The sequence below is a fragment of the Ascaphus truei genome, chromosome 3 (assembly GCF_040206685.1).
Source record: "Ascaphus truei isolate aAscTru1 chromosome 3, aAscTru1.hap1, whole genome shotgun sequence".
In the NCBI taxonomy this organism is placed as follows: Eukaryota; Metazoa; Chordata; class Amphibia; order Anura; family Ascaphidae; genus Ascaphus; species Ascaphus truei.
Window position 1 is genome coordinate 107,093,551 of NC_134485.1, and position 72,089 is coordinate 107,165,639.

Consider the following 72,089-nt stretch of genomic DNA (forward strand, 5'->3'; position numbering starts at 1 on the left):
ATCTGCAGAGATACAGTGAGACGATACAAACACACTTACATATCTGCAGAGATACAGTGAGACGATACCGACACACAAACATATCTGCAGAGATACAGTGAGACGATACAGACACACAAACATCTGCAGAGATACAGTGAGACGATACAGACACACATACATATCTGCACAGATACAGTGAGACGATACAGTCACACAAACATATCTGCAGAGATACAGTGAGACGATACAGACACACAAACATATCTGCAGAGATACAGTGAGACGATACAGACACACAAACATATCTGCAGAGATACAGTGAGACGATACAGACACATACATATCTGCAGAGATACAGAGAGACGATACAGACACACAAACATATCTGCAGTAATACAGTGAGACGATACAGACACATACATATCTGCAGAGATACAGTGAGACGATATAGTCACACACATGAATATCTACAGAGATACAGTGAGACGATACAGACACATACATATCTGCAGAGATACAGTGAGACGATAAAGTGACACACATGCATATCTGCAGATATACAGTGAGACGATACAGACACACATACATATCTGCAGAAAAACAGTGAGACGATACAGACACACATACATATCTGCAGAGATACAGTGAGACGATACAGACACACATATCTGCAGAGATACAGTGAGATGATACAGTCACACAAACATATCTGCAGAGATACAGTGAGACGATACAGACACACATATCTGCAGAGATACAGTGAGACGATACAGACACACATATCTGCAGAGATACAGTGAGATGATACAGTCACACAAACATATCTGCAGAGATACAGTGAGATGATACAGTCACACAAACATATCTGCAGAGATACAGTGATACGATACAGACACACTTACATATCTGCAGAGATACAGAGAGTTGATACAGACACACAAACATATCTGCAGAGATACAGTGAGACGATACAGTCACACAAATATATCTGCAGAGATACAGTGAGACCATACAGTCACACAAACATATCTGCAGAGATACAGTGAGACGATAAAGTCACACAAACATATCTGCAGAGATACAGTGAGACCATACAGTCACACAAACATATCTGCAGAGATACAGTGAGACGATATAGTCACACAAACATATCTGCAGAGATACAGTGAGACGATACAGACACACTTACATATCTCCAGAGATACAGTGAGACGATACAGACACACTTACATATCTGCATAGATACAGTGAGACGATACAGACACACAAACATATCTGCAGAGATACAGTGAGACGATACAAACACACTTACATATCTGCAGAGATACAGTGAGACGATACAGACACACAAACATATCTGCAGAGATACAGTGAGACGATACAGACACACAAACATATCTGCAGAGATACAGTGAGACGATACAGACACACATACATATCTGCACAGATACAGTGAGACGATACAGTCACACAAACATATCTGCAGAGATACAGTGAGACGATACAGACACATACATATCTGCAGAGATACAGAGAGACGATACAGACACACAAACATATCTGCAGTAATACAGTGAGACGATACAGACACATACATATCTGCAGAGATACAGTGAGACGATATAGTCACACACATGAATATCTACAGAGATACAGTGATACGATACAGACACATACATATCTGCAGAGATACAGTGAGACGATAAAGTGACACACATGCATATCTGCAGATATACAGTGAGACGATACAGACACACATACATATCTGCAGAAAAACAGTGAGACGATACAGACACACATACATATCTGCAGAGATACAGTGAGACGATACAGACACACATATCTGCAGAGATACAGTGAGATGATACAGTCACACAAACATATCTGCAGAGATACAGTGAGACGATACAGACACACATATCTGCAGAGATACAGTGAGACGATACAGACACACATATCTGCAGAGATACAGTGAGATGATACAGTCACACAAACATATCTGCAGAGATACAGTGAGACGATACAGACACACAAACATATCTGCAGAGATACAGTGAGACGATACAGACACATACATATCTGCAGAGATACAGTGAGACGATATAGTCACACACATGAATATCTACAGAGATACAGTGAGACGATACAGACACACTTACATAACTACAGAGATACAGTGAGACGATACAGACACACTTACATAACTGCAGAGATACAGTGAGACGATACAGACACTTGCATATCAGCAGAGATACAGTGAGACGATATAGTCACACACATGGGGACAGACTAAAATGCTTAACGTTTTTCACATTAAGCATTTTAGTCTGTCCCACACACATGCATATCTGCAGAGATACAGTGAGACGATACAGACACACATATCTGCAGAAAAACAGTGAGACAATACAGACACACATACATATCTGCAGAGATACAGTGAGACGATACAGACACACTTCCATATCTGCAGAGATATAGTGAGACGATACAGACACATACATATCTGCAGAGATACAGTGAGACGATATATTCACACACATGCATATCTGCAGAGATACAGTGAGACGATACAGTCACACACACATATCTGCAGAAAAACAGTGAGACGATACAGACACACATACATATCTGCAGAGATACAGTGAGACGATACAGACACACTTCCATATCTGCAGAGATACAGTGAGACGATACAGACACATACATATCTGCAGAGATACAGTGAGACGATAAAGTGACACACATGCATATCTGCAGATATACAGTGAGACGATACAGACACACATACATATCTGCAGAAAAACAGTGAGACGATACAGACACACATACATATCTGCAGAGATACAGTGAGACGATACAGACACACATATCTGCAGAGATACAGTGAGATGATACAGTCACACAAACATATCTGCAGAGATACAGTGAGACGATACAGACACACATATCTGCAGAGATACAGTGAGACGATACAGACACACATATCTGCAGAGATACAGTGAGATGATACAGTCACACAAACATATCTGCAGAGATACAGTGAGATGATACAGTCACACAAACATATCTGCAGAGATACAGTGAGACGATATAGTCACACAAACATATCTGCAGAGATACAGTGAGACGATACAGACACACTTACATATCTCCAGAGATACAGTGAGACGATACAGACACACTTACATATCTGCATAGATACAGTGAGACGATACAGACACACACACATATCTGCAGAGATACAGTGAGACGATACAGACACACATATCTGCAGAGATACAGTGAGATGATACAGTCACACAAACATATCTGCAGAGATACAGTGAGATGATACAGTCACACAAACATATCTGCAGAGATACAGTGATACGATACAGACACACTTACATATCTGCAGAGATACAGAGAGTTGATACAGACACACAAACATATCTGCAGAGATACAGTGAGACGATACAGTCACACAAATATATCTGCAGAGATACAGTGAGACCATACAGTCACACAAACATATCTGCAGAGATACAGTGAGACGATAAAGTCACACAAACATATCTGCAGAGATACAGTGAGACCATACAGTCACACAAACATATCTGCAGAGATACAGTGAGACGATATAGTCACACAAACATATCTGCAGAGATACAGTGAGACGATACAGACACACTTACATATCTGCATAGATACAGTGAGACGATACAGACACACAAACATATCTGCAGAGATACAGTGAGACGATACAAACACACTTACATATCTGCAGAGATACAGTGAGACGATACAGACACACAAACATATCTGCAGAGATACAGTGAGACGATACAGACACACAAACATATCTGCAGAGATACAGTGAGACGATACAGACACACATACATATCTGCACAGATACAGTGAGACGATACAGTCACACAAACATATCTGCAGAGATACAGTGAGACGATACAGACACACAAACATATCTGCAGAGATACAGTGAGATGATACAGACACACAAACATATCTGCAGAGATACAGTGAGACGATACAGACACACAAACATATCTGCAGAGATACAGTGAGACGATACAGACACATACATATCTGCAGAGATACAGAGAGACGATACAGACACACAAACATATCTGCAGTAATACAGTGAGACGATACAGACACATACATATCTGCAGAGATACAGTGAGACGATATAGTCACACACATGAATATCTACAGAGATACAGTGAGACGATACAGACACACTTACATAACTACAGAGATACAGTGAGACGATACAGACACACTTACATAACTGCAGAGATACAGTGAGACGATACAGACACACTTACATAACTACAGAGATACAGTGAGACGATACAGACACACTTACATAACTGCAGAGATACAGTGAGACGACACAGACACTTACATAACTGCAGAGATACAGTGAGACGATAAAGACACATGCATATCTGCAGAGATACAGTGAGACGATATAGTCACCCACATGGGGACAGACTAAAATGCTTAACGTTTTTCACATTAAGCATTTTAGTCTGTCCCACACACATGCATATCTGCAGAGATACAGTGAGACGATACAGACACACATATCTGCAGAAAAACAGTGAGACGATACAGACACACATACATATCTGCAGAGATACAGTGAGACGATACAGACACACTTCCATATCTGCAGAGATACAGTGAGACGATACAGACACATACATATCTGCAGAGATACAGTGAGACGATAAAGTGACACACATGCATATCTGCAGATATACAGTGAGACGATACAGACACACATACATATCTGCAGAAAAACAGTGAGACGATACAGACACACAAACATATCTGCAGAGATACAGTGAGAAGATATAGACACACTTGCATATCTGCAGAGATACAGTGAGACAATACAGACACTTGCATATCTGCAGAGATACAGTGAGACGATATAGTCACACACATGCATATCTACAGAGATACAGTGAGACGATACAGACACACTTGCATATCTGCAGAGATACAGTGAGACGATACAGACACACAAACATATCTGCAGAGATTCAGAGACTTGATACAGACATATTTGCATATCTGCAGAGATACAGTGAGACGATATAGTCACACCCTTAGATATCTGCAGAGATACAGAGAGTTGATACAGACACACTTGCATATCTGCAGAGATACAGTGAGATGATATAGTCACACACATACATATCTGCAGAGATACAGTGAGACGATATAGTCACACACATACATATCTGCAGAGATAAAGAGGGTTGATACAGACACACACATACAAAGAGATACTTAGGCTGCATCCATAGAGATGGGAGCAGTGCTGAACCGCGCTGACGCTGAGGCTCGCCTGCTAAAGCCTGTGCGATTTCATGCACATGCAGGTGACCCAGCAGGCGCGATCGGGAGGCGGGGGGAGGCTGAGGGAGGCGGGGCAGTGACGTCGCTGGGCCAATCGCCCGCAACGCATCGATGTCAACGTCACGGCGCCGTGACGTTGACGCTGCTTCGCGCTGATTGGATGTTTTCAGCCGACAGCGCGCTGAAAAACAGCTTGGCTGTCGGCTGAAAAATCCAACTCCTCAGCACGCCTGCGGACGCTCGCGTGAGCCGCCTCTAAAGACATCCTCATTGAGGATGCCGGGTCTCAGCGCGGAGCATCCGCATGGCTCAGCGCGGCTTCCCCTGCTATGGACGTGGCTAAAGAGATTACACATACTCTACTGTAAGGTTTGGGGAGCCACGCCGCCCTCGGTGTACTCCCCACTCACCTGCTCTGGTGGCAAACACTCCTCCGAGACCTGCTCCTGCCTCCGCGGGCTCTGCCGGTCTCTCCGGCAGCCATCTTCCTTTAAGCACACGCACACCCGCTCCCTTAAGCCATCCCTTCACAAGGACAGTTGGCACGCGCAACTCAAGTGCACAGGCGCGCACGGGCGCCCACACGAATGCGCGCGCATCTCTCCCAGGCTCCATCCCAGGAAGCTCACCTGAATCTGGTTACCCTGCCTCCTATCGCAGCCTCACCTTTGCACACACCTCCACGATGCAGTTTTTGAATTGGACGGTCTCACCTACATATGCTCCGCTGTGCCACTGGCACTTTCGCTGAGCATAGTTCTAGTTGCGTTGAACTCGCCTCTTCTCTGCCTCCACAGTCTTGTCCTGTCTTGCCTTGCTGCTTCTTCCTGGGTACCGACCCGGCTTCCCACGACCATCCGCTCTTCTCCAAAACCGACCTCGGCATCCGGACCAACGACCATTCTACTCTCTCCCACCCTGACCTCGGCAAATGGACCACGACGACGCTACTCTCTCCCACCCTGACCTCGGCAAACGGACCACGATGACGCTACTCTCTCCCACCCTGACCTCGGCAATCGGACCACGACGACGCTACTCTCTCCCACCCTGACCTCGGCAAACGGACCACCACGACGCTACTCTCTCCAACCCCGGACCCGGCTAATAGTACCTTCAAAGTTCCGCATCTCTCCTCCTCTGACCTCGGCAGGTATAACGACGATCCATACCTCTCCAACCCCGACCCGACTATTCCGACTTACTCTACACTCTTGACGTGTCCCCGTGGCTGTGGGTGGCATAATATCCATTCCCACCTCAGCACCGTGGTCCCACCTTGTTTGTGGTGAGCACAGCGTTACATGTACATAAACTTTCATGAAGATACAGAAAGAAGTGAGAAACACATATGCAGAGATACAGAGAGAAGATACAAACACACGTATACACAGAGATATTGAGAGAAGATATAAAGAAATACATATGTACTAATACTCAGATTAAAATAAATGGAAGAAATGCCTCCCAAAATAAGCACTACCAGTGGACTTAGGCAAAAGGGTTACAATTTATTTCTAAACATTCAACGTTTCGGCTGCCACATGGGCCTTTGTCAAAAACGATCAAGCAGTACTGACCACAAGTGTCTGTGGAGCGGTCACTACTTCTTAATGATGACATCATTACTTAAAACAATATAACCACAACAAAGACTAAGTGGAAGTGTGTGTTGCTCACCATTTTGTTTTCAGGTTACCTGACCTCCGGGCATCCCTGAGCAGGACTGTCCACTGTTGGTTGACACAAAATGGCGGCAGGATCAGGACTCGATCTGGCTGCCAATAGAAAGCTGCTTTTGGTGTAAAAATCAGCACACAAAAAACAACAACAAATATCTCGGGAATGAGGAGGTTCCCGGGAGTTCAGGAAACAACAAATCAACAAAAAACCCAAACAGTCTATTTTTTTTCCATGGAGATGTTTTTTCAATATATTTACAGAAATAAGGTAGGGTACAGAAAATAAAATGGGAGAGGGGGGGGGAGAAGGGCAAAGCGAGGAAGGAATTGCTTAGCAATAAGAAAAAGCGTAAACGCACGAGTCTCTAGAATTAACAATAGTTTAAAAAAGTTAAGGGCAGTAAATCAAAAATACAATGAAAATCTCGCATGACAGATACTATGATCAATGGTCTGAAATAACCTCTGCAACCCCATCCTAAAGGATCCAACCTGATCCTACTCTTTTCTATATCCTTATGTGGGAAAATACAAATTCAATAGTTACACATTCAACATCTCCCTGGATGTGAAATTGTCCGGAAAAGCAGTTATCCATGGGAGCCAGGCAGAAGTTACTTTGCCGTGATCACAAACAGCCTTACAATGAAAGAGATGAAATGAAAATCAGGAAGACTCTCCAACGTATGTGATGACCATGGAAAAAAGTCAAAGTTAAAGACAAATAAGTGTATGAGTTTTTTTTTTAATAGGTGCCAGACACTCAAATATAACCTGTTATCAGTACCACATAATTCACTTTGCATTGTAGGAGAGAAACTGCGCTTACAAGTCTGAAGCCTTCAACACTGGGGGATTAGTAGTCATAATGGAATCTTGCTCCAAATCAGCCGTATACAAGAGAGATGACATACATGTACATCAACAAAAGAGGCAAAGAAGGGTGGGTAGTCCTACTGTTCATTTTCACACTGGGCGACCTTATCTTATTTCCCATTTTTGCTCAACATCCATTGTAACCAGATATCCCTCTAACAAACACTGTATATCATTTGTTTCTGTATTTCTGCCATGCCCGATAAAGTACCCTGAGAGGTTGCAAAGCTTGTAACATATCAACTACTTGTTGGTCCAACAGCAGGTATCATGCCACCTACTACCCCCTTTGTTACTACCAACAAAACGGAAAAATATGGGGCACAATATTTTTCAACTATCAAGTCCTTGTGCATAGCAACGTACGTTGTTTTCCTCATTTTGGTCTTTATTCATGATGCTGAGAAGCTGCTTCTCTCCGCCAGGGATGAGTTTATCAGACCTTCCAACATTGTGTACATTTAAATAGGTACCATTGTAGTTACTCTACTTGTGCTGGGTGGGGGCACTTGCAAACAATTCCTAAGGAAGTCCCCTGTCCTATGCAGCTTACCACACACAAAAACGTTCTGTGTAATAGGTGCAGCTGGTCTTACAGGACCCAAAACATGCGGGGAACCTTATGGAACTGATCTCTGAAGCATATTCATAGCATATTGAGCAAGAAGCCTCTGTCCTTTATTTGAGGCGTTTACTGCAGGAAAATGTAAAGTACAATAGACACAATTAGAATGAATGAACAAAGGGCCATATTTACTAAGTGGGGCTATGCCTTAAGACAGGAGTGGCCAACTCCAATCCTCAAGGGCCACCACCAGTCATTGAGTGAGCCACTGACTGAGCCACCTGTGCTGAAGCAGGGATATCCATAAAGCCTGTTGATGGCCCTTGAGGACTGGCGTTGGTCACCCCTCCCTTAAGACATCATCCAGTGCCAGAAGATACCTTACTAACCCTTCACTTGAATTAGCCATAAGGAGTAATCTGGAGTTAGAAATTGTCTTATGGCAAAGCACTGCTTAGTAATATATGGGGGTATATTCTATCAGCTCTGAGATCGCCGATCCGTGCAGTATGACACGGAAGCCCCATTTAAGTCAATAGGCATGCAAAGTCCCACCGCACGAATCAGCGATCTCGCAGCTTTGAGAATCAGCTCCATGGACCTAAAAACACAAAGGACAGATACCAGTCAGAGAAACAAACACAGCAATGGTCTGATTGTTTCCAATGGGCATTGTTCTGCGCGGAGGAATATGTTGGCCCTTTACAAATAAATGATAATGATATTCACAAAGATGTAAACCCGGGTGCACAAAACACATACGTTTGTATCTACAACGCCAAACTTAAAAGCTGTGTGAACAGCAGAGCATTTGCTTATATGGGTTCCATGTAAATGGATTTCAGGCAAAAGGTGACACATTGTGTGCTCATTTGCATGTTATTTCCGAGAATCCCTTGCTGCAGTGGGAGCACTATATGCTAGGTGAGGCCTGCACAACACGTGGCACGCCCCTCACACATTGTGCGGCCCGCGGCGGCTTTCCCCGTCCTCCTCCCTCCTGAGCCTGCTTTCCCCCCCGCGATCCCGCTTTCACTTGAGGTGCAAGGGGGTGATTTGAGGTGCAAGGGGGGTGATTTGAGGTGCAAGGGGGGAGAGTGATGTGAGATGCAGGGGGGAGAGTGATGTGAGGTGCAGGGAGGGAGAGTGATGTGAGATGCAGGGGGGAGAGTGATGTGAGATGCAGGGGGGGAGAGTGATGTGAGGTGCAGGGGGGAGAGTGATGTGAGGTGCAGGGGGGAGAGTGATGTGAGATGCAGGGGGGAGAGTGATGTGAGGTGCAGGGGGGAGAATGATGTGAGGTGTAGGATGAGAGGGATGTGAGGTGCAGGGGGGAGAGTGATGTGAGGTGCAGGGGGGGAGAGTGATGTGAGATGCAGGGGGGAGAGTGATGTGAGGTGCAGTGGGGAGAATGATGTGAGGTGCAGGGGGAGAGGGATGTGAGGTGCAGGGGGGGTGGGATGTGTGTGGTGTGCAGGGGGGTATTGTGTGTTTGATGTGGAGGGGGAGTATTATGTGTGTGGGTGAGGGGGAGAGATGAGGTATGAGAGATATATGGGGAGTATCTCTGTTTTTATTTGTTTTTGAGATGATTAGAGTATGCGTCGTTGAGTATGCGTCGTTATTTTGTATATCAATAAATCTTTATTATTTTGGCCTGTATTAGGCTTTTACTGGTAACTGTCCTCCCACAGTGCTGGGAGCGGTTACTTATTTGTACCCCGCACAGCCTACCTATACTATCTGTTAGGGAGTATTTGAACACCTATTTATTTCAGCAGCCTTGCTGTGCAGTTAATAGTAATCTTATGGAGACTATTCTTGTCTCCATTTCTGTTTGTGTCTGTTAATACCATTCCTTTGCTCTGGTTGCTTTGACTATTTTCTTTATTTATCAATTACTGGTGAGCGGTATTTCACAAGTTATATGAATAAGTGCTTTAGACATAAAAGTAACATTAAGGAAGAGGAGTCCCTGCCCCGAGGAGCTTACAGTCTAGGGAGAACGTACAGAGACAGTAGGAAGGAATTCTGATAAGTGCGTCTGCAGGGGGCCAAGCTTTATGTATCATGTGTTCAGAATGTTCACAGTGCTATTCGTATGCTTCTTTAAGCAAGTGTGTCTTAAGGTGGGTCTTAAAGGTGGATAGAGTGGGTGCTAGTATGTATCAGGATAAAGCATATAAATAAATCAGTGTTTATATAAATACTTAGCAATCTCACTGTTAAATAGAGGCATGGGATTGGCGCTCGTAGATGGTATTGTGGCCACGTAAATGCTGTCTGGAGCTGAAATCTACTTCTGTACAGTGCTGATCATAGGTTTTCTTGAATGAGCAATATGTTGGAAATGAAGAAAGGGTCTGTTCTAAAAGCTTAAACTGTGGCACTCTATTTAACCCCTTTGCTAGAAGGGAAGGTGTTACTGACCCTTTTAGCCGTGAAGGGTTTGAATACTAAAGCATCTTTCATGATGTCTGCGATTTTTACTGACTGTTTTTTTCTACAGACTGGTGCAATTTAGACCTAAACCAAAAAGTGCTCGTGGCGCAAAGTGACAAAAAGTGTACAGTTAAATGTGCAAATAAACCCAGTGATAAATAGCACTGAAATACACAAAATACTGTTGCTCCATATAGTGAAATCCTCAAGTCTGCGGACTCCTAGTGAACCTCATATGAAGACAAGAACACAAATGCAGAGGGTATAGTGTATTAACATTTACTCATGAAGACAAACAACACAGAGGGGAATGGAAACAAACTCACACAGCTTGACTTTATCACTATATTTGTTGCGCTTCATTAAGTTTTTGTTTCACTGGTGCAATTTAGGACTGTCCAGGCTGAGCCATGATTTCGGTAGCTTTATTACATCCCACAGTGCAGGAAGAGACCTGGGAGGTTTGAAAAACTCTGCACTCTATGGGGGGAGAGTGATGTGAGGTGCAGGGGGGGGCGAGTGATATGAGATGCAGGGGGGGAGAGTGATGTGAGGTGCAGGGGGAGAGGGATGTGAGGTGCAGGGGGGGTGGGATGTGTGTGGTGTGCAGAAGGGTATTGTGTGTTTGATGTGGAGGGGGAGTATTATGTGTGTGGGTGAAGGGGAGAGATGAGGTATGAGAGATATATGGGGAGTATCGCAAAGGTTGATAGTGAGGGGTTCTGGGGGAGATTATGAGGATGAAGGGTGCTGGGGAGATATGACGATGATGATGAGGGGTGCTGGGGGAGATATATGAAGATGATGATGAGGTGCTGGAGGAGAGATGATGATGATGATTTTACCCGTGTGTGGCCCAATTTTTTTTTCCTTGGAGCAGTTCGGCCCTTCTTACTTTACGAGTTGTGCAGGACTGTGCTAGGTGATAATGGTTGAAAGGCAGGATTGCAGACCTGTCTAAGACATGTGAATGTGCTCACAAGTGATATTCTTTATTGGCTACAAAGCCAAAGATATACAAGTGTAGGAAATTACCAGGATCCATCAGGCACTGAAGCACACACAAGTAGTTCAACTTGTCACCTTCTTTTAAACATGTTACTTCTCTTGTAAATGAACTAACATCGAAACTTGAATGTGTTTGTTGAAGGATATGTTGTCATTTTCTATTTTCTTCAGTGTCGGATAATTGATTCGCGAGGTGAAACCTTCCGGCAGCAGGGATTTCAGAACTGTAATTCCCCCTTCCTCCCACCCCCCCCCCCCAAAAAAAACTAAATATAAAGTGAATTCCAAAAGACACTCAGGAGTATGGTGACCGCCTGGAAACAGTAACCTGCAGGATACATGTCGATGTGTAGTAAGAGAATTGAATCTCCAATGTGGTGTTATAAATATCTAGTAGGAATGATTTCCAGGGCAGAATAGAGACAAATAAATGTTTTTTAGGCAAATAGACTGATCAGACTCTGAGTACAGACGGGCCCCGGTAATGCGGCGGGATCCTTTCTATGGTCCCGCCGGAAAGCGGAACCGCTGATTTTCAGCATCAGCACATGCGCAAACCGGCAATTTCCCCCTCTGCGCATGCACAACCTCCGTTCTGTGCAAGCGTGACCTCCATTGTACGCATGGGCGACCTCTGCACCCCCCGTTCTGCGCATGTGCAGAACGGGGGGCCCCCTTCCCGGTACTGCTGTATGAGCAGAACGCCGTAAAGCGGGCTGCCGAAAAGCGGGGCCCTACTGTATACTCCTGTGCCGTCATAACCACTGAGAGCCTGAACCAGAAGTGTGAGTCTGCAGGAAACAGACCAAATGCTGAAGCCCCGCAATGAGGCAGCCCAACAGGTACTGTGAGGTCAATGTAACCTAACAGCTCGAGGTTCAGGCATAGATACATCCAAGCTAGATAGCTAATCGTGGTATACTTAAGACCGGCCACACAAGTAGCAATACATGTACTCACGAACCACTGCTGCTGCAGGTAACGAGTCTGATCCTCTCCGGGTGCATCCAGCTGTAGAAGATCGATGAGAACCAGCAAAAAGGGCAGAGGAGCACAGAATGAAAAAAGGAGAACTGGAGGCCAAATACTAAAAATCAAAATTGAATGCAGCTTAATGCCAAACGAAGACAAAAATTGGATAGCTCTGACGTGCTTCCCGCCGTAGCTGGCGCTTTTAAAGAGTCAGAGCTACCCAATTGTTGTCTTCGTTTGGCATCAGGGTTGCCACCTTCAACTGATGACCAACCCGGAGGGGAGAAAAAATTCCCTTACTTGGCGGCGTGCTGCGGAGACGTCTTCCGACATCCTGCTGCAACTCCCCCTCCAACTGCACTGAACCTGGCTGCGTGGCGTCATATGATGCCGCGTAGCCATGGCAATGGAATGCTATGTGACATCATGACACTACGTGGCGTCACATTGCCATGGCAACGTGATGCCGTGTAGCGTCATGACATCAAGTAGTGTCCAATTGCCATGGCTACGCTGCATCATATGACACCACGCAGCCATGTTCAGTGCAGCTGGAGGGGGAATTGCAGAAGAATACCGGAGAATGCGGGAGACGCGGCCGCCACCCGCGCCCGCAACAGCACACCACTGCCACCCAGAGATTGACAGGCTAACCCCGTAGCCCAGGGGAAAGTACCTGAAACCCAGAGTCTCCGGGTCAAACCCGGAGAGGTGGCAACCCTGCTTAGCATTAAGCTGCATTAAGTTTAGATTTGTAGTATTTGGCCTCCAGTTCTCCTTTTTTTCATGCTGTGCACCTCTGCCCCTTTTTGCTGGTTCTTAAGGATACACGGCGAGCAATAACTTCTCAGCATGCCGGCCCACGTGTGAAAACTTTAATCAGGGAGACCTGGGAGGACTACTAAAGATATAGCTTCATTTTCCAGTGACTCAGATGAAGGGAAAATGTATCAGGATAAAGCATAGAAATAAATCAGTGTTTATATAAATACTTAGCAATCTCACTGTTAAATAGAGGCATGGGATTGGCGCTCGTACATGATATCGTGGCTACATAAATGCTGTCTGCAGCTGAAATCTACTACTGTACAGTGCTGATCGTAGGTTTTCTTGAATGAGCAATATGTTGGAGATGAAGAAAGGGTCTGTTCTAAAAGCTTAAACGGTGGCACTTTATTTAACCCCTTTGCTGGAAGGGAAGGCGTTGCTGATCCTTTTGGCCGTGAAGGGTTTGGAATAGTAAAGCATCTTTCATGATGTCTGCCATTTTTACTGACTGTTTTTTTTCTACAGACTGGTGCAATTTAGACCTAAACCAAAAAGTGCTCGTGGCGCAAAGTGACAAAAAGTGTACAGTTAAATGTGCAAATAAACCCAGTGATAAATAGCACTGAAATACACAAAATACTGTTGCTCCATATAGTGAAATCCTCAGGTCTGCGGACTCCTAGTGAACCTCATATGAAGACAAGAACACAAATGCAGAGGGTATAGTGTATTAACATTTACTCATGAAGACAAACAACACAGAGGGGAATGGAAACAAACTCACACAGCTTGACTTTATCACTATATTTGTTGCGCTTTATTACGTTTTTGTTTCACTGGTGCAATTTAGGACTGTCCCAGCTGAGCCATGATTTCGGTAACTTTATTACATCCCACAGTGCAGGAAGAGACCTGGGAGGTTTGAAAAACTCTGCACTCTATGGAGGGGGGGGGGGGTATTTAGGGTGTGATAGAACCTATAGGGCACTGCCGCATGGAAACTCCCATTCAAGCCATGGAGAGAACCTGATCAGCACTATCGCAGTTTAATGAATAACCCCCTATAATGTCCCCTATGAAGAACTCCCAATCTGATCTAAAAGAAAAGGTAGCAAATGAACCTCCATGTCTTCAGCACTAATGCAGCTACAAAAACATTGAACCACAGCTCTCTGCAATGCTGTCCCCATGCCTAGGATTATCCCAACCCTCACTTCTAGTGCTGCAGATTAAGGACCCCTGATACATTCACGCTGCTGTCTGAATGTGGAGTGTAATATACAGAAGGAGTCAGTAGGAAATAAAGTGTTCTGGGAAGTAGGAGGTGGGGGGGGGGCGGGTGGAAGGACAGATGACTTGCCCCTGTTGCTACACAATAGCTGAATGTCCACTTGCTGCTTTGTCTGTCTCAAATACACAAGTCGCTTGTGCCTGAGGCCACAGCAAAACCCTTTAATGACTGCCAGAGTGATGGCAGACACTGTGCCCCTCTGCCTAGAGAAAGGGCAGATACACAAAGAGTATACTTATACACACAAACACATGCCCTAACCTACACATTAACCCTCAACATTGTTTGTATTAAACTGGATCGCCCTATTATTTCAGGTATTATGCACAACCTTATTATTGTCTAAGGAGCCTTTTGCCCTCAAAGCATATAGTAAATAGAACATGTTAAATATAATATTTCTAAATAAGCAATAGCTTTTTTTTCTTTTTATTCCTCTGTAAAACACTACTTTTCTATACATCCCTAAAATATTCCTTTCCTGATAAATTCACCATTTTCATCATTGTTGATCATTTTTCTTTGTTAAGGCTGAGTCCACGCTGCCGCTGACCCTGCTCTCAGCACGAAAATATCTCTCCCTTGTCTCCCCAAGCACAACGCCTGGGAGAGCGTGTGTGCACGCGCACGAGCGCGCGCGCACAGCGGGAGAGGGGATGTGCCGATCCACATTTGTTAAGGTAAGCGCACCAAGCGCAAACCGTGGACCGCGCCAGCGGGGACTCAGCCTTATTAGGCTGCGTCCCCGCTGGTGCTGACCGCGCTCATGCTTGAGAGCAGTGACTTCGCCAACTCTCTAAGCATGAGCGCCGGGTGTACTGTCTATTTTGCAAGCGCGGACGGGGGGGGGGGCATTGCGGGAAAGTTGAGCGCGCTTCAAAGTCTGTTTTTTTTGTCTGCTCAAGCGTTAATCTTGGGTGAGCGCGGGTGCCCGCACCGTGTGAGCAGGGACTTCCACATAAAGAGTGCAATAAGTAAAAGTGGCAAGCGCCGAGCGCACAGCACGCTCAGCGCCAGCGGGGACGCAGCCTAATGCCGCGCTTATAGCGCTGGCGACGTGATGTCGCCCGAAAACAAATGCATTGTCGCCGCCGCCGCGTGCGCTTATAGTAAGCGCGACGGCGACAATGCGACGGAGCAGCATCGCGTCGCGAACTTTGGAAGCTGGAAATATTTGATTTTTCAAGGGCTGTCGCCTCATGTGACCCGGGTGCAAAAATCATTCTATTTGAAGGAAGAAATGGCAGGCATGTATGTCTTTATTTATATAGCGCCATCCAGGTGCGTAGCGCGTTCACGTTTACAATACACGTGACATAATATTATACAGCAGGGCCCCGGGTATACGGCGGGTTCCGTTCCAGAGGCCCACCGTATAGTGAAAATCGCCGGAAAGTGGATCCGGCGATTTTCACTTCTGCGCATGCGCAAACTGGCATTTTTGCCGTTCTGCACATGTGCAACCTATGGTATGCGCGCGCAACCTGCGTTCTGCGCATGCGCGATTTACAAACCAGCATGGCAGCCCCCTTCTCTGTGCCGCCGTATCAGCGGATCGCAGAGAAGCGAAGCGCCGAGAAGCGGGGCCCTGCTGTACCACATAATGGGAATAAGCGCGTCAGGCGTAAAACAATAGGAAAAGAAGTCCCTGTCCCGAAGAGCTTGCAATCTAACAGGCAGATCTCTGACGTAAAACAAAGATAAGGGTTTATGTACAGAGCATAGAAAAGATTTGTTGAAAAGTGACATTAACAAAAATGGGTTTGTCAGAACAGAAGGTGGCTGCATTTATCACGAATTCCCGGTGTCGGCTCCTTGTGACATTGGGCAAGTCACTTTATCTCCCTGTGCCTCAGGCACCAACAACATAGATTGTAAGCTCATCTGGGCTGGAAGTGTGTGTGCAAAAATTCCTATATGCTGCGTAACGCGCGCTATACTGTAATTGTGAGGCGCTTTGAGCCCCGTTGGGAGAAAGGCGCTGCATGAAATAAAGTTATTATTATATTATTAAAGAAGAATATCAACTTATAAGAAGATCGGCGTTTCAATCCGCTCTGGGACCTTTGTCAAGACCAAGAGTGCACTGAAACGTTTATCTTTTTATTTAATACATTAATATTCTTCTTCTTTACTTAAAGACCTCGTTAGTGGCAACAGTTTTGTGATTCGTTACATACACGGATTCCCCCCCCCCCCCCCCCCCCGGACTTCGCCGGCAGTGTGTAACTCAGTATCATGAGTGTTCTTATCCAAAGATGCTATATGTTGCATTTATAAGGTTACAAAGGCATTGTGATCAGAATTCAGGACCGTGTTGTCGGGAATGCTGGCATGCAGCATTTAGAAATATTATGTATAGCTGTCTTTTGTAGGGAAGGTGTCAGACCCTACAATAAGCACACACACACCAGACTTCGCCCTCTCTTCTCACCCAGCATTTTATCTGATTTAATTAACTGTTTAAATATTGTAAGGTACCATGAGGGCATTACATTAAAAAAAATACAGTATTTCTTTATTTGACGTGTATTAATGCACATCCTTGCGTATGTTGTTAGTGTTGCGAATGATGGGTTAGAGATGGTTGTGGGTCACTGCGGTTATGTATCAAACTCTCCTGGCTGCAAATATGGGGCGAAAATATATCACCTGATTTATTAAAGATAAAAAAAAAAACCTCAATTGCTTTCAATGGGATTGTTCTTAGGATAAATCTGGAGTAATATTTTGCACCACTTTTTGCCCCCATTTTGCAGCCAGAAGAGACTTTGATGCATTGCTCCCATTGACTTCCTAACTAAAGGGATATTTATTTGTATGATTATTATTACTATTATTATGACTAATAGTATTATGATTATAATTACTATTACCCGTGCCATAGCAATGCATTGCTGGCCCTGACGTAGTTATTACAAATTCTTGCACAAGTATAAGTAAGTACCCAGAGCACCATTGCTAAAATGAACAATTAAACCCGAATCTGAGCAACAGGACAAATAAAATCAGAATTTTAGGCTCTCCTGTCTATATATGAAACATTTTGTTTTAGTTTAAGCCATTGTGTCTTGCAAGAACCTCCAGTATTGAAGGAGTTAACAAGGCACCCAAGCCCGACACCTCACCTTGTGATCTCACCTCTCCCCCTTCCCTGAAACACATATGCACACTGGAGCACATACTGATACTTATACAGAACACACTGCATTATAAAACACTCACATGGCCTATTGAGCAGTATCACAGCTGCAAATCTGGGACAATGCAGCACATTATTTATCAAAGAAAGAATCCCCTTGTTTTGAAGGTATTTTTTCTGTAGCAATCTTGATTTCTTTTTTTTGTGACTATTTTCCCAGCACTGCAGGCTCTGAAGAATAATTTCCATAAACATACAAACACCACCACATACACTTCTATATTTAAACAATCGCTGATATGCCGACAGATGGAATCGTTCATCGATGCACAGCGAGGTGAGGCGGATATGGGGCACACAGCAGTCAGAGTGCTGGAATGGGTGCTGCAATCCAAGTACCACACAAGTACTGTATATAAAAAGATAAAGAGAGGCACACCAAAAAGGTATACAAAAATGTGTCTTTTATTGAGCTACAGCTTTGGCTAATCTCTTGATGAAGCCTCCAGAGGGAGGCCCAAACATTGAGTCAATAACATACATTTTTTTTGTATACCTTTTTGGTGTCTGCGAGGACCGAAACGTTGGTGTTTGATGTACCACTTTCACTAATATACTTTTGTCTATACTACTCCGCTGTGTGCAGTCTCTTGATTTCTGGATTACACTGTATCGTATTACTATATTATCCTTATGGGACATGCACCAGCAAACTACATTTTCATGAGAGAGAGGAGAGAAAGACTGGGAGACAGAGAGATAGAGAGAGAGACTGGGAGACAGAGAGAGACAGAGACAGAGACAGAGGCAGAGAGAGAGAGAGAGATCCCTATTGTGCAGACTCTCCCTCACTCCAGGAAACAGGTAATGGGTCTTGTAGGCAAAAACACCTTCTTGCAGCGTGTGTCGAATGGGCGCTCCGCTCGTCCAAAGGTGAGACCTGGCAGGATCTCCAAAGACAAGAAAAAAGACACACAGCGCACCAGAAGTGAGTATCCAAATAAGCAGTGTTCGACAAACCTATACATTTGCTCGCCCCGGGCGAGTGGATTTAACATCGTGGCGAGCTCCTATTGGCCCAAGCAGCACACGTTTGGTACAAGGTGGCGAGTAGATTTTTTTGTTCGGCAAGTAGATTTTTTGGTGAATTGTCGACAACTGCAAATAAGTATATTAAAACACACACAACGTGTATCAGAAACTTACATTTAAAATAATAAAAATACATTTTTATTTTTATTTATATATATAGATATATAAATACACTAAAATTATAAACACAGACATCACTTTTTCTCCAAGTGTGTAACACATTGTGTGCAGTCAGGTATAGATATACACAATTTGCTACAAACATTGTATATGTTAAGGATACATTTTCCCACACTCAGGCACTGATCTCCATCATTTCCAACATTGACAGTGATCTTGTACAATTCCATGTCCTCTCACTCAGTGAAGTCAGCATTATGATCAATGAAATTACAGTTCCATGACCAAGTCAGATGAATAGACCAGAGACCAGGGCTATTTCGGTGTGTAGGAGGGGGTTGGGGGAGGACTCTCAAGGGAACTGAATTCTGACACCTTTCTTTTTTTCCAGCACCTTTCTTTTTTTTTTTAGAGTTCTAGACGAACGAGACTGGAATATTTATTAGGAGTTTATAAATGCCTTTTCTCCCACATTTCTTTATTTTAAGCTTGTTTATTTACTGAAGTTTAGATCTGAATCATTTTGCCTTTGTTTTTGATTCCAGCATTATTTTGCTTCCAAAAACACCACTCTGATACACAGACCAGTGTTAGGCTGCGGCCCCGCTAGCGCTGAGTGGGCGGTTACTTACATATATAGATATATGTATGTTCACACTCACGCGGTGTGCGCGCGCTCGTGCGTGGGCACACACGCTCACCGGCGCTAATGTAAACAAAAATATCTAACTTTCCAGTGCGCTCAATGCCCCCCCCCCCCCCGCGCGCGTAAATGACAGAACACCCGGCTCTCATGCTTGGAGCGCGCTCAGCGCCAGCGGGGACTCAGCCTTATGGTTCCAGCAGTAGTATGTATCCACATACATAGCGCTTCACAGCACTAACACACAACATAATAATATAACACATAATGAGAATAAGCCCTTGAGACATAAAAGTAACATTAGGAAAAGGGAGTCCCTGCCCCGAATAGCTTACAATCTAATTACCACTACATATAGTACTACTATATTTTATCTACAAGCCAATATTACAAGTTAGTTTATATTGTATTGTATATATTTATTTATATAGCGCCAAAAGTGTACACAGCACTTCACAAAGAATACAGTAACGGGAATTATAATAATACAATAAGCGCAGCAAAATCAGACAATAGGAAAGGAAATCCCTGCCCCGAAGAGCTTACAATCTAATTACCACTACATATAGTACTACTATATTTTATCTACAAGCCAATATTACAGGTTATTTTGTTTTTTCCCACTATTCTGTCATTCAGTTTCCCTTTTTAAGAAAAAAAACCATACTTATTAAAAAATACCTTTCTGTTTAGAGTATAAATGTTGTATAAATTAACCTGACATTGAAAGAGCTTTGTCCTAATATTTAACAACACCCTCCTAGATTCTCTATGTGCAGTGGCTGCTGTCTTTCCTGCCTGGTCTTTTTCTTCCTTGTATGACATGATCCCCATTTCCCATCTCTGTCACTCGCTGGTGTCTGGTGGAGAGTACAGATGCTCTTCCTGTCTGAGGAAGTGCTCAGACAGGCTGATGTGAGGGGCTGGGTCTCCCAAAGTGGATTGGAGAGGGATGCAGCAGAGAAGAAAGGTTTCAGGTGCCAGACACTTTTGTCAACTGGAATATTGTCAGCCAGCTCCGATCAAAGGGGAAGCAGAGCACAGGACACAGGTCTGCCCATCACTTCAAAAGCAGAGGTGGGGGATACCGAGGACCCCCCGGGGTGTGTGAGAGGAGGGGATATGAGTAGAGGTATAAGAGGCTAAAACCCCACAGCTGGACAGGTAGGGCAGCACACAAGCAGCATCGGATCCACGATCCACACCCCCATCAGTCATGGAGAACATCTTCAGACCTGGGCTTCTCTCCAACCAGGCGCAGGCAGCCTCAGTCCCAGTCTGGGGGACCCAGGAGAAGGAGCCAGCTACAGGTAACAATCAAACCCCACCACATGGGAGACGTGGTTGGAGAAGTGTCATGGGGCGGTGGGTCGTTCCCAGTCAACCGAATGTGAGTTTTGCGCTGTGAAAACCAATGCACTTTGCCATTAAAGAGGTAAAATAACGTGACCCCATTTTATTAGGTGTGTGATCTAATACTTTTAGGGGTTTATTCTGTATCAGCCGATCGGCCGTTGAACAATAAGCCCCTTAGCGGGGTTTTTGTGTAAATGATACATTTGATGCTATCTGATTATTAAACTGGGCATTTCATGACTGGTAGACGTTTTAAATGCATACTCTCAGGCTCCCTTATGTCCATTTGGCTAGCAACGCATTGCAAAGCCCCCCCGGCAGCCAAAGGGTTGAAGGAGATACCAAATGTTTCTGACATATTATATTTTACCCCTACACCCCCCTAAGAGCACAATCCAACACAATTGTTATTGTTAATGACCTGGCACATGAATTTCTTATCTTATCCAAATCTAAATATGTGCATTTAGACCTCCCTATTTCACAAGCAGATTTTGATACATATATTGGACAAAAATTTTGCGTGTGTGTGTGTGTGTGTGTGTGTATGTAAGTGTGTGTGTGTGTGTGTGTATATATATATATATATATATATATATATATATATATATATATATATATATGTATATATATATATATTGGGGTATTTATCAGTATCCTTAAAACAACTGCAGCATATTAATCAAAGAAAACAAATATTGCAATGCTCGTTGTCTTTCTTTGATAAATCTGGGGCATTTTTATAACTCATTTTTCAAGATCATGAATAAACTCTTCTGAGCCCACACAATTGTCTTTTGCTTTTGACACACATCTGGGGAAAAAAAAGACTTTTGTGGTCCTTGAGAAAGTCATTTGAAGTTTGATGTTGGTCCCATGAAAGGCATCAACGCTTGGAACAAAACTTAGAGAAGTTGTATTATGAACCAGTTACTGCACAAGCAAATATCAGGTTCTGAGCCGCTTCTGGTCCTCTCCCAAACAGAGTCCAAGCCACCGGATGCAGAGCCCGAGGTGAAGGCCACCGCCCCTGGTCAAAGGAAGCGCAAGAGGACAGCGTTCAGCAGGGGGCAGCTGCTGGAGTTGGAGAGGGTGTTTGCCCTGGTACCTTATCCAGACATCAGCACAAGGGAGCAGCTGGCCACCGTCACCAAGCTACCGGAGGCCAAAATCCAGGTAAGGGGTAAAACTAGGTTCCTTTTGTAACCATTGAAGTACCAGAGCAACCCAGAAGTTTGTTTTCCTTCTGCACATATCTCTTATATATTATCTTATATATAGGGCTTTACCAAACACATCCCAGTCCGTTCCCATCAGGGGCACAGGAGGAATATATACCATTTACGATATCTCGAGGTTTTAAGGGGATACACTTTGGAGGCGACTTCAAATGCAACCTTGAAAACGATACAATAACCTCAGGGCACATTCACAACAAAGTTGCTCAGTTCTTCTTTATTTATTTTTTAAATACTGTATATGTGTTTATTGAATTTTAAAAAAAGAAAGCCATTTATACAAAGTACAGATGTTATTCCAATAACATTCCCCTCAGGGACAGTCCTGTCTGAGCTACATTTGATCATGTTTGTACACCATACAAAGATTCAGCATGTCAGCAAAGCTGGGAGACAGCCATGGTCTGGCATAGTTACAGTCTATATCTATAAGCTACATTTTAGTGCTTAATGCCTCTTTATGAAGTCATGGTGCTGAGTTTACAAGATGTATTCACTGGCAAACTGTTATGTGCTGGCTGGGATAATTTGCATGGAATAGCATGAACATAAGTCCCAATGAATTGTACACGAACTGTATAGCTCTCTCTATACCAAATTATTATGAAATGAACAATGCGTAGGTTGTAGAAAATATCCAAAATAATATAAATATCAAAAGCTATACAAAGCCCGCAAAAAAAGTGCAAAGTGACACATTAAAAAGACTGGTGCGCCTTAAAGTGAAATCCTGACAATTGATGTGTCCCTTATTAATGTGTAGGATTTCTCACACGTTGTGTCACTACTTTTCATTTCAGAATTTATATGTTTAGCTGGATTTTTGTATATTTTAATGTTTATATTATTATGTAAATTTTTTAACAATGGAAGGATTCTCTATTGATTTGGTGTGCATTATTGTGTTTAGTAAAAGATACTCCCCCACCCCCTTTATTTTTACAATATTGAGACAATTACAATCATGTTTTGGGGGAGTCGTCATTGCCCAAGGAATTTGTTTTCACCCTGTGCTATGTGCATGCTTTTGGGGCCATATTTACTAAGCACTGCTGTGCCATAAAACGCCTTCCAGTGCTGTAAAACACCTTTGCATGACTTGAACTTACCTGAATGGGCCATAGGGTGTATTACAGAGCAACACTGCTACATATATACAGTCTGTGCTAAAAAAAAAAAATATGCAGTGGTGGGTATCACCATTTCTATTCTTTCTTCATGAGTGTTCCAGACCACAAGTGAATACAAGATGTAAGGTGATAAGGGCGTTGAATGGCCTAGCACCACGTCAAAACCCCAGACTGGCACACACAGACATTGGCTAAAGCAATTGTTCTATTCACAGGTTTGGTTCCAGAACCGCAGAGCCCGGAGAATCAAAAGTGGGAAGCTGGACAGGTCCCTGTACAGGAGAACATCTTCAATCCGCACCCCTCAGCTGGGACTACACACTCCCTCCCCACCACAGGACTACAGTCAAAGGGATCCCCTAATTCCCATGCAGTACCCTTCAAACCAACCCATGCAGTTGTATGTGGCAGACAGTCAGCCAGGAGCTGCCCTGCAGCAGCCGACATACCAGCCATTCATAGAGCAACCACCTTCACTTTCTGAGCAGTACCTGTGTGGGGACAAGACTTTGCAGTACAACTATGGCCAGGACGGGATCCAGTGGGAGGACTTCAACCCCAACAGCACTAGCCCAGTCTCAGAGTACCAGGCTACATTGTATGGGGCGCAGTTTGTGGAGCAACTCCTTACTCCCTCTCAGAGGCCATGCTGGGAGAGGTTTCCTCACTCCAGAAATGAGACTGGACCTCAAACCTCTCTAGGTTACATCTCAGATCTCATATACAATGCTGCCATAGTAACCAATTTGGGAGACTCCTAGTCCCTCTTCCACAGACATGGGATGGATGGATTGATGGGATCAAGTATTACATCCCAAGGACTACCTTATGTTAAGACTATGGATGGGGGCTTCCTGGATAAAGAAAAGAGGACAAGTGACCCCAGCCTCGAGGACATTATGGTGCAAGGGATGCTAAGGAACAGGAATGGGTTCACAGCTTTGTGCAGTCTATTGTATATTAAAGACGAATTTAGACCCACAAAGCTGTTGCAGAAACCAAATGCAGAGACACAGTTCTAGCAATCCCCTAATCTGAACATTATAAAGATTTGCTATTTTATCTTTGTTTATGAAGACCATGTTACAGATCTCTATATTTGTATATTAAAAATAACCAAAAAAACAAAGCTTTCTTTGCAGTTACTATCAGCTTATCTCCTTTTTTAATTTTCAATGGATTGATAGTATTATAGTGTAGTTCACTGTTAAAGAACTTTGCAATGCCATGCGATGAGCCACACAGAGCAATCCAGGGAATGTCACTGAATACTAGAATCATCGGTAATACCAACTAATCTTCCTGAACATTAGTTTAATCTGGCCCCCTATTTACAGATGATTGTGTGAGAGATGGGGCTCTGGATTTATTTACATTACCTAATCCCACCACAACGTTACAGAACCAGGTTAGATCTTTACATATAAAAATATTAAAGTGTTTTTAGAAGGAGCTTAGCAGAACATTAATCAACATTGTTAAAGTCTGGCAGGCTGCCTTCCAAGCAATCCTAAACTTGCTAGAGAAATACCTGATTGCAGAGACGTCATGGGGGAATATCCAAATGGTGCAAATGGCCGTTTTAGTTGACGAATGGAAAACTGCACTAGTTATAGGCGCAACAGCTGATTTATTTCATAATATTGTTCTACCTCCTCTCCAAGACACTCATGGCACACACAAAAAAACAGCCCATTCGTACATTGATACAATCTTAAGACGCAACAGGTACCAGTTTTGCAGCAATGCTCTCACGCAACACTTGATGTATGTCCCATGAGTAGCAACACGCTGATCTCATTCTAAAGATGTAATCCCACTTAGAAACATTTCTTTAATGGTAGGCATTGTGTTGTTGATACAGAGTAAAACCACCTTTTCATTTAGAACCTCAGAGTACCACTACGGGTTATTGACAAACGCATGGTTCCGCTTTCTGTTTAAAGAAATATTGTTTATTGGAAGCTCTGTGGTTTGGGGGGGGGGGGGGTTGCAGAGGGGAAAAGGACAATAAAATGATCAGTCCTATTACCGTGGAATACAGGCTTTGGCCATACTCTTACACCGAGGCCCCGCTGCATCCGACAGCGCGCCCGCACTGCATACAGGCGGCGCGTGGAGAGGCACTTCACCGCTATCTGCGGTCTGTAGGGAGCATTTTTTAAGGCGTGGTGGGCATGGCCAAACCGAGTGGGGAGGGCGCAGCCATTAAGCCCGGGGAGAGGTGGTTGTGGGTCCGGGAGGAGAGGGGGCGATACAAGGGGGCAGATAGATGGGGTGCTGTAAAGTGTCCCCACCTCCCCCCATGTGTGAGAGAGGAGGGGGAGATACACCAGGGCTGTGCGAAACACACACACACACACCTTTTGGAGGTGGGGGAAGCTGACAGCTCCAGGAAGGTACAGCCTCCGGTGCTGATAGGCTCACCAGCGCACCACATCACTGCTCAGGATCACAATCCTCTTGCATCCCTTGCCGGCTGACGCGTCACAGTGCGTAGTGAGCCTGGCAGTTAGGAGGGACTGGGGCCGACTCGGGAGGAAGTCATGAGCAGGTGAGTGACGCGCACGCAGCGGCACGCGCAGTCGGATGCAGCGGGACCGCAGCCTTAGTCCAGTTCTGGTTTTCAGGGAGATGGCTTTGCCCGAGATTCAAAGCTCAGGTACAAGGAAGCTCACTAAAAGACTTTAAGATGCAGCCTCTGCAAACTCTGTACTTGTTGCCGTTGCATGTTCCTGACCAAAGACTATACATAGCTGCACAGACTGCCAGAAGCCTGCACTATTCAAACGTGAAAGCCCTGCTAACCTGGCCTGTGCAAAACCTACATGGCTCTGTTACAGTGGTACCCCTACTACCAATGGCTCAGTCTGCATTACTTTACTAATGTGTTCACCCCTATACCAAGGGCTGTATATACAAGTTGGAGTGTTCTGCTTTTGTTATGCTAAATAAAGTTACATTTTGTTGCTGTGGAAAATTCTTTGCCTTGCGATGTAAAAGCCAAGATTTTCTGTTCATCTACGCTCCCGAGTATGTCTCCACATGTCCTCTGTTACAGACAGTGGTCTTTTACTATCAATAAAAGGTTTATTTTTTTGGTCAATGTTACAATTAGTAGTGCAATAATTCACTGAAAATGAAATAATCTTAAAAAGGTAAAGTACATTTATATAAAATCCATAGACAATGCTCAAACAACTCAGCTTTGTAACAGGAAAGACACATAAACCTATTTAATGCACACAAACTATACAGATATCTCCCCATCGAGAGCATAGAAGAGCTCTAACTTGAAGTGTCATTATCGTGAGTCCAGCTCAGAAACAGGGATGGTTTCCACTGGTATCTCACACACATTGGCTACAACTCTCCAAGTACCCCTTCCATTGTCCGGACCAGCACGTACAGCTCTGCCAAACCCACCAAGGATGCCACGATGACAGCAGACAGCACCCGCTAGGAAAGGGGGGAAAAAACCACAAGGATTTGTCCTCATTTACATACACTGAACTACAGCAGTACATTCATTTATGAGAGGGGGGAGAGGGGAAGCATATTACAGGACCAAAAAAAAGCTTGTCATAAAGAACAAAAAATAAAAATGTGTCTGATGTTTATAAAGAGCGCAAGCTTTCAGGCCCAGGTAGCATCCCTTCATACCTATTCCATGAAGGAACGTGATCCTGGAAGCTTGCACTTTTTAGAGGCATCCGTTAGCCATTAAATGCATCCCTTTAATCTTTATTGTGCTCTATTACAAAAAGCTTTTCCTGTGTCCTTTACAGGCACCTGCTACCTTCCTCTTATTTATGTTTTAATGTACAAGTCTCCATTATCAGAGCAGAAATCCTACAGAGGGCTACGCCTGACATTTTATAGCGTACATCAGAGGAAACGATCTGTAAAGAAAGCTTTATAATGTGCACAGCAGTAATACTGGAAGTTGTTTTGTATATAGCATTGAGAATTATTACAGAGCTATACATATAATGTTTCAGGCACAATGAGTCCCTGAAGAGCATAGGATGGACATGCCGAAAAGTGACTTTCCCAAGGTCACGAGGTGAGCGGACAATGGGATTTGAATCTGGTTTGCCCGCTTCAAAAGCAGGGACATTACCACTATTTCAGCCTCTACTGTAGTATGACCTCACATGCAAAAATAATATTGTAGTAGCAATGTACCTATTATATAACCTTTGCATAAAAACAAAGCTAAACTTCAACAAGCAAGTTAGATGCCCATCGTAATCATTCAGTCCCCCAGCTTGGATTGCACCATCTTGCTATAAGATAGGCCAGCAAGGTTACTCTACGAGACTGTGTTCAACAGGACCCCCTCCACCACTCCCCAGTGCTGGATGCATGTTCCAAGCTCCCACTCGGCACTCACTGAAGCGGTCTCGGTGAAGATGTACTGGCTCCCGATGTAGGTGCAGGCAAATGCAGCCGCAACCGTCACAAAAAAGTTGAAGACTGTCACGACCATTGCCTTCACTGGCCGCACTGTAGGCATGAAAGCAAGAAGGAGGTCAGGGTTAAATGAAAGAAAAAGGAACGCACAACAACAGGTGTGAATGGGGATTACAAGGAGTACTGCAACGCTGATCACTCAGACCAACCTTTCCTAAACCACTTTTTGGGATCCCAAGCCAGACACTGTTTCTGGGGGTAATCAATAAAAAAAATTTAACATCATAACTTCAACCATCTTTATTCTGCGTGGTGTTTTTTTGTAGCTTCCTTTAGTAGCCAAATCAATCCTGGGTTTACCCTTGTAAAATGGCAGGAGCATTCGCCACTCCAATGTGAGTGAGAGAGAGAGTAGTCAGATTCCGTGGTGCTTATTTTATACCTGAATTTTGTGTTGAATTTGAAAAAAGAAAATGCCTGGTGGTTTCAATGCCACATGATTTTGAATTGAAATACTCAAGACTTCGAATACACGGCAGCTTCATGGGGTACAAAAAGTATTCGATATTAGGTTTTCTACGATCTTAATGTCAAACATGGGGCTTGTGTGTATGCCAGGGGTGGGCAATTCCAGTCCTCAAGGACCACCAACAGGGCAGGTTTTCAGGATATCCCTGCTTCAGCACAGGTGGTGCAGTGAAAGACAGCCACGGATTGAGCCACCTGTGCTGAAGCAGGGATATCCTGAAAACTTGCCCTGTTGGTGGCCCTTGAGAACTGGAATTGCCCACCCCTGGTGTATGCTCATTGTCTTTTCCCTTTAATCCTAGGGCACGAGGACAAAACCATTGGGGTTTAACAATAGCACAGAATCCTAAACACTTGAAGGGGCTTTCCCATTTAGAAACATGCTGAAATCAGACAGCAGCAATAAATCAAAACGTCCACCAGCTTTGTACATTTTGGCCTAAAAGTCCAACTGGAACGCTCAATAAGAATTCACGAGCTGCTCCAAGTGAGGCGCTCATAATTACTGGACGGAGCACACATTTAAATATAAATGGTTAATGTAGACTTGTTCATTTGTTTTTAGAATAAAACAGCTGCAGCCATCTTTACGGCTATCCATATTTTAATAAACTATCAATGTTTCTCTAAAAAAAAAAACACGATTGCATGATTTCACAATGAGGCATATGACCAGGAATGAAAGAGGAAGAATAAATGCAACATGTAACAAAAAAAACATGATGCGGATTTTGACAGTGTGAGAGTATTTCTTTAAAAAGGTGGAAGTCCTAATCCAATGGTAGGAAAGAGGTTTAAGGGAATACATGTGAATGATTCATTCAAAAGGTATACTAAAAATTAAAAATTTAAAAAAAACTACAAATACATTTAAATAACTGTTTAAGGTTGGCTTGTAAAGTGAAATGTAGGAGGGACTGTATTTCCTGTAAACATTCCCTTTTCTGTGAGTTCATACAGTGTGATGAGCATCTTGTACAGTCAAAGTCCCACCCTGCACTCCTCTGTCCCTGTACAATTTAAACAAAGTGAAGATAAACACGCCCCTCTAGTGCAAAAGGTCCTGTGGGACCAGGTATTCCATATACCAGAGACGTAGGGTGCAGAACATTTGTGGGGCACAGAAAGGTCCCTTCCTCAGGTGTCAAACAGGTATGACCTGAAGAAGGGACTTTCAGTGTCATGAAACTTTGCGACCCGATGTCTCGAATATACAAAATAAATGGTCCCAGGGGACCTTGTTCACTAGAAAGAGTGCGCCTGTCTTCACTTTGTTATATTATATAGTTCACCCGTGACAGCTTAATACTGACCATTATCACTATTCCAAATTATATTGGACACTGGAGGGCAGGGCAAGAACATTGTCCCTGTTCCTCTGACAGACAGGGCGTTCCGAGGGTGGAAATGTTTGATTAACAGGTAGTTCTCATTCAGGATTGCCATTTAAAAATATATATATGTATTTTTATTTTATTTATTTTTATTTACTTGTTTTAAACAAAAACAAGTAAATGTTGGCTTTAAACAGGGTTACCTTTAACAAAATCAAAATACATTAAGCCGTTTACAAAAAAAAGATATGCTTTTTGTTAGCTACAAGGAATTGCACCTTTAAGTACATACTGGATTTCCCTTTAATTACTCAAGACTGACACAGACACTGGAAAACCAAGAGGCAGACAGCACTCCAGTGTTCTTGTGATATCATCCTGGATGGCCCTCCGTCGACTTAAACTTAACATGACAAAAACAGAGCTCCTCATACTTCCTCCCAAACCTGGCCTTACTAACTCCTTCCACATTACTGTTGGAAGTACCATCATTCACCCAGTAGCCCAAGCACGCTGCCTAGGTGTCACACTTGACTCCTCTCACATTCTCCTCTCACATTCAAAACGTCTCTAAAACCTGTCGCTTTTTCCTCCGTAATATCACAAAGGCTGCGGTCCCAGTCACTGCTACAGCGCACACCTCGGCGTGCGCTGTGCGTGTAAGCACCGCCCCTCCTCAATGGGGCTGGGCCCAGTAGACACCGTCACGCTGAAGGTGCAGCCGCGCCGTACTGCAAGGTTTTTTAAACTCAATGAAATTGAGTTTAAACCTTGCGACGGAGGCGTGGCCACGCCCCCACCGGCGGTTCACCCAATGAGGGCGAACCAGTTGCGTGACGTGATGGCCACGCCCCCGCAAATCCCCGACCACGCCCTCTCCTGTCGCAAGCTCCCTCTCTCCTGGAGACCGCAGTTAGCGCTGTGCACGTGCCCCCGCCGGGCGCACGTGTCACTGTGATGACTGGGACCGCAGCCTAAGATACGCCCTTTCCTCTGTTGCTCGACTGCTAAAACTCTGACTCAGGCCCTCATTCTCTCCCGTCTCGACTACTGTAACCTCCTGCTGTCCGGCCTTCCTGCCCCTCACCTGTCTCCCCTACAATTTATCCTAAACGCTGCTGCCAGAATCACTCTACTCTTTCCTAAATCTGTCTCAGCGTCTCCCCTGCTCAAATCACTCTCCTGGCTTCCTATCAAATCCCGTATCACACATGCAATTCTCCTCCTCACTTTTAAAGCTTTACACTTCTACCCCTATTTACATCTCATTCCTAATTTCTCGCTATGCACCAATACCGATTCTTGCGTTCTGCTCAAGGATGTCTTCTTTCTACCCCCTTTGTATCTAAAGCCCTCTCCCGCCTTAAACCTTTCTCACTGACTGCCCCACACCTCTGGAATGCCCTTCCCCTCGATATCCGACTAGCACCCACTCTATCCACCTTTAAGACCCACCTTAAGGCACACTTGCTTAAAGAAGCATATGAGTAGCACCATAGATATTACTAGACACGATACATAAAGCTTGGCCCCCTGCAGGCTCACTTACCTGAATGAGCTCCTACTGTTTCTGTACGTTTCTCCTACATACCAATTAGATTGTAAGCTCCTCGGGGCAGGGACTCCTCTTCCGAAATGTTACGTTTGTCTGAAGCACTTATTCCCATGACCTGTTATTTATATCTGTTTATTATTTATATGATTACCACGTGTATTACTACTGTGAAGCGCTATGTACATTAATGGCGCTATACAAATAAAGACATACAATACAATACAAATGTGGCCATTTTATTGAAGGATCGATGTTTCGGTCCTGCTTTGGACCTTTGTTCATAACTTTGTATCTTTACACAGGTCCAAAGCTGGACCGAAACGTCGATCCTCCAATAAAATGCACATGCTTATCACAGGACCACAGGAGTGCTGTCTGCTTCTTTGTTTTCCAGGTGACCCCTGCTTTGCTGCGGAAGTCTAAGCAGCCGTGGTATATGTATTTAAGTAATTGCGAGTGCCCCTGTATCAATATAAACAGACATTGCAGAAACATTCAACAAGAGATCACAAGTGTTGATCTGCGTTAAGCTACATAATAACTGCTGTGGGGAAAAGCAATAAGGGGCGGAGAGATAGTATAGGGCTGGGTGAGAGGATTTCAATGTGAAGCGTTGTACACAGGCGATTTCACCTCACCTTGCCTGCTCAGTTCTGCCAGAGTTCCGTGTTGACTCTCCTGTATTAAAAAAAACAAAAAATAACTTTGGGGGTTAATAATTAAACTGCAATCATACAGAGCGCACAAAAACTAATACTGACTTTAATGGAAGTTTCTGTGCGATAGTTTCCCCGATTGGCACTATCACAGTTTAAACACCCTGTATTATAAGGCCGCGCATATAGTGCTCGCGACGCGTGACGTCACCCGTCGCCGCTAGCGAAAGTTGTATTTCGCTTTGCGGCGGCGTCGCAGGCGACCAGGCCATTGATTGGTTCAGGGGCTGTCACATGAGGCGACAGCCCCTGAAAAATCAAATATTCCCGGCTTCCAAAAATCACGTTGCGCTTACTATAAGCGCACGCAGCGGCGACAATGCATTTGTTTTCGGGCGACGTCGCGTCGCCGGCACTATAAGCGCGGCTTTAGTCTTATAATGAAGCCTGGTGTGCATCACAGAAAACCACATCAAGCAAATGATAGGGTTCCTACTTCATTCATTACGTTTTATGGGTTTGCTTTTTCTGGAAACGGCTTCCCCCATTCCTTTTATAAACACTTTGGAATGACCTCAAGACAAACTCATGCAGCTCTTTGCAACCAATAACATGTCACATAACATAGCAAATGGCCTTATATTACAAAGATGTCATCTGCACACCTATTAAATCTGCAGACAACGCAATATTCTACATGGGTTTTTGTTTTTTTATATAAACCAGCTCTGTGCTGAGAAAATACTTGTAGCATTTTTTTAAACTCTGAATTACATATTTAATGTATTATAATGTAACAAGCATTTTTTGTTTCTATAGCAACCATTGACAATGTAACATCCCCTTCCTCCTGTGAAACAGGCTCTGGTACACCCTTTTTGAGCCCTGCCCTCTTTCTAGCAATGCACCAATGGTATCTAGTGACTGTGGTCACATGATCTTCCCCACAGAACTTTGTATCTTTGGTCCTCTTCTGCTGCACTGATAGCCATTTAGTGAACCCCCGAGCCGAATCTTCGTAGATCGATCACAGGAGAAGTGATCGATCTGCAACTTAGCCAATTACTTATTGTGTGGATTGTATTGATGCACATATTAAAGGGGGAAAAACGGCAGCTTGGACTGCTGCTTTAATTTATCTACACAAAGATCCTATTTTGGTGTTAACGGATGACATGTCTCCCACACATAGAATGCATTATATTTTTCCCTCATGTAATGAAGTGTTCCATACCTGGCAGTTAATATTCTTTGTCATTTGCTTGTATTCCTCATTTGCCAACTTTGCTTTTATTTTTTCCAAGCGAGCCACAAGCTCGGGATTCTGAACACAAAAGAACAGATCAACGGGATATCCGACGTTTTGGAGAAACCTCTTTCACAGAAATAACTTATGATAAATCAGCACACAAACCTTTCAAGCTCCTTCATACAACACACACATACTATCCATTTATTACACAGCCAAAAGATGCCTCCGCAGCACACATCATTAACTGGCACATCCACCAATCACCCCCACACACTATGAAACCCCTTCATCAACACACAGCTTTCCCACCACATCCAGCTTTCTATCACTTTCAATACCCGTTGAGGTATTTCCACTGCCGGCAAATGGATATCACTTCCTTCAAGCAGTTCATGAAGATACTGATGGGACCCTATAGGCGATGGAGAAAGGGACATGTTCAGGATCAAAACTCTAAACATTAAACTTAAATCACAGACAAAATCAGAAATCTAATGCAAAGAAATATATATTTTAGCTTATTTTAAGAGCTTATGCAGAGACATTTAATAAATGCTCACGTCTTCCTGATGAGTAATCTGTTGAGATGAACTGACATTTATTTCAAAGGCTCCCTAGCAGTCTCTCTGCCGTAACCATAGTTAAAATGGCCGCCACACAACCCAATGAGTGGGACTCAATGGCCGCCACGCAACCCAATGAGTGGGACTCAATGGCCGCCACGCAACCCAATGAGTGGGACACAATGGCCGCCACGCAACCCAATGAGAGGGACACAATGGCCGCCACGCAACCCAATGAGTGGGACACAATGGCCACCACGCAACCCAATGAGTGGGACACAATGGCCACCACGCAACCCAATGAGTGGGACGCAATGGCCACCACGCAACCCAATGAGTGGGACGCAATGGCCACCACGCAACCCAATGAGTGGGACACAATGGCCACCACGCAACAAAATGAGTGGGACACAATGGCCACCACGCAACCCAATGAGTGGGACACAATGGCCACCCCGCAATCCAATGAGTGGGACACAATGGCCACCACGCAACCCAATGAGTGGGACACAATGGCCACCACGCAACCCAATGAGTGGGACACAATGGCCACCACGCAACCCAATGAGTGGGACACAATGGCCACCACGCAACTCAATGACTACAATGCAACCCAGTGAGTGGGACTCAATGACTACCACACAACCCAAATGAGAGGGACTCAATGGCCGCCATGCAACCCAATGCATGAAAGTCAAACCAAACATTCAATCACACGCACTCAAAGCATGTATGCGACTTTCAGTCAACATGGCTGTCACTTCTCATCATACTCAGTCCCCCACCCCTCCCAAGTGACGGTGCCTCTTCCTCCCCGGACCTCTCTTCCGCAGCGCGTCATGCAGATCTCTGAGGACGCGGAAAGATACTACGGCTCCGGGTCCCCGGTTCAGCACCTCTTCGGCTTCGGTCTTCGAATCCGGGGGCAGACGGGAACTCTCCTCCCGCAGCGCCCGCAGCAGCAGCTCCCCGGCTCTGCATCCCTTCGCCATCTCTACCCAGAGTCAGCTGACCGCGGCGCGGTGCATGACGGGATTAAGAAGGTCAAAAAGATGTTAAATTAGCAGGTACGTACGCTACGTCGGTCCCCCCTTTTCTTACGTAGGACGCAATCTGTACGCCTCCCCGCAGCAAGATGGCGGCCTCTGCGGCGCGGCGCTGCCTGTCCATCCTGGGTCGGTACCAGCGGGGAGCTGTGGGGAGGACTCTGGGGACTGGGTTCCGGTCTGCCCGGCCAGCGCTCCTGCGTCCCGTCTGCATCTGCTGCTTCCAGCAAGGCCGGTCACTGTCTTCCCGGTAACGGAAAAAAGAAGAGGGAGGGGGGTGAGGTCACACCGAAATATAATCACCAGGGGGTACAAGTGTGTGTGTGACATACATTCTATGTAAAAATTCGAAGAGAAAATAGATCTGCGATGTATTCATGTAAACGTTTATAGTGTATGTATGTATATAAAAATATATATTTATATATATATATACATACATACATATATACTAGGGGTGTGGGGATGCAGCACCTGCCAACGGAGTATATGCATTTTTACATTATGGCTATGAATGTTACTGCTTTTGTATGTACAGCAGTCCCACCCAAAACTAGTTCTTGCACTTCTATTTTATATGTACAGTATATATATATATACTAGATCTGTAAAAATCGTATGTACTGTTATTGTGAAGTGCTTTGAGTCCAATTGGGAGAAAAATGCTATATGAAATAAAGCTATTATTAAGGATTGTATTTTGATTAGTGATGGCGGATCACATACCAGCCCACCGGTCTTACTGTAAACACGGCCCTGATCTTTTGTGTTATGACACCAACAGGTTTTGCAGGATCATCTTGTGACATAACAGGCTTGGAATAAACAGATGGACCTGCTTGGAGTGAGTCCAGGTTGTGTGTGTGCTGGACATCAGCTATTTACCAGTGTTCAGCCGGGATGTTTTCCATTCTCTCACACCTGAAATTTGACACTGTTTTAGGTTGAACAGTACTGTATGTGAAGTATGCAAGCTTAGATTAGAAAGACAGACGTGCTAATCTATCCATTCGTGTGTAATTATTCTTGTAAAGCGAAGGAATAGCTGGTAATGGATTATATTGAATAAACTCAAAAGTCTTTTGAGTTGCCATGTACAAGCCAGAAATATCTGATTTTCCCATGTCAGAGATGCACACAAGTCACATGGGAATGTAAGTGTCCTTGTTTGTATCTCTCCTTGTCTTATGGCAGCTTCCTGTTAGGTGACGATTCTTGTACGTATTTATGTTCCTATAGAAACAGACCGGAGGGCAAAGTGCTGGAGACTGTGGGAGTATTCGAGGTGCCAAAACATCAAGGAAAATATGAAACGGGTCAGGTAAGGGCGACTAGACTATATAGAGGTTCATGTGATAATAGAGCATAGATGATCCTCAAGTATACAAAAAAGCCAGTAGCTGAGGTTGCACACCATAGCATTGACGTCATGTAAAAGTCCATGGGCACAACGTGTCATGGTGTAAAGGAATGATTAACAAGGGATATTTAATGTCCCAAGGCTTTTAGTATTGCCACCTCCTATCAGACTCCTAACATATTCAATCATCTAAAGCAGGGGTGCGCAAACTTCTTGAGCTGCGCCCGGCAGCCGCAGCGTTCGGGCCCCCCTATTCAAGGACTCTGTGTCAAATGACGCCGCGGGTCTTGTGACGTCACGTGACCCTGCCACGTCATCTGACGCGCGTTGCCATGGTGACGTGTTGCCGAAGACCCGGCAGAGAACAGGCAAGGGAGTTAGAGGCCTAATGTAAATGCTGTGGGGAAGAGGGCGAGGCCTCTGTAAGCACCACGCCCCCCCATGAAATTCGGGGGGGCGCCCCCCAGTTTGTGCACCGCTGATCTAAAGGATGTTAGACAGGCAGCATGCATCAGGGTTTCCATAAAAAAAATGTTTCCCCAGTTGGAATCCCAATTCACATGATTCACCTTGTGAGGGGCCCCATCAGTTTATCAATACTTAAGTTCATTAACGTACCTAATAAAGTGGCTAGGAATGGAATTGAAATACATTACCATGTTGTACAATTACCTTGTTTGCTGATGACAGTGTTTGCAAAAGTTAATTTTTTTGTGTTATGACACACTGAAATCACAGAGACCCGAGGTGATGCAAAACCCTACTTGAGCAAGCTAATATGCCAGTTTTTAACCCTTTTGCTGCAATGCGTTGTTTTGTAGCCTGAGATGCAATAGGGCAGTGGTTTTTAACCTTTTTATTTATTTATTTTTTTTGGTTAAGGAACCCTATAATTATATTGTGAAATTCTGCAGAACCCCAACCCTCTCTAATAGCGCATCTGAGAGCAGATGTATTGTAAGGAACCCCAACCCTCTCTAATAGCGCGTCTGAGATCCGATGCATTGTAAGGAACCCCAACCCTCTCTAATAGCACTTCTATCAGATGCTTTGTAAGGAACCCCAACCCTCTCTAATAGCGCGTCTGAGATCAGATGCATTGTAAGGAACCCCAACCCTCTCTAATAGCGCGTCTGAGATCAGATGCATTGTAAGGAACCACGACCCTCTCTAATAGCGCATCTGAGATCAGATGCATTGTAAATTCGTCAGTACTGTATTTGGTACAACTTTCAAATGACAAACTGCAGGAACCCCTTTATGGATGCCATGCCATGCTATAGGATTCTAGATGTGTAGTCATTTCTCTGGACCTTGAGGGTCTTATAAAATGTTATTTTGACCACTCTGTTCTCTCTGCTGTTTTAGTTTTCCTTTCAGAAAAGCTAGTGGCTCCTCATGGATGGAAGCCACACTAGTTAAGGGATGGGCAATACCCTAAAAAATTCACAAAATAATATTAAGAAAATGATTCTGATAACGATATTTCTCTTAATATTTGCATAATAGGAAAAAAGACATGTACTGTTTTTAATTCATTTGAAAACCTTTTTTCAGACCCCATTTTCAAAATAAAAGTGAGTGTCTTCCCAATCATTTAGCAGTTATGACAAATAAAATGTTTTTAAATAAACAAACGGCCTTACTGCCCCATTTTCAGAGGAGGAGTAGGATTGGGAATAGGAAGAATGGGGGTAAACACAAGCTAGTTATCTCTTTGGGGTACAGGTGTGCTAAGATCCAGTTTACAGTGGTCTTTCTGACTTCTTTAAGCTTTTGTATCTTAAACTTCATGTTACTAGCTGCCCTTATATCAATGACAACAAGGCTGACTGATGATAATATTGGGAAAATACACATTTTCTATAATGACTTGAGGTTATTTTTCATCATCACAGTATTACGATCATATCGTTATATTGCCCAATGCTACACTCATGAGGTTTGACACTGTTGTTTAAAACCAGAGACAGACATGAAACACAGACAGGGCTCAGTGCACATCCAATGAAACTTATACACGGTACAGTGCCTAAATATATATGTATAGATATCTTTTGAATAAAATGGGTTTTTAGTTTAACTCTTTGGCCAAAGTGTTGTAAGCCCTTGAGCCACTACACGGCAGACCACATCTCAAGGGTACCTAACACTAATATAAATTCTTAATACCCTGTGCATTACCAGGAAGAATGATTTATAATAAATCTGTCACAATTAGTTGCATAGTTCTAAGTCTGATTGTAGCTTTTATTAACCTGTACATTACCAGGAAAAGCATTCTGTATTAGATTTGTCACAATCAAACTGCAAGCAAGCAAGTTCCCCTGAGAGTGGGAGATGCAATGGAGTGAGCTTTTAACCACTTAAAAGTGGGAGGGGGTGAGCTTCAAACTAGGTAGGAGGAGCCACCCTCCAGTCAGCTAAGACCAGCTGAACAAGAATTGTAAAACATACAGGACACCTACAAGCTCATATTGAACCCCCAATGCTACACTCATGAGGTTTGACACTGTTGTTGCCAGCAGTGCATTGCTTCAGTTATTTTGCAGGCATCTTTAGTAGCGAAGCGGTTTGGTGTGTGCAGAGTGTAGTATTTAAAGAGCAAGCCAAGCAATATCGTACGTTGGAATTTTTTTTTTTTTTAATCAGTTCTGTAGTATTTGATGATACATATTGCATTTTTTTTTTAAATGATACTCTTAATGTCATTTTTTGATGTGGTTGTAATAGACTTGGTATCCTTTAATTTCTATAGCAGGCTTTAATTTTTGTCTGCGCCCCCCTGCCTGCTCGTGCCCTCCCTTAACTTTTCTCCGGAGTTTTCTGATGTCATGTGACCCGTCGTGTGACATCGCATCGCCAGAAGCTGCCGGAGACAAGGTAAGGGATTTATAGAAGCCTTGCGCGCTCCCCCGGCATTTAATTTAAATGTTGTGGGGAAAAGTGCAGGGCCTTTGTAAGCACCACGCCCTCCAGTTTGCACACCCCTGCTTTAGCCCACCTCTCCAGCAGTGCAAAATATTTGCAACACTTTCCTGTTTGTGATCATTTGTTGCCAATGTTCCCAGCAGTTTGAGCTGCAAACTGTAACAATAGATAATGTTACTTTTAGTAATATAAGAATATATTGTAGCTGCTGAGTTACACTGACTGACTGAAGGATTGATTGAAACTGAAAGGCAGCCATTTAGTGCAGGGGTGCGCAAACTGGGGGGCGTGAGTTTTTCAGGGGGGCGCGGCGCTTACAGGGGCCCCGAACTCCAAACCCAAAGCATGTTAATTAAATGCCAGGGAACCACGCAAAACCTCTAAGTTTCCTTAGCTTGGCTTCGGGCGACTCTTCGCCATGGCAACACGCTGCGGGGGTCACGCGACGTCATGTTGCCATGGCAACACTGGGTAATGTGCCCCCCGCGGCGTCATTTGATGCCGGAGACAAGGTGGGGGAGGGAGAAAGCAGGCAAGTGGCGCAGACTGAAAAGTTTGCAGACCCCTGATTTGGTGAACTCTGGGAAACAGGATCTTTGATCGATTTTTACAGGAGAACTAATCAATCGGCAGCTTAGTTAATTTGTTTTCAATAAAGGTGATCGAAGGCTGCATATATTAAAACATTTTTTTTTTAAGTGCCACTTGGACTGCCTCTTTAAGCTCTAACTGCACCCCGTTCTCTGGGGACTTCTTCTTTGTAGCACCTCCTTATTGTGTCGTCTGTGTACACTCCCCAAAGTGCACTTTCTGCTCTCCTGATTAGTTGAATTGTGACAAATGAAGAATGGAAGAAAGACGTGTTAGGCTGGGGCCGTGGTGCCTTCTTCGCCCGTGCGGAGGCTGGGAAGTAAGCGGGTGCTTTCCCTGGCCGTGGTGGGGGGGGCGTGCCAAGGGGCGTCACAGAGCTAGTTTGCCCCTCATTGGGCGAATCGCTCACCTGGCCAGCCTGTTGCGCCAAGAAATCCGTTTCAGCCGATTTCTTGTGCAACGCGCGCCGCCGCAGCATGGACTCGAACACTGCCGTAAGGCAGTCTGATCGCTCAGCGTGCGGACACCTCCGCACGGTCTGCAGTGCCATGGCCCCAGCCTAAGGCTCGTGTTCTATTCTTTAGAGACCCTTTTCAAATGCAAACCATTAAACTAATAGGAAAATGTGTGCTCAAAGCATAAGATTTGTTTTAGAGAGCTGATCACATTGGGGTTTTTTTGCTGGCTAAATGGGATTTGACTGCCTTAAGTTGTTCTATATATTTTTTTTTCATGTTTATTAATGGTTACCACAAAAATATCCTTTAATAACATTTTTTTTATAATGATATCGTGCCCACCATTTTCTCACACTCCCCAAACATTATTTAGATCAATACTTAAAAATGGTAAACTGCTGTATTATTTCACATTGAATAAAAAAACAATTCATACTAAATAAACTTTCTGGGAGGGAGTAAATGAAACAGAACGGGGATATGTGTCGCAGAACTTAGAGACATCACTGTTGTATCCTCTGCAGCTATTTCTTCACAGCGTTTTTGGATACAGAGGCATTGTCCTGTTCCCATGGCAGGCCAGACTGTACGACAGAGATGTTGCTTCCCCTATCACAGAGAAGTGAGTCTATCTGTCCTGGTCGCCTGCATCTACGCTTGTGCCCCAGCTGTGTGTCTAGTAGTTGAATGGTTTTTTGGTCTCTCTGTGCAGAGTGGAGACCTCGGTGGCGCACGGATCCAAAGAGGTGAAAGGGAAAACCCACACCTATTACCAAGTGCTTATAGATGCACGGGACTGTCCTCATATAGTAAGTGTACTGTTTTATTCTTCTTACACTGTCTTTAAGCTTCAGTGGCGTGTATTAGGCTGTGTTTATAGTGCGTGTGAACAAAGTGCAGCAGCTCTATAGGGCCAGCCATAGTGAACACACGCGCATGTGATGAAGAGCGGCCGCGCGGCAGAATTTTGAGCAGACAGGAAATCCTGATTTTGTCGCATGACGGCCGGGTCACGTGAGCGGGTCAGCCAATGAGGGTGAACCAGCCTTGCGACGTCACGGTCACACCTCCCGGTTGCCTCGGATCACAGGGCAGAGATCGCTTGAGCGACAGGTGCGCACACACCTACTATAATCTCAGCCATAGCGATAAATGAAACGGGCATAAGCGTAAACATGAGAAGCGAATACCTTTCCTGTGAGTTTAGTCAGTGGAAAGCAAGCTAAGCAAATAAATAGGTTGCAAATTTTGAATTGTTAAAATTTATGAATGTATGTATTAAACTATTGTTAAATGATAATTTTTTGGAATATGTTAATCGTCAGGGCGAGAGGCAGTCTCTACTAGGAGGATTACATGGTGTGTTTTCAATGCCATAGTATAGGAGTGTAGTCTCATTCTACCCCTCGATGCTCGTAGTATAGGAATAGGAATCACAAGGCCTTGTAGAAATTTCTAGGGTAGTATTTGCTCGTGTAGGGCTAAGATCGGTAATCGTGCACAGTGTTATACTCCCCGGAAGGGCGCCTCACACTGTTTGCCAAACTGAATAGCTTTACTCTTGCTTTTCACCAAACCAGCTTAAAACCTCAACTAGAAAAAAAATAGATTTTTGTGCAATGGGTTTTTTGTTTTGTTTTTACAACCGCTTCATTCTTCATTCTCTCCTATTCCAAGCGTCACTGGTGGGGGTGACCAAGAGGGTGTCCCAGTCACTGTCCTTTCTCCTGTTACTGAGACCTTAGGCCGCGCTCATGGCGGTGGCGTCACTGCGCGCGCTCGCTTCCGGGACTGTAACCTCATTTCCTATTGTAGTTCCTCGAGTGCCTGCTGCACCTAGCGGCGCTGTAGCGTGTTGGCGCTGCTACATTTTGGCCCGACAAGTAAATTTGTGATTTCAGGCTGCAGTCGCGTGAGTCAATGAGGGCGAACCAGCTTCGTGATGCGTTCGCATCGCCTCCCCAATCTCCTGCAGCCTAGTGCACACGTCGCTGGGGCTGCAGGGGTGTGCGCAGTGGCTCGGTCACTCCGCCTTCGCTCTGTCGCTCCGCCTTCGCTCTGTCGCTCCGCGCACGCTCTGTCGCTCCGCCTTCTCTTGCACGCTCTGTCGCTCCGCCTTCTCTTGCACGCTCTGTCGCTCCGCCTTCTCTTGCCCGCTCTGTCGCTCCGCCTTCTCTTGCCCGCTCTGTCGCTCCGCCTTCTCTTGCCCGCTCTGTCGCTCCGCCTTCTCTTGCACGCTCGCTCTCCCTTTGGCTGCGTCCATAGGACTGCAGCCGTGCGGGGGCGTGTTGGGGGGGTGGGCCTGTGACGTCACGGAGCTGGTTCGCCCTCATTGGGCGAACCGCTCACGTGACCGGCCCTGCGCTCCCGTGAGCGCCAAATCTAAAAATTTAATAAGACACACGTGTCCGCACGCCTGCGGACGCGTGCGCGAGCCCCTGCTAAAGCCGCTCTCATTGCGGCTGCAGGGGCTCACTGAGAAGCGTCAGCATGGGTCAGCGCCTAAGCGCTGACCCTTGACGCAGCCTTACACACACACTTGACGTCACCCGGAAGGTTCACTCTCATTGGCTGAACCGCCAGGGGCGTGGCCTAGCGCTCCGTTGCGACTTCTGCTCTCAATTTTCTTCCAACTCGCAGTGGGCCCGGCCCCATTGTGGGGCGGCTCTTATCCCTGCAGCATCCACTGCAGTATCCAGCGGGGACCTGGCCTAGGATGTTTGCAGAGCAAGCAAATTAGATTTTTCCGCTCGTACGTGCGTCACGTGACTAGTTCGACAAATGAGGGAATCGCCGGCCAAGCACGAGCGCCAGCGCACCCGCTCTCTGCCTGGCCGCAGCCTTTGAGTTCTGTCGCTCTGTCGCTCCGCCTTCGCTCTGTCGCTCCGCCTTCGCTCTGTCGCTCCGCCTTCGTTCTGTCGCTCCGCCTTCGCTCTGTCGCTCCGCCTTCGCTCTGTCGCTCCGCCGTCGCTCTGTCGCTCCGCCGTCGCTCTGTCGCTCCGCCGTCGCTCTGTCGCTCCGCCGTCGCTCTGTCGCTCCGCCGTCGCTCTGTCGCTCCGCCGTCGCTCTGTCGCTCGCTCTCCCTTACACACACACTTCTACCACAACCTTTATAAACCTATTATTTACTTCTCTAATCTGCAAGTGCTAAAACCCCAGTGTAATAACGGAGTTTGCTGGTAACATAATGAATGCTGGGATACATTTTGTGTGTTGGGATGGATGCAGTTAAGCATATTGTCATTCTTCCTTTTAGTCCCAGAGGTCACAGACAGAGGCAGTGACGTTCCTTGCAAACCATGATGACAGTCGAGCCCTATATGCAATTCCTGGTAAGTAAACAAGGACGTAAGGGTTTACGTAACTTCCATCCAGTTCCAATTTTTTTAGTGTTAAGTGTTACACGCTTCAAGCCACTTGATCACCATTACATCTCCACGTGCTGTGATCTCTTCCCTTCTGTCCATATCGCTTCCGTGGCCCAGGGAACTATGGGAGAGATCAGGGCCTGTAATAGAAGGGAATTATGACCTCTGCACTCGGGGCCTTCTGGCCGTGGATGTTCTTGGAAAGGCACTGTGACAAACCCATTAAGCGCAGAGGCCAGCAAATCACAATTGAACCAATGGTGTCATAACGTTGAAGAAATCTTATCTGATCAGCGGTAACCATTGCATACAAGTATTTCAAAAGACTTAAAGAAATCGTGGAGGAATAACCTCACCAAGAGTAAATGTAGTTTGTTCTTCATATCTCATCTACCAAAGTATATAGAGTAAATCAATTTTTTACACATAAAGGAACTGGAAGCTGGGCAAATACATCAATATAAATAAAGGGAAATGGTGATATACAAAACCTTGAATATAAAACAGATCAAGGCGGTTGAGGTCTAATGATCATTAGAGCAAATAGGCAGGCTAGCTGTAGTCTCTGTGTAATATGGATTAAAGGCATGATGGGAAAGGCCAGTTCAGAGGAGAGAGAGATTATTATGTGATGTATTTGTTGATCTTGCCAGAGCAAGATTTAACTTTTAGCCAAATTGGGACTTGTGCTGAACACTGAGGTTGATCAATCATATGCCTTAAATGAGGTGAATACTCGTTCCAAGATGTGTTTTTGGTATGTCTATTAGCATGCTACCATCAGAGTAGGAATTGAGGGTCTAGCTCTTCCTCTGCTTCTGGGTTCTCGAGCTCAGCCCTCTATCAGAGGTCTGTTTCCTTAATTTACAAACCATGGACGGTTCTTGCAAAGATGAGGATAATGTCCTCCTATCTGATACTCTACCTTCTGCAATAGAGCATGTTTAAATGCTTGTAATGGTTGAGACACAGTGTTTGTTATACCTGTTGGGGTTTGTGAATTCTTGTTCTTTGAGTAGTGAGGGAATCTTGTAACATATTGTTTGGGTTGTTTTCTGTCTAGGTTTAGATTATGTAAGTCATGAGGACATCCTTCCTTACAACTCCACCGACCAGGTGCCTATTCAGCACGAGCTGTTTGAGAGGTTCCTGAGTTTTGATCAGACCAAAGGTAACATAAGAGGAATGTGTGTAGATTTGACTTGAAATGTATTTGAAATGACTGCCTATCATCCCATGTCCCTCCAGCCCTGTGATATCTGTGTCTCCCACAGTGCCACCGTTTGTAGCTCGGGAAACGCTGTGCGCATGGCAGGAGAAAAATCACCCCTGGCTGGAGCTTTCTGATGTGCATCGAGAGACCACCGAGAATATCAGGATAACAGTCATCCCCTTCTACATGGGAATGCGGGTCTGTACTGCAGCATTGTCTTTGGAGGTTGTGTTTAACTCAGTCCATTGTCTCTGGTCATGGGGGGTGCTTAAAGGGACACAAGATCTCCTGTTCTGTGTGTTTAACTCACTAAGCCCCGTCATATTAAGGGCTGATTCCCCCTTCCCATCATACACGAAGTGTGTGACTCCAGAAGCACTGTATGGTTTGGTGTAGGTAACTTGTGAGCGCGGGCACACAGTGAAACAATAAGTGTTGATACTGTGGATACAATGTAATGCTAGCTGTTTTGTTTTTCTGTCCAGGAGGCGCAGAACTCCCATGTATATTGGGTAAGTAGCTCTGTGTTTTATTTGCTTATTTTTATGATCTTCATTTTGTATGTGCTATGTATGTGTTCTAATAACCCGAGGATGGGGAGGTGGGCTCAAATCTGCTACAGAAATCAAAGGGTGCTCCGTATATTAAAACTCATTAAAAATGGCATTAAGAGTTACATTTTAAAAAGTAACTAATACTACAGAACTGATTTATTTTAAAAACAAAACAGATAAGATTTCACGTTTTGCCACTTTTAAGCATCGCAAAGTAAACCAGCAACTGTAGGGTGCAACAAATCAAACTGGTTAACACCGCCTGTCCCTCCCCCATTCAACAAATCAAACTGGTTCACATTGCCTGTTCCCCCCATTCAGAGTGCCTGAAAACAACTGACATTTTTCATGCTTTCAATCATTTTCTATTTTTATACTGTATTTTTTATTTGCGTGTGTGATCAAATAATTATTCCTACCCTGCCTGTGCTTTTAGTTAACTGTAGTCTTAAATAGGACTGCACCTATAAGAACCACCAATGTTAACTTTAAAACCCTTAATACTTAAGCCGTTTATGGTCAATTTTACTGAGACCTTTTTGTGCTGTAGTGTACAGTATGGGAACATGTGGGAATATGTTGTACAAAGGAGTGAAAGCTCCCTTATATAAAACACTGGCAGCTTGCTTTTTTATCTAAAGTTTTATTGACGTCATAAAAGGGGAAAGCAGAGGGACGGAAAAGCTCTCAGATTGGTTACATTGAGAGACCGTCGCTGAAAAAAACAAATCAGTGACTACCAAATTTTTGGTAGCACTGTCGCTCCGTCGTTTTGTCGCCGTCGCGTGCACTATAAGCGCGAACAACGGCAACAATGCATTTGTTTTGACGCGACGGTCGCCGTCGCCAGCAGTATAAGCGCAGCCTTAGGCTGTAGCTGCTTGAATGATACCATCTGTCAAAGACCAGCAGGGGCTGATCTTGGTGCCCACTAGGTGTACTTCATAACAACTTCTGTGCAGAAGTAACTGTGCAGTCCTCGGCTTTCTCATCTTGCAATCCCTACAGTGGCGTTACTGTATCCGCCTGGAGAATCTAGCTGCAGAAGTGGTTCAGCTGCGAGAGCGACACTGGCGGATCTTTAGTCTGTCGGGAACTCTGGAAACTGTGCGAGGACGTGGAGTCGTGGGCAGGGTGAGATCTTTGGGATGGGTGCTTGCTTCTGTGTTTATAGGTGCTATATGTTTCACCTACCTTAGATAAGAAACTGTGAATTGGACTACTGCTGGGACGTGAGCAGTGTGTTTGTGTGTTTGTGTGTTTATATTCTATAATGTGCGTCTTGAGTGATTGTGGTTTTTTTTTTTAATCCCTTTAGGAGCCTGTACTGTCCAAGGAGCAGCCGGCTTTTCAGTACAGCAGCCATGTCTCTCTTCAGGCATCAAGCGGCCACATGTGGTGAGAAACCTATAACTTTTCATATTAGATGGTTGTCTAGAGCAGGGGAGCGCAATCCTTATTTTTTTTTTTCCTGCGCCACCCCCTGCGAGCTGTCCCTTGCTCTCTGAGCAGCCCACCCTTACTTTGGCTCCTTCTGGAGACGCGTTGGAGTCCATGGCAACATGACGTCATGACGCCCAGAAAGAGGTTCTGGGCATCATGACGTCACATTGCCACGGACCCGGACGCGTCTCCAGAAGCAGTCTGAGACAAGGTAAGTGCAGTTTAGTTTAGAGGCCTTCGCCGCTGCCCCGGCATTTAATTTAAGTGCCTCCTGGAAGCGCGCGGGGCCTCTGTAAACCCCCCGCAGACAATCTCGCACCCCCCAGTTTGTGCACTTCTGGTCTAGTGTTTTAAGTGCAAGAGAGTGAGCCTATAGGTCCTAAAGAACCATGCGATAACCTGGATTTCCCTTTTCCTCCATACATCCCTTCCCTTACTATCCATGCTTAGATTTAGACAGGAGAGAGTGCATAATATGTTGTGTTGGCGTGATTAAACTCCAGTGGGGGGTAAGGAGCGAGTATTTGTGGGTGTTTTGGGGTTGTCTGCTAGCTGTGATTGAAGGTATCTTGTTTTATTTGATGTTTTGAGTTGGGTCTGAGCTCTGCTTTATCTGCATGCACATGTCTGCATTTCAGGGGTACATTCCGCTTTGAGAGACCAGACGGCTCACACTTTGATGTCCGGATTCCTCCTTTTTCTCTGGAGAGCAACAAGGATGAGAAGACTCCCCCTTCCGGTCTTCACTGGTAGTGACGCTACACGCGCAGCCTTGGCTGTACGGCACTTTGTAGAACTGTAACTATTCATTTTAACAACCGCACCACCTTGGCCCTGATATTATGAGACTGAAGCAGTTACTAGTCTTATCTGCATCCCCCAAGCCTTTTTTTTTTTTGTCTAGTTTTCGAGAGAGATGGCATTGTTTGGGGCTCCATCCCACGAAACGGAAGCTGCTGCATTACAGTAAACCCCCGCACTGCTGAGCCTTGTCCCGATCACCCATCCTTCTGAATCAAAGAACTTGTTGGGAATTTATTATTATTATTTTTGAATAAAGCAATACCTTTCCTGGACCTCGTCTGCTGTCTATCTTGACCGGACTGTTCTGATTTGTGTGTGTTACCAAGAGTATCATACAAAGTGGTTACATCCTACAGGGATGTGATGGGTGGCTGCTTCCAGCACGGCCATTTACTGCCGATATGTATATACGTTTTTCGGCTAATGTTAAAGGGGCAATCCCTCCTAGGACCAATGCCAACGAATGCCAGTGACGTGTTTTAGGTGTTGAATCTGGGTGATTGATGCCTTTCCCTTACCCAAATCTCACACCTATTTTAATATTATTTTTTTGAAGTTAATTTGTAAACGTGGTGGGCTGAGGCTTGGGTGGGGTTCGATATCCTCTGCCATGTATCTGATGGCTCTGTGTTCAGCAAGTGCTTGCACAGCTAAAGACCCCCCTTTCTCAATATCTTTGATAAGGACAGGGTGGGCTATGGTAAAAGAAGTCTGAGATGAAGAGGGCTGTAGACGCACTCAAAGTAATACTGGCGGGAGCTAGAACTCAAGTGTGTAACATGAAGACTCTCGGCACAGAAGAGCTGCACTCCCCGGATTAATGCCAGTAGACGTGATTTTTGTCACCCACCAATGTTTTTGAACACGGCAATACAGGAATTGGACTAAACCCATCAAAATAATAAATATTTGGGTTACCTGCATTAGTTAGACACCAAGGCCAAGTGATGGTAGTGCACAAGCGCGCAGTGTCATGACATGCATGATGCAGCGGAATGGTGTGTCTGTGTGTCTGTGTGTCTGTGTGTCTGTGTGTCTGTGTGTCTGTGTGTCTGTGTGTCTGTGTGTCTGTGTGTCTGTGTGTCTGTGTGTCTGTGTGTCTGTGTGTGCGCCCCACTTGATAAAGATTTAAGTGTATTGCCAAAACACTGGAACAATTTAACGAGGAAGGAAAACAGAGCCTCAATGCTGGTTCTCACATTCAGTAAAACAAAACCATGATTAAAGCATCTTATGTCCATATGTGTCTACAATAAATTTATACATATGGCATTACCATGAAATCGCTATCAGCTATATAAGTCTGCATAACCATTGAGCACTATTGTCATTACAATCCTAGATTTCTTTTTTTTTTGCGTATTAAAACAATCTGTATGAATGATATGCTGTTCCATATTTATACCTTTATTGTAAACACACATGTACATAGGATGCTTTATTTTATGGCTTTGCTTTACTGAATTTGAGCAGAATTGAGACATTTCTCCTTTTTTTCCTCGTTATGTTATTTTAGTTAAATAATCATCTCTCGTGGTAAACTTTCCTAAACACACATTGCAATGCTCCGTTTGAGGATAATCTCGTACCTATGCTTTATGATTTGTGATGTCATGACCTTGCACATGACCACATGCCTTTGCGTGACTGTCACCAGGCCTTTACTACCCAACGTTTGTTCTTATACTTGTCTCTCGAGCTGCTGCAGGTAACTGAAATATTAATTCATTTGCTGTCTATATGCTAAGCAGTCTGATAGTATTATGATCACTGGTTTGTTCTTTTTTTTTTTTTTTTTATGAACCATGGTTGGTTGAATTTTGATGTCACTTCTAAAGGTAGAAGTTTTGTGATTTATGAGGTTCGATTCTAAGGACAAATGTTTTTGGATGAATGAATTGCTTCTATTGGCATTAATCCCAAGAGTGATGATACTGTATTTTTAGAACAGGCAGAGATCTAAAAAAAATATACGTTTTTTAGAAAGAGATTATGATAAGTAAAAAAACCTTGGAAATGTCCATAGCTAAAACCATCCAACTGGAGAGAGGAGAACTTCTTATAGCCAAAAAGAGAAATGATAATGGCGATTACGAAGTCCCCTTTATAGCAAAATATAATAAAGATTCCAAAAAAAAAAAGCTGTGTGTGCTGTGCACGCGCATAGGAAGTGAAACTTCTTTGACTTTTGTCACAGAAATTGTATTTGTGTTGGTGATGTTTTAATTAAAAATCAAAATACAATTTCAGTGACACAACGCAAATAAATTTGACTTAGAATGCGCGTGCTCGGCACACATCCCCTGTATTAGCTATTTGCACTAAGTGTGAATTCCTTGTGTGTATGTGTGTCAGTCAGTGTGTGTGTGTATATATATGTATGTGTGTATGTGAGTCAGTGTGTGTGTATGTGTATTTGTGTCAGTCAGTGTGTGTGTGTATGTGTATTTGTGTCAGTCAGTGTGTATGTGTATGTGTATTTGTGTCAGTCAGTGTGTATGTGTATGTGTATGTGTATTTGTGTCAGTCAGTGTGTATGTGTAAGTCAGTGTGTGTGTCAGTCAGTGTGCGGGGAGGTGTGGGTGGGTCAGTCAGTGTGCGGGGAGGTGTGGATGTGTGGGGAGGTGTGGGTGGGTCAGTCAGTGTGCGGGGAGGTGTGGGTGGGTGGGTCAGTCAGTGTGTGGTTCGGGAGGTGTGGGTGGGTCGGTGTGTGGGTGGGTCAGTGTGTGGGGAGGTGTGGGTGGGTCAGTCAGTGTGGGTGGGTGGGTCAGTCAGTGTGTGTGTGTGTGGGGGGGGGGGGGGGGGCAGTCAGTGTGTGTGTGTCCTGCTGCAGCCAGGGGCGGGGTGTAAAATTGCGCACCACTTCTCCCCCTCCCCTTCTGCGCCCCCCCCTTCACAAATCCTGCGCACCCCCCCCGCCACAAATTCTGCGCACACCCTTGTGTGCACTCCAAGAGGAAACCTTGTCTCCAGTATATAGATCAGCATTTCTTATGTAATTCCTCTGATTCCTCTCATCCCGTTAGACCTGAGAAAGAGCAGCGCTGCCAGGGCAAGGGTGATGGCGAAATGACCTGTTTTACCAAGTAGAGCGTGGTTCACAGATGCAGTAAATATGGCTTGCGTTCCTCAGTAGAGAATCCCATGCATCCATGATCTTCTAAAACAAGGGCCACTTTTACATACAAACCCATATACATTTTCATTAGCCGCCTGGATGCTGAAAGGTAGAGATAGCTGAAGGTGTACTCTGTAGCTGTGAGATGGGTACCTTGCTAAAGGCCAGCAAGCATTCAATGGCGAATGTCTTGCTCGTTTAGCCAGTTCTGCACTCTACATTGATTGGATCTAGAGGAAGCCCCAATCCCATTGTCTCTGGGGTTTTTACAAGAGGCATTGGACACGGGATTAGGCCTGAGAAATATTGATTGTGCGAATATCGACACTGAACAGCATAAAGATGGAGTCCTACATCGGTTGTCCAATCATCCAGATGTAGTGAAGAGGCACTGAAAATAGAATCCAGCCACAGGATCTGGTTTTGATTCTTAAAGCAGAAAAACATTAAAAATCTGTTTGTTTTTCCCCTCAAATCAGTTCTGTAGTATTAGATAACTGTCTGCATTTTTTTTTAACTCCTTATGCAATTTTTCATGATTTTTTTTTTTATAATGTACTGATCATCCTTTTGGTTGATACAGCAACCATTTAGAACGTCTTATCTACTCCCTCTTTTGGAACAGGCTCTCACACACCTTTTTTAGCTCTGCCCTTTGGCAACAAAGTATCACAAACAGATCTGTTGCTGTGTTCGAAACAGCAGATTCTAGTGCTCTGAAAGCTGTAACAATAATGTGTTACACTTGGTAATATAATATTACATATCGGCTGCAACATTTCACAGACTGCAGTCCAAAGTTAGAAGGCGGCCATTTCGTTAGGCACACAATCAGGATTTTTTACAGATTTCTAACAGGAGCACCAAACCATTGCCACCTTAGGTAAGAATGTAGAATTATACATTGTCACATGCATTACATATAAAAAGAAAAAAAAGGGGGGAGGGGTGTAGTATTGCTGCTTTAAGAAACTGATGAGTCCTCCATTTGAGTCTATACAGTCCATTTCAGTCCGTATACTAACCATGACTCCTGAGGAAGCATTTTGCAATACGAGTGTTAGGCCCTGCTTCGGTCATGTCTTGAAAGTGGCAGCAGGCTTAAGACGCTTTGGCCAAAGGGTTAAACTAAATGACCCTTTTTACAAGAGATATATAGGTATTGCACTGTGTATTTTTGTCACAATGGAAGTAGCTTTGGGCATCTTTGTTTTTTGTTGTATAGTGTTGAGGAGAGTCAGATTTACTGATTGATCTGCTGATCGGGGAGAGCGACCAAACCAGAAGTCGAAATATCGCGAGCCCGGAGGCCGACGTGATTTGTTTGCAGACCGCGTCTAGCTGAGTTATACGCTACTCAGAATTTAAATGTTTTTTTTTTTTTATATAAGAATAATTAGTATATCGTTGACACGACCACTTATACACCTTTTTCAAAAATTCGGCAATCCCAACAGATATCACACAAGAAATTCTAACAAAAAACATGAGGGCGGTATTATTGGAGTTGTTTGAGCAGCGAATTTAGTCACACTGTGAATTAGAATTTGTTTTCATATGTTTTAAATAGAAGCCAATGTATTACAGCCTTCTTTATTCTGGTAAAGGTACAAGGGGAAAAAGATGAGAGATATTTGGATTGGCCCCACAGTTCTGTTGTGGTTGCTCGCATTATTGCAATCGTATTTTCAAAATATTAACCTTTATCCTTTAAAACTTTTCTCTGCCAATAAAGACCGGGCCTTTAATGTGGTTAGAAGTTATACAGCATGTTGGGGAGAGGTCTGGGCCGTGTATGGGATTGGTCTTTGGTGCTACTTCACGTCCTCTTCTGCTCTTAAGGCCTCGGTCCCGCTGCGCTCGGTGGCGCGGGCGGCCACACGCGAGTTCCCCACCAGCAGGGGAATCCTGCGGAGCCGGTCCCGGTCCCCCCTGGCTGCACAGCTTACTACACGCTGTGGCGCGTCAGCCGCTATGGGATACAAGAGAATGGTGTTCCCTAGCGTTGACGCGTCACGTGGTGTGGCTGTGAGCCAATGGGGAGGGGAGGCTTCGGGAGGAGGAGAGGCTTCGGGGAGCGGGGAGGAGTGTGGAATGAAAGCAGTGTGTGTGTGTGTGTGTGTGTGTCTGAGTGCGTGCGTGCGTGTCTGTGTGTGTGTGTATGTGTGTGTCTGAGTGCCTCTCTGTGTGTGTGTCTGAGTGCGTGCGTGCCTGTCTGTGTGTGTGTATGTGTGTGCCTGAGTGCGTGAGTGCCTGCCTCTGTCTGTGTATGAGTGCCTGCGTGTGTGTGTTGCTTTACTTACCCAAGCCGTGGAGGGAGGGGGGGGAGAGTAGCGGGTCCCTCCGCTCAAGCCACGTCCCCCCCTCCCGCTCAAACCTCCCACTCCCGCCCACTTCCCGCTCCGGCTCCGGCTCCCTACAGACCGCATATCGCGGTCTGTGTATGTCAGCGCCCCGCCTGTCTGCAGTGCGGGCGCGCTGACTCTGGGAGCGGGGCCTTAGCCTTAGGCTGCGGCCAGGGTGGCGCTGAGCGTGCAGGCGCTCATGCGCGGCGCAGGCAAGCTGCAAATTCTAATTTGCTTGCTTGGCAAGCAGCTAAGCACTGAGTATGCTCAGGCACTTGCGCACACTGGCCACACACATTGCCTGGTCACACGATCTTCCCCACAGAACTTTGCATCTTTGGTCCTCTTCTGCTGCACTGACAGCCATTTAGTGAACCCCCGAGCCGAATCTTCGCCGATCGATCACAGGAGAACGGATCGATCGTAAGCAACTATACAGAAACAATTTTAGTACAACTATTTCCAAGGTGACGAGAGAGTTAGAAAGTTTGCAGAACTTACGTTTAAACCTTGCAGGCAGATATCAGCTGGTTAAAATGATTAGCTTTGCCAGACTGATATACCACATGCAGATACTACCAATATTATTAAAGCATTCTGATATCAAATCATTGAATAAAGCACTCAGTAAATTTATTTGGAAGAAAGGCAAAATAAGAATTGCTTTAAAAAAAAACAATGTAAGAAATGGGAGGCCTAAATCTACCGGATTTAAGGAAATATAATCTGGCCTGTACAGTGAGTCATGTAGAAGACTGAATTATGGGGTACCATCAATACTCTTGCATGGAACTATAGGAACAGACAGTGTCCCCTTGGAGCCTGCAGGGGGTGTTACATCAGACTTGGGCCGAAGTACCTATAGCGGCCAAAGATAATCCCTTGATAAAAGACACATGGTCCACATAGAAAATACTTCAGAGACAGTTTGGGGTATCCTACACATTCACAAAATGTATACCCATACAAGGGAACTTAAAATTCCTGCCATGTGCAGTGCAGGCTTCTTTCCAGGCATGGAAGACAAAAGGCATAAAAATAACCTTGGTCAGATGGTTAATAATATGTTCTTCTATAGCGCTGCTAGTTTTACATAGCGCATTACAGAGACATTTTACAGGCACAGGTCCCAGCCCCATGGAGCTTACAATCTATGTTTTTGGTGCCTGATGTACAGGGAGATAAAGTGACTTGCCCAAGGTCACAAGGAGCCGACACCGGGAATTCAACCAGATTCCCCTGCTGCAAACTCAGTGCCAGTCAGTGTCGTTACTCACTGAGCCACTCCTTCTTCACTCACTGAGCCACTCCTTCTTCCAATGATGGATGATTTCTAACATTCCAGGAGCTGAAGGATAAAAAGGGCCTTAGCCCAAGCACACCTTTTTTTCATACATGCAGCTAATGCACTACTCCAAAAGCCTGGAGCATTATAAGAGGGACATATTGTGGAAAAAAACGAGTTTGACGATTTCTTTGAAAGGTCCAACAGTCCTAATTACTCAATATCAGAGTTAGATACCTGGATCAGAGACAAAAACTACGACGAGAAATTAAAGACCATGCTCTCTAGATGGATTAGGGACTTCCTTGAAATAGAGGGGATTGACCCAATACTGAAGGGTATGAATCGTATTAGAAAAATAATAATATCTGAGGAATGGAGGGAGATGCAACATAAGATTATGCACAGGGCCTATTATGCTTTTGATATTAAATACAAAGGGATAGAGAAATCTAAAACAAGTGCCTGAAATTCTCCCAGGACAGGGCTGATTTGAAACCTTGTCTTTGGGACTGTGTGGCCATCTCTGATATTTGGGACCAAGTTCTGCAATAGATACAAGACATAACTGCAGTAAATACAGTAAAAGAGCCTATGTCTCTGATAGTTGGAAAAATGGAAAGAGGCTAATGAGGGGAAAAACCTCCCAATGGTAGCGGAAATCATTTTGCTCTCAGCAAGATCATGTGTAATGCTGCAGTGGATTAAACATTAATCTCCAACTTTAGATAATGTTAAAGATTATATGGCAAGAATAATGATGTTAGACAAATTAGAGGCGGAGACAAATAAAGAACTGAAAACGGAGAAATTCTTTAAAATGTTATTGATACTTTGCCACAACAGGAACTAGATTTGATCAAACAAGCCTTTGAACCCACAATTTGGAGCCTCCTGAGACAAATCTCAGAAGGACATAGATCAAAGTAATCTTAAAGAGTTCAGCAAGATGTAGAGTCTTTCCCTCTAAAATTTCAGTATATGAATGATGATTACAGGACAATTGTTGAAAAGATGTCTTACAAAGATAAGGAGATACAGTATATTTAATTTATTTTAACAATGGAATGAGTTCTGACGCTCCTTCTAGAACTTATAATGTCAGATCTTCCTAAATTCAGTTACATGTGAAGTATTTTAAGTAAAAGAGGTGTGGTTAACCTATTCCAAACCACCAGAATAGATACAATATTTTTAAATTGCTTGAATTTCCCTGGTTAGGGATTATTGACAATTGTAGGTCCTAGCTGGGAGAAGAGGCTATGACAGTTAGATTAGATTTAGGCTTAGTCCATAGAGACTGAAGCCGTGTGGAGGCGCGCTGAGGCTGAGGGAAAGCGGTGCTTTCCCTTGCCTTAGAGCGCGCGCCGTCCGTGGGCGTGTCTGGGGGCGGGCCAGTGACGTCACGGAGCTGGTTCGCCCTCATTGGGCGAACCGCTCACGTAACGGCCCTGCGCTCCGGCGAGCGAAGAAACTAAAGATTTCTTAAGACACATGCTTCCGCAAGCGTGCGGAAGCGTGCGTGAGCCCCTGCTAAAGCCGCTCTCATTGCGGCTGCAGGGGCTCAGTGCCGAGCAGCAGCGCGCCTCAGCACGGGTCAGCGCCTAAGCGCTGACCATCCCCGAGGCCTTAGGCCGAGTCCCCGCTGGCGCTGAGCGCGCTCATGCTTAAAGCATGAGCGCCGGGTGTCCTGCAACTTGCGGACGTGCGAGCGGGGGGAGGGGGGGCGCAATTGCGGGCAATCAAGCAAGAGGGAAAGTTTAAAAATGTTATTTACAAAAGCGCCGAGTGTGTGTGCCCGCGCGGGAACATGCATATATATATATCTATGCATGTAACCGCTCCAAGCGCCGCCCGCTCAGCGAGCTCAGCGCTAGTGGGGACGCAGCCTAATAAGGAGATCTGAGAATATTCCAGTACATATGCCATATTTGGTTATTCTATATATGGAGTTGTGGGCAGTTCATATGACATCAGTTTGAATCTGCAGAACCTAATTTGGAATAGAAATATATAGTAACAGCTGATTCAAGGAATATTATCTCAATAATATAATAATAATAATATGTTCTTGTATAGTGCTGCTAGTTTTACGTAGCGCTTTACAGAGACATTTTGCAGACACAGGTCCCTGCCCCATGGAGCTTACAATCTATGTTTTTGGTGGGCACTGGGAGATAAAGTGACTTGCCCAAAATCATAAGGAGTCAACACCAGGAATTGAACCAGGCTCCCCTGCTCAGTGCCAGCCAGTGTCTTTACTCACAGAGCCACTCCCTCTCAATAAAAATGTAGCAACAGGTGACTGGCTGAGAGAGAAGGAGGCAAGGGGTGAGAGGAACAAGATGATTGATTCCATTAGGATGTGAGGACATAGTGATTCCACCATGAAGAGAGAGATGGTTGAAACCAAAATGGAGGAAAGATACGTTTTTATCATGATATTAAGATCAACTCAGAAAGAATGCAACCATTTTAAAGAATATTTTAACCTATTTGGAACGTCATCGCTATTACTATTATTTTTGTACGTAAGTAATTATTTTCAAAATAACATTTCTTTTTGTGTGCAAAGACTAGAATGCTGAGTTCTGTTATGCTTGAGCAATCTATAGAAAAAAACAGGACATTTAACATAGAGGAAGAGGTCCCGGAGATAAGAAACTCCGAATGCTAAACTAGTCTATAAGAATTTTGGAGATTGGTCGTCTCCAGGGATTAGGTGGGAGGCAAAGCAAATTGGACTGACATCTAGTCAATTGAAATACTGAATTATGTGTGGAAAATGTATAAATGTATGAAGCCATAATTATATATTTATGTTTGTATTTGCATTTTGTAACGTATTTCATTTCTATTGTTATTTTTATTTGGATGTTTCATGGCAACAATAACGTGTTTGTAAAACTTAATAAAAATATCAATGAGAAAAAAATGGCATTAAGAGTTTAATAAAAAAAAAAGAATACGGCAAGTTTTATCTAATACTACAGAACTGATTTATTTTCAAGAAAAACGTAAGATTTCACACGTTTTGCTGCTTTAATATACTGAGTATCCTTTGATTTCTATAGCAGGTTTAGCACACTTCCTCAGCAGTGCAAGATATTTGCAACACTTTCCTGTTTGTGATAATTTGATGCCACTACTCCCAGCAGTTTGAGCTGCAAACTGTAACAATAATGTTACCTTAGCAATATAAGAATAATTTGTAGCTGCTGAGTTATACAGGGACTGAAGGATTTGATTGAAACAAAAAGGTGGTCGTTTAGTGAACCCTGGAAAGCAGGATCTTTTCTGATCGATCACGGGAGAATGAATCGATCGGCAGTTTAGGTCAGTGGTGCGCAAACTTTTGGCCCTGCGCCCCCTTACCTCATTAGCCCCAGTGCTCGCGCTTGTCATTTTCTATGAAGCGAGTGAAATCTAGGAAATCCATCTGTCTCACGTTACATTTTGAAGTACACTTCAGACTAATATTGTTACTATTTATAAATTCCAGAAATTCATCTCTAGTGCTTTTTTACCCCTCCATGAGGACCAGGCTCACACCGACCCTGTTGTTTTTGTATATTTGCTCCTCTTCCCATATCCCCATAAACAAGTTTGCATAGCTCGGTGGGAACCTGGTCCCCATGGCCACCCCACAAGTTTATAGGAAGAATATACCATCGAACAAAAAGTATTTATGTTCTAAGATAAATGTGATATTGTCAATGATAAAATGCAGTTTGACTTATTTTCATATTGGGATCTCTGTAAATTATCTTTGCAATCGCCTTACATCTCTGTATGTGGTTAATGCTGGTATATAGCGAAGACACATCACATGTGATCCACACTTTTAGATACGAAGGTAATCCTAGGTAATCCTATTACATGTTTCTGTAGAAATAAATCTATGTAGTGTGAGAGGATGGATGTTATTGAATTAATACCAATAAATAATTCTTGAGCGTGTTTCTGTATTTTAGGAAGGAAGTATAATGTTGGTATTATGTTGGCATGTTCCTTGAGAATAAAATTATGCTTGCCATCATTAATAATCCCTTTCTTTCACTTAAAATACTTTTAAGTTCTGTAGTGAACTTAATTGCAGGATCCTCTTTTAAAGCAGCAAAACTTTTTTTATTTTTCTATTATTTTCGATTTATAAACCATGTGACAATGTATAATTCTATATTCTTACCTAAACTAGCAATCGTTTGGTGCTCCTGTTATACATCTGTCAAAATCCTGATTGTGTGCCTAACATAATGGCGGCTTCAGTCAGTGTATGGCTTACTTATATAGTCCTCGCTGCTGCGCGGCGCGTGCCCAGCATTGCGCGTGCATGTGGCGTGCGCATTTTGTTGCTAGGGTGCAAGCGGTGACGCGCACGTTTAGGGGGCATGACTGACATCACAGCGTTAGGACGCGCTGTGATTGGTTCCCGGCATGGCAGCAGCGCGAAAATACAATATTGTTGTAATTTCCCTGATCTGCCGCGCTGACGCTCACGGCCGTGCGCGCGTGTCCCAAGTATACAAACGTCTGGCTAACACAGCCAATTATCATTGACACGCGCGATGCGCACACTATATTACAGGCCTAACTCAGCAGCTCAAACTGCTGGGAACATTGGCAACAAATGATCCCAAACAGGAGAAAAAGATGCAAAGATCTTGCACTGCTTGGGAGGTGGGTAAAAACCTGCTATAGAAATCAAAGGATTCCTTAAAACTCATTACAAGGAGGCGTGCACGACAAGGAGGTGAATGGCAGCTTAGAGTGTGAGCTCCATCCCCTCCGGCGTTTCAAATCGATCTAACTCCAGCAAAAACACAGCATCTGCATAATCCAGTATCTGCAGAACGTGTCTAAATATACAGACATGGCATCAACTAAGACTTTAAGAAAAAAAACACAGCCGGTGTCTACTTATTTTAAGAGCAAAGGGGCTGCCAGGGCTGACGTACCTGAATCTCCAGTGCAGACAGCATCAGCAGACCCAGAATTGGACTCCGCACCTGAAGAACCAGACGATATGGATATAATGAGACGTAAAGACATGAAGGAGTTTTGCACCAATATGCAACAATTCTTTAAGTCTGAGCTTTGGGCACTTCGGAAGGATGTGGACGCAATAGGGGAGCGTACGGCCGCTTTGGAACTCAGGGCAGATGAGACAGCTACATCCACAGCAGAAACACAGGCTCAAATATCCGCCTTAAAGGCACAGGTCACTTCCCTAGAGGATAAAATTGAGGACGCAGAGAACCGCGACCGGCGCTGTAACATTCGGCTGAGAGGGGTCCCAGAAACTATAACTGACCCAGAGGAATTTACTTCGAGGTGGCTGGAACATATATTTCCAGACATGGCTGCCAGAGACCTAGTGCTTGACAGATGCCACCGGGCGCTGAGGGGACGACCTCAGCAAGGAGACCCCCCAAGGGATGTGGTGCTTAGATTCCACTGTTACCGCACCAAAGAAAAAACTTGCCGAATAGCAAGGGAACTGAAGGTAGTGGAGTTTGAGAAAATAAAATTCCAAGTGTATCAGGATCTGTCACCTGCCACACTAGCAAAAAGGAGAGCAATGACCCCAGTAACCAGAACGCTAAGAGATCAAGAGATTAGATATCGCTGGCTGTTCCCATGTGCCCTCATGGTCTTTAAAAACGGAGTGACACATATCCTCAAAAATATGGAAGACACTGAGGGATTCCTTGGGAGGGTCCTAGGATCAACTCAGAGCTCCCCTCGCCATGCGGCGGCTAAAGATGGCGCCCCCGCGCAGCCATGAGCTAACCCACGACGGATACACTGAGCCCTGCAGGAATGACCCTCCACTAGCCACAACCGCCAGAATCTACGGTATGGTCCAACCCCAACACTGCCCCTCATGCCCTCGGGACCGTTTGGGACCCCTCCCGTAGCCCTCACCAGTCCCTAGAGAGGGGAATCAGCGCCCGACAAAGCAGCAGGTCCTACTCACACTTTTTGCCGGCAGCCATCTTCCCCTGCTTCTTCCCTTGCTCCTTCCCCGAGGCGCGCGGGAGCTTCACTGATCTTCGCGGGCTTGTCCAGTGACGTCATCACCCCGCACCGTCTTCCCGCGAGAGCTGGATACCGGGCGCCTGCGCAGTAGAGGGAGGAAGTCTCCAGGCGCCTGCTGCCTTCTCCAAGATGGCCGCCGAGGAGTGCTGCCACGAACGGGACCTCCGGCGCCTGCGCAGAAGAGGGAGGAAGCGGGGGCGCTTACTGCCCCTACCAAGATGGCCGCCGAGGAGCGCTGCCACACGCGGGATCCCGGCGCCTGCGCAGAAGAGAGAGGAAGCGGAGGGGCTTGCTGCCCTCACCAAGATGGCGGCCGAGGAGCGCAGCCACACTGAATGAGGAGGCTGACGGGGACGCAGGCATAGAGGAGCTCTAGGCGCGCTGCAGAGAAGTGTGCATAGCAGCCTCCGCCTGTGCCTGTGCCCCAGAACTGTGGTCTTCCATATACACATACAGTATTCATATACACGCATATAAAACATTCAAACAATAAAAAGGATCTAAGGGAGGGAGGGAGGGGGGAGGGGGGGGGAAGGAGGAGAGGGGGGGAGGAGGAGGGGGAGTGGGGGGGAGGAGGAGGGGGGAGGGGGAAAAGGAGGAGAGGGGGATGGGGGAGGAAGGAGGAGAGGGGATGCAGATGTACACACAATAAAAAGGATCTAAGGGAAAGGGGGGTGGGGGAGGAAGGAGGAGAGGGGGATGGAGGAGAAGAAGGGGGGTGGGAGAGAGGAAGAGAGAGAGATGGGAGGAAGAGGTGGAGTGAGGGGGGAGGGAGAAGAGGTGGAAGAAAGAGGAGGCGAGGGGAGGAAGGAGAAGAAGAAGGGGGGGAGGAAGAAGAGGGGCGATTGGTTGGGTAAACAAAAAACAAGCCAATCCCACCACAGGATTCATAATATAAGGTTTAAAAATAAAATAAAAATTTACTTAAGTCCCTCGACCACGGTCTAGAGAGACTAAAGCCTATCTCTCCCTATAAAGCGCTATCTGGGAAGCTAGACTCCTGACCTGAGATACCTTAGTGATGAGTACAGGAGCCGCTAAGATGCTGAACAACGTAGCCTCCGGAGGTATATAGATAGCGCAGGCATAAGTGGGCAGGGAGACAGGTTATTTCCGCTACGTCTGTGGCACATACACAGAGGGATCTCTGCATAGGGCTACTAGAAGACATGCAACTCACAATCTAAGAGGGGATAGGCTCCTTGGAGGGTATAGTCAGACTGACGAGGATTAATCACTTGATATGTTAGGCTCGGATTCACGGAGGGCAGGGTACATCTGTTCATCAGTGTAGATATCCTCATACATGGTAGAGTTACCCAGAAGAAAAGGGCTGCTGTGGACATGATCTTCTCAGACTGGAGGTATATGAGTTAACATTCTCCAAGGAACTAAGTAGATGAGCTCCAAATTGGTAACGTGGTTCAGGGAGGGTGACAGAAGGTTAGACACAGGGCAAAGTTTTTCGTTATGTTTGGAGGTGTTTATTGATATGCAGTTTCTGTTCCAGTTTCCATCGTTGAAGAGTTTAACGGAGTTACATATAGTAGCTGATTATGAAAAACACGCCGGCGGGATCCCCCGTATTGGCGTGCATGCATTTCCACTTTCGATCCCTGAGAAAGAGGGATCGCACACAAGTCCCAGGGAGGTCGGGTCCCAGCAAGACGGAGAGATCCCTCTATAAGACTGGACCAGGAGACCAACCCCATGGGCGCAAGAGACACACTCGGGGGCTCCCGAGGTGGATTCTTGTTTTTTTATTATTTGATGTCTCTGCAATATTGTCGTTATATATGCATGTTATTTTTTGTTTCCTCCCTAATGTTCTTACCTGCATGTGGTCCCCCATCCCCCGCCTTCCCACCCTCCCTTCCCCCCCTCCCCCTCCCACCTCTCACCCTCCCACCTCTCCCTCCCTTCACCTCTCAGGGGAACATCGTCCACACCGTCAAAACACACAACAGATGGTACAGATGCGTCTCAGCACTACAGACCGGACATGCTCCAGGGATGGATTCTTGGGTGAGTCCAAAGATTTCACGAAGCTATCACACACACACTTTAATAAATGGCGTTGATACTTATTTCCCATAACGTACAGGGCTTTAACAACCCAACCAAACGGAAGTTGGCCTTTACAGACTATAAAAGGAAACATGCTGAAATCCTTTTTCTACAGGAGACACACTTTAGTAAATCAAGTGCCCCTAAATATCTTGACAAAGATTTCACCCAGGTTTTCACATCAGCAGCAGCAGTCAAAAAACGGGGGGTAGCTATACTATTCCGGAACAGCATTCCGTTCGAGGTGCAGTTAACTAAACGTGATACGGATGGTAGATACATCATTGTTGTAGGAACAATTAGGGGGCAGAGAATCACGTTGGCCTGCTTATACGCTCCCAGCGAGAAGAACACGATCTTTTTCGATAAGTTCTTCAGAACCCTAAACTCAGTAGCCCAAGGGAGCGTCGTACTCGCGGGTGACTTTAACATAGTCATGCAACCGCACATGGATAGGTCAGGGGTCGTAGGTCAGTACAACAAAGGAGCGGGTGTATCTTTGCGCCGGGGCCTCAAGACCAACCAATTGTCAGATATATGGAGGGAACTACATCCGGCGGACAGGGATTACACTTTCTTCTCTCACCCACACGGCTCGTACAGCAGAATTGATTACTTTTTTGTGTCCTGTCAACTGGTTCCTGAGGTTACCCGAGCAGGGATCCATGATATTTCATGGTCAGACCATGCACCAATAGAGCTAAGGTGCAATAATATCCGAACTGATAGACCTGGGACGAACTGGAAACTTAATGAATCAATCTTAAAAATACCGGAAATATGTGATATTATTGGCAACGAGATTGACCAATTCTTCAATATCAATACGGGCTCTGTTGACTCACAGCTTGTCCTATGGGAAGCCCATAAAGCAACGTTACGCGGCACGTTAATAAATATCACAGCCAGACGAAAGAGAGAAAGAGAGTCCAAAATTATCAATCTCCAAAACAAATTACAGACTTTCTCCTCTAACCATAAAAGGAATTTAGACCCCAAAACCTTACAAGAGGTAAAAGATGTCAAAATTGAACTTAACATGCTACTAGCTTCCAGAGCTGACAATTCACTGAGTTGGTCAAAGAGAAAATTTTACGAGAAAGCGAACAGGCCGGATACAATGCTGGCCCGCATGCTAAAGGACAGGCAAGCTAAGTATAACATCCAAGCTATACGCTTAAAATCTGGTATCCCCACGTCTAATCCTCAGAAAATTGTAAACGAATTCGGCTCCTTCTATGAAACACTGTATAACGGTGAAAAAGTGGCACATAACTCTACAACGAGCGGTGCCCTAAGAGATTTCTTAGCCAGCTCGGAACTAGGGAGATTGACGGACACTGATAGAGCAGTTCTGAATGCTGACTTCACTATGGAAGAACTATCTCAGGCCATTAAAGAACTGAAGCCATCAAAGGCCCCTGGGCCTGATGGATTCTCAGGGCTTTACTATAAGAAATTTATAAAGCTGCTCGCCCCAAGGTTGCTCCGCATGTTTAACGCTATTTTAGCGGGAGCCCCCATCCCCAAGGAGATGTTAAAGGCGTCAATATCACTAATTCATAAAACTGGGAAAGACCCGCTAGACTGCAAAAGTTACCGGCCTATATCATTAATTAACACTGATGTTAAATTATACGCTAAATTATTGGCCAATAGACTTAGTCTCATCCTACCCAGACTTATACACCCAGATCAAGTCGGATTTATCAAGGGCCGGCAAGCAGCGGATAATACACGACGATTTATTGATCTGTTGGATTTGGCAAATAGTAAGGCAACTCAAAGCATGTTGTTAAGTCTGGATGCAGAAAAAGCTTTCGATAGGATAGACTGGCCATATCTAAAAGAGACGCTTGCGACATTTGGCTTTGGAGATCGGGTGAGTGAGGCGATTCTATCGCTGTACTCTGACCCCACCGCCAGGGTCATACACCAAGGCTACCCCTCTCTGCCATTCCAAATAAAGAGTGGCACGAGACAGGGCTGCCCATTATCCCCGCTTTTATTTGCCCTATGTATCGAACCACTGGCGGCACAAATCAGAGGAAACCCAGACATCTCAGGGTTAAACGCATACTCCCAGACCCATAAAGCGGCCCTGTATGCGGATGACATCCTCTTGATTATCACAAAACCCCTTACATCCCTACCAAACCTCTTCGACCTACTAGATCGATTTTCTAAGGTCTCCGGCTTCAAAATCAATCAATCCAAATCGGAAGCCCTCAACATCAACCTCCCTAGACACATGGAGAAATTACTAAAATTAAATTTCAAATTTAATTGGCAACAAAACCACATAAAATACCTGGGTGTCCACATCACCAAAACTGTAAAAGACGTGTACAATGCAAATTACCCCAACCTGATTCGGACCTTAAAATCTGATTTACGGAAGTGGACATCCAAAAGGATATCCTGGATTGGACGTATCCATAGTGTCAAAATGAATTTACTCCCCCGTTTATTATACCTCTTCCAAACTCTCCCAGTGCCACTCAGTTGGAGGGACTTGCACTCACTTCAATCTGAAATATCCAAATTCATCTGGGGAGGTAAAAAACCAAGAGTAAGTAAATTAAATATGAAACGATCTGTGGCGGCGGGCGGCCTGGCTGTACCCTGCCTGGTATCATATTACAAGGCGGCACAATTAAGTCAGATTGTACAATGGCATTCTAACCCAAAGTTAAAGAGATGGGTGGAATTAGAAAATGCTGCATGTGCACCTCTGGAACTGAGCAGCTTAATTTGGTTACCTAAAACGGCGCGAAAATTTACCGCCATGCCGCTCTCCTCGATGACCAACTCAGTGTCAATTTGGGAGTCTACGAAATTTCGGTATTCCCTTACGACAAAACATTCTATGGCAACACCCATTTGGAATAACCCTGATTTCGCTCCAGGTCTATCAGTCAGTAATATCTCAATCTGGAGACAGAGGGGCTACAATCGGATTAGAGATCTGGAGGGTCACGACAGAAAAATCAAAACATTCGACCATATCAGGGAAGAAAAAGAGATCCCTCACTCAGAATTCTTTAGATACCTCCAGATCAGGGCATTTTATAACAAACTTGCCCCATACCCCCTATTAACATCTTTCGAAAAGCTCTGTCTGGCTGAGACCGACACGAAGGGACTTACATCTCAGCTATACGGAGAAGTGATCAGTTCTGGTGAACATGAGCAGCAGATACCCTCATTCCGTTCTCAATGGGAAACAGATCTGGGAGAAAACTTAGAAGATGAAGAATGGAGCGCCATATATATGGCCACAGCGAAGAGCTCCATATGCACCACGCTCAAGGAGAACGCATATAAAGTCCTAATGCGATGGTACCTCACCCCACTGAAATTATCAAGGTTTGTGCCGGGTTCCTCTCCCCTGTGCCCCCGCCAGTGCGGAGGAACAGCCGACCTGTTACATATGCTGTGGTCTTGTCCACGGATCTCTCCACTGTGGGAAGCGATTAGACATTGGATACAGAGACTGTTCGATCTCACCATTCCCCCAGACCCGTGGTTGTTCCTACTGAACAGGCCATTGACGGGCCTTTCCAAAACAAATAACAAACTAATTGCCCATTTCGCAATTGCAACGCGGTGCGAGATCGCAGCATTATGGAAACAATCTGATATTCCAACCATCCCAAAGATTCGGAATCGAATTTGGTTCATTTGCCAGATGGAAAAATTAACGAGTTTAGTTAACGATACTGGTGACAATTTTCTAAAAGTCTGGACGCCTTGGCTGGCACAGACAGATATCCCGGGGATTGAGAGGTCCTCAATATGGCTCTGATAACAGTAGGTGCGTTCTCCTTGGGAGGGGCTTACAGGAAGTATTCTATTCACCCAGGACCCCTTATAGCAACATTATAACATAAGTAATAAGAGAGACGACTCAGCTTGCAAACATCTGCGATGCTTAGCACGGAGCCACGTGCCGCACATACTACCAATGCACTCCCCCTACCTCACCCCCAACCTACCCCTCTCCCCTCCCCTCCCGCCTCAATTTTTTTTTTTTTTTTTTTTTTTTTTTTTTTTTTTTTTTTTTTCTGTGAGTATGTATTGTCTCCCCTTTTAAGTTGAGTTATATGTGTCTGTCTGTCCATTTAAGTAGAGTCGGCTTGGACTATATAGTCCACACCAAAGTACCCGGAAGACCGGGTCCCGAAGCACAGCAGGACCTCGTTGTTACTTATATAATTGTTAAAATATTGTTTGCATACAAGACAAAAGTATTCTGTAATGTATTTTATGCTGTCTTGATTCAATAAAATTTAAGTTATAAAAAAAAAAAACTCATTACAAATGGCATTGAGTTGAATAAAAACTAATACTAAAGAACTGATTTATTTAAAAAAAACATATAATGTTTCACGTTTTGCTGCTTTAATACTACATACGTTTTTCCTCTTCTAGAATTCTTAGTGATTCCTTCAGGTAGAAGTCTCTGCTCATAATTACCCTGTCTCCTACTTTGTCATCAGCTGTAATCACAATAGGTTCATTCTCTTTTAGTACTTCTAGGGCTAATTTTTCCCTTTTTGGTTAGATTGTGTTAATTTTTGTGTTTTGATTGTGGGTTATATTTGGAGATGCATATTTTCACGGCGAGTTTATTTCTATTTAGTGAAGTCACTTGCGCTGTTTTGTTTTTTTCGGGAAGATGCTTATCTACATTAAACTCACTACAGGCATACCCCGGTTTAAGTGCACTCGCGAGTAAGTACATCTCGCTCAATAGGCAAACGGCAGCTCGCGCATGCGCCTGTCAGCACGTCCTGAACAGCAATACCGGCTCCCTACCTGTACTGAAGCTGTGCGCAAGCGGGGAGACTATAGAGTCTGTTACACATGCGTTATTTATATCAGTTATGCTTGTATATGACGATTGCAGTACAGTACATGCATCGATAAGTGTGGAAAAGGTACTGCTTCACTTTAAGTACATTTTCGCTTTACATACATGCTCCGGTCCCATTGCGTACGTTAATGCAGGGTCTGCCTGTACTGTTAAGGTGAAATAATAACAATAGCATGTTCTTCTATAGCGCTGCTAGTTTTACGTAGCGCTTTACAGAGACATTTTGCAGGCACAGTCCCTACCCCGTGGAGCTTACAATCTATGTTTTTGGTGCCTCAGGCACAGGGAGATAACGTGACTTGCCTAAGGTCACAAGGAGCTGACACCAGGAATTGAACCAGACTACCCTGCTTCAAACGCTCTGTGCCTGTCAGTGTCTTTACTCACTGAGCCGCTCCCTCTCCCTGGTCCATGTATTTCACAGTTATCCATTAACAATAACTACTACAATGTATGAGAGTTATATCAGCTGGATCATCTATGAGTGGTCTGATCCATGGACAACAGCTTATGGTGAAGCTTACCAATGGCATCCATAAGAGAAAATGGTATGCTCTTTTTATAGTAAGTGCACTTTACCTTGTGACTGCTTGTGCCTATCTTTACAGAATATGTGTTCATATTATTGCTCCTGTTAAAGTTCTTTGATGGGCAAACACTGGGTTCTCTCCCCTAACAATGAATGTTGAAAGGACATTTTATTTGTAGGGTTGTTTTTATGTACATACTGGGTTTATGATAAATTATTTAGTGTGTTACTTGTATTGTATTTATTTATTGGTGCTGGGAACATTGTGTTTTTGTATATGAGGTTTTTTTTAAAATATATGAAATGATTCAAACTACTGCTTATGTCGTTTTCTTTTCACTAACTATGGAAGTAATTCTATATCTGCCAAAGCAGCCGTTTTTGGATAAAAATGTCCTTTGAAGTCAATGACCCAATGAAAGGTCATTGGTCATATGGGACCTGAAACATTGTCTTTCCACTGTTCTTGGCTGTCACATTAAATGGAGAATTGACAAGGAAATGCAAACAGCGCACCGGGGATCAGTAATATAAAAAATGTATACATTTAATATCAAAACAAAGAATCACTATGTCCAACACAGGACCAGATGATTGTATGTAAAACCCAATAATGCTACACAAGCAATAACAGAAGCAATCAGCTAAATCCTTAAATGAGATAACCAACCACAACAAAAACAATACAAATATAAAATATGCAAATCTACATATACAGAAACCAGTGCATAAATTAATAACAGAAATTAAATGCAAGTGCAAAAAAACAACAACCACAATCAGTCCATGTCCAGTCCGATACAAAAGTAATGCTTGATGCATTAGCCAAACAAAAAGCCAATTTTGACTGCTCATTTGCATGTTATTACCCAGAATCCCTTGCTGCAATGGAAGCACTGTATGTTAAGACAGGGGCGGGCAAACTTTCTGTGCTGCGCCCCCCGCCTACTAGCCCCTATGCTCGCACCGCCCTTACCTAATATCTAGCATCAAATGACGCTTGGGGTCATGTGATATCACGTGACCCCTGCGGCGTCATTTGATGTGCGCTGCTATGGCGATACGCACGTCACATGACCCCGCGGCATCATTTGACACCATATTGCCATGGCGATGCGTCGCTGAAGATAAGGTAGAAGTCCACGCCTCCCCCAGAATAATCTTGCTCCCCCCACTTTGCGCACCCCTGTAGTTAAGAGATGAAAGGGAAAGGCCGGGTTGCAGACCTGTCTGAGACGTGATCACAAGTGATACAGTACTTTTATTTTCAGACCTACAGAACACTCTATACGGGCAGTCCTCGGTTATCCGACACAATGCGTTACTCAAAATGGCGTTGGATAGCGAAACGTTGTAAAGCGAAACACATTTTCCCATAGGAACACTGTTTAAATGAAAGGTTCCGTTCCTGAAGGCATTTTTAACACTAAAATACACCAAATATTTAACGCAGGCAATAATATACGCAGCACACACATAAATTATATAGTGTATATACTGTATTATATATTGTGTCTTTATTTATATAGCACCATAAATATACATAGCGCATCACCGTAGTAATATATGTTGTGATCATATAAATAACAAATAATATAAATAACAGGTCATTGGAATACGTGCTTCAGACACACTGTAAGAGTAACATTAAGGAAGAGGAGTCCCTGCTCTGAGGAGCTTACAATCTAATTGGTAGGTAGGGGAACATATAGAGACAGTAGGAGGGAGTTCTGGTAAGTGCGTCTGCAGGGGGCCAAGCTATATATATCATGTGTCCAGGATTATAAACAGTGCTATTCATATGCTTCTTTAAGCAAATGTGTCTTAAGGTGGGTCTTAAAGGTGGATAGAGAGGGTGCTAGTCGGGTATTGAGGGGAAGGGCATTCCAGAGGTGCGGGGCAGAAAGTGAGAAAGGTTTAAAGCGGGAGAGGGCTTTAGATACAAAGGGGGTAGAAAGAAGACATCCTTGAGAAGAACGCATGAGTCGGGATGGTGCATAGCGAGAAATTAGGGCTGAGATGTAAGGAGGGGCAGAAGAGTGTAAAGCTTTAAAAGTGAGGAGAAGAATGGAGTGTGAGATGCGGGATTTGATCGGAAGCCAGGAGAGGGATTTCAGGAGGAGAGACGTGGAGACAGATTTAGGAAAGAGTAGAGTGATTCTGGCAGCAGCGTTTAGGATAGATTGTAGGGGAGACAGGTGAGAGGCAGGGAGGCCGGACAGCAGGAGGTTGCAGTAATCGAGACGGGAGAGAATGAGGGCCTGAGTCAGAGTTTTAGCAGACGAATAACAGAGGAAAGGGCGTATCTTTGTGTTATTGCGGAGGAAAAAGCGACAGATTTTAGAAACGTTTTGAATGTGAGGGGCGAATGTGAGAGAAGAGTCGAGTGTGACCCCTAGGCATCGAGCTTGGGCTACTGGGTGAATGATCGTATTTCCAACAGTAATGTGGAAGGAGGTAGTAGGACCAGGTTTGGGAGGAAGTATAAGGAGCTCTGTTTTTGCCATGTTAAGTTTCAGTCGACGGATGGCCATCCAGGATGATATTCCAGAGAGACATTCAGAAACTTTGGTCTGTATAGCAGGTTTAAGGTCACGGGTTGAAAGGTAAATTTGTGTGTCGTCAGCATAGAGGTGATATTTAAACCCAAAAGATGTGATTAGGTCACCTAGAGAGAGTGTGTAAAGAGAAAAGAGAAGGGGTCCCAAGACAGAGCCCTGGGGTACCCCCACAGAGAGATCGATAGAGGACGAGGTGTGTCACGATTGTGCTCGCCACAAACCAGGGTCGGAACGCGTTGCTGAGGTGGGGAACCGACCTTAGACCGTGCTGGCTGATTCGGAATGCGAAATCCATAGTCAAACGAGCCAGGGTCGGGACTGGAGAGAGCAGCGTAGTCAGTGGACGAGCCAGGGTCAGGATTGGAGATATCAGGGTAAACATAGTCCAAGCAGGGAGTCAGCATCAGAAAATCAAGCAGGTCCTCCTGCTTCAGCGTAATTGCTGCAGGTCGGGAACGGGGTTTGCGCGAGTGGCGTCCACGGCCCATGGCGCCGGTCTCAGGAAGGAGAAGGCTGACCAGAGTGGGCACACCACCAGGCAGCACTGGTAAACCAATGCTTCAGCGCAGGTGTCCAGAATGGCCTGTGCATGGAGAGAAAGCTACAGACCTCAGGACTCAGCAGACAGGCCACTGCCACGGAAAGGGCAGCAGGCCTCAGGGAACAGGGAGCTGAAGTAAACGCTGGAGATCCTCCGCTTCAGCACAGGAACCAGGACACGGCCTCTGCAATGGAGAGAGAGCAGCAGACCCCATGAACCAGGAAACACAGGCCTCAGCGAAGTAGCAGCAAGCCTGGAGGAAACTGGAACAAGTACCACGAACTAGAACAGAAACAGGGATATGTGACGAGAGATAACAAGCCTGGGGCTAGTGGCAAAACACATGTAACATCCAAGGATTATGCTCGGCAGAGAAGCATTGTGGGGAATGCTGTATTTAAAGGTCAGCGAACCAATAGCAGAAGGGGCGTGTGACAGCATTGCTCTAATGACTGAACCCAGGCTGGGGCTACAGTCATAGCTTGCACAGCTGCTGTAGATACCAGGGGGAGTGTTCCAGGACTGCACATGTCTGTAAGGCAAGGTAAGCAGTAAACTGAGGTGTGGATTCCTTACAAGGTGTTAGCAAAAGAGACACTCAAAGTACGATGGAAGAGGTAAGAGGAGATACAGGATAGAGCTTTGTTCCGAATACCAAGAGTATGGAGAATGTGGAGGAGAAGAGGGTGGTCCACGGTGTCAAATGCTGCAGAGAGGTCGAGTAATATGAGCACAGTGTAATGACCTCTGTCTTTGGCAGCATGGAAGTTGTCGGTTATTTTAGTGAGGGCTGTTTCAGTAGAGTGAGCAGTGCGGAAGCCATATTGTAGAGGGTCTAGAAGAGAATAGGTGTTGAGAAAGTGTAGCAATCGAGAGATTACAAGACGTTCAAGGAGTTTGGAGGCAAAAGGCAGGAGGGAGACAGGTCGATAGTTAGAAGGACAGGTAGGGTCAAGCTTGCTGTTTT

At 44.8% G+C, this 72,089-nt stretch overlaps 3 protein-coding genes across 6 annotated transcripts; 2 read left to right on the top strand and 1 right to left on the bottom strand.

Moving 5' to 3' along the window:
• The first annotated feature begins 20,823 nt into the window (after window positions 1-20,823).
• SEBOX (SEBOX homeobox) lies at window positions 20,824-24,444 on the top strand. Its single transcript, XM_075593077.1, has 3 exons — window positions 20,824-21,269; window positions 22,301-22,491; window positions 23,899-24,444. The coding sequence occupies exons 1-3, from the start codon at window positions 21,176-21,178 to the stop codon at window positions 24,442-24,444; spliced, it is 831 nt and encodes a 276-aa protein (XP_075449192.1). The 5' UTR covers window positions 20,824-21,175.
• Window positions 24,445-26,828: 2,384 nt separating this feature from the next.
• On the bottom strand, window positions 26,829-35,012 carry VMA12 (vacuolar ATPase assembly factor VMA12). 2 transcript variants are annotated; one of them, XM_075589288.1, is made up of 6 exons: window positions 34,884-35,012; window positions 33,763-33,836; window positions 33,407-33,496; window positions 32,155-32,194; window positions 28,080-28,192; window positions 26,829-27,142 (listed from the first exon to the last, which is right to left on the bottom strand). In XM_075589288.1, exons 1-6 carry the CDS (start codon window positions 34,966-34,968, stop codon window positions 27,047-27,049), a joined length of 498 nt encoding a protein of 165 aa, XP_075445403.1. In that variant the 5' UTR covers window positions 34,969-35,012; the 3' UTR covers window positions 26,829-27,046. The 2 variants fall into 2 exon arrangements, with proteins under 2 accessions (XP_075445403.1, XP_075445402.1); XM_075589287.1 differs by having other exon boundaries at window positions 34,808-35,009.
• Window positions 35,013-35,084: 72 nt separating this feature from the next.
• Window positions 35,085-48,027, top strand: POLDIP2 (DNA polymerase delta interacting protein 2). 3 transcript variants are annotated; one of them, XM_075589285.1, is made up of 12 exons: window positions 35,085-35,283; window positions 36,273-36,354; window positions 40,898-40,995; window positions 41,086-41,182; window positions 43,630-43,705; window positions 44,805-44,912; window positions 45,016-45,152; window positions 45,440-45,466; window positions 46,517-46,642; window positions 46,827-46,906; window positions 47,590-47,749; window positions 47,856-48,027. In XM_075589285.1, exons 1-11 carry the CDS (start codon window positions 35,123-35,125, stop codon window positions 47,702-47,704), a joined length of 1,107 nt encoding a protein of 368 aa, XP_075445400.1. In that variant the 5' UTR covers window positions 35,085-35,122; the 3' UTR covers window positions 47,705-47,749; window positions 47,856-48,027. The 3 variants fall into 3 exon arrangements, with proteins under 3 accessions (XP_075445400.1, XP_075445401.1, XP_075445398.1); XM_075589286.1 differs by having other exon boundaries at window positions 47,590-47,729; XM_075589283.1 differs by having other exon boundaries at window positions 35,086-35,283; window positions 47,590-48,027.
• Window positions 48,028-72,089: the final 24,062 nt, after the last annotated feature.

Excerpts from the sequence above, each read along its gene's own strand:
- SEBOX (XM_075593077.1), top strand. The coding sequence starts at position 21,176 with ATGGAGAACATCTTCAGACCTGGGCTTCTCTCCAACCAGGCGCAGGCA. Across the intron at positions 21,270-22,300 it reads GGAGAAGGAGCCAGCTACAG|AGTCCAAGCCACCGGATGCA; the intron begins GTAACAATCAAA and ends TCTCCCAAACAG. Across the intron at positions 22,492-23,898 it reads TACCGGAGGCCAAAATCCAG|GTTTGGTTCCAGAACCGCAG; the intron begins GTAAGGGGTAAA and ends TTCTATTCACAG.
- VMA12 (XM_075589287.1), bottom strand. The coding sequence starts at position 34,979 with ATGGCGAAGGGATGCAGAGCCGGGGAGCTGCTGCTGCGGGCGCTGCGG. Across the intron at positions 33,837-34,807 it reads TGACGCGCTGCGGAAGAGAG|GGTCCCATCAGTATCTTCAT; the intron begins GTCCGGGGAGGA and ends CATCGCCTATAG. Across the intron at positions 27,143-28,079 it reads TCTTCACCGAGACCGCTTCA|CGGGTGCTGTCTGCTGTCAT; the intron begins GTGAGTGCCGAG and ends CCCCTTTCCTAG.
- POLDIP2 (XM_075589285.1), top strand. The coding sequence starts at position 35,123 with ATGGCGGCCTCTGCGGCGCGGCGCTGCCTGTCCATCCTGGGTCGGTAC. Across the intron at positions 43,706-44,804 it reads AGCCCTATATGCAATTCCTG|GTTTAGATTATGTAAGTCAT; the intron begins GTAAGTAAACAA and ends TTTTCTGTCTAG. Across the intron at positions 46,907-47,589 it reads GCATCAAGCGGCCACATGTG|GGGTACATTCCGCTTTGAGA; the intron begins GTGAGAAACCTA and ends TCTGCATTTCAG.